At 49.4% G+C, this 60,948-nt stretch overlaps 3 protein-coding genes across 8 annotated transcripts; 1 reads left to right on the top strand and 2 right to left on the bottom strand.

Annotated features, from left to right (window-relative positions):
* Positions 1-4,028: 4,028 nt before the first annotated feature.
* On the bottom strand, positions 4,029-49,680 carry Vangl2 (VANGL planar cell polarity protein 2). 6 transcript variants are annotated; one of them, XM_052737637.1, is made up of 9 exons: positions 29,708-30,016; positions 24,889-24,999; positions 15,235-15,497; positions 14,981-15,101; positions 10,785-11,392; positions 9,881-10,017; positions 9,257-9,392; positions 5,316-5,547; positions 4,029-4,389 (listed from the first exon to the last, which is right to left on the bottom strand). In XM_052737637.1, exons 3-9 carry the CDS (start codon positions 15,303-15,305, stop codon positions 4,129-4,131), a joined length of 1,566 nt encoding a protein of 521 aa, XP_052593597.1. In that variant the 5' UTR covers positions 15,306-15,497; positions 24,889-24,999; positions 29,708-30,016; the 3' UTR covers positions 4,029-4,128. The 6 variants fall into 6 exon arrangements, with proteins under 6 accessions (XP_052593597.1, XP_052593598.1, XP_052593601.1 ...); XM_052737638.1 differs by lacking the exon at positions 29,708-30,016 and adding an exon at positions 29,289-29,400; XM_052737641.1 differs by lacking the exons at positions 24,889-24,999; positions 29,708-30,016 and adding an exon at positions 49,569-49,680.
* LOC128109527 (60S ribosomal protein L23a-like) lies at positions 12,038-13,404 on the top strand. The gene is made up of 2 exons (XM_052736681.1): positions 12,038-12,106; positions 12,898-13,404. The coding sequence occupies exons 1-2, from the start codon at positions 12,038-12,040 to the stop codon at positions 13,402-13,404; spliced, it is 576 nt and encodes a 191-aa protein (XP_052592641.1).
* A 3,901-nt stretch (positions 49,681-53,581) lies between the features above and the next one.
* On the bottom strand, positions 53,582-58,735 carry Nhlh1 (nescient helix-loop-helix 1). Its single transcript, XM_052736638.1, has 2 exons — positions 58,475-58,735; positions 53,582-55,699 (listed from the first exon to the last, which is right to left on the bottom strand). Exon 2 carries the CDS (start codon positions 55,518-55,520, stop codon positions 55,119-55,121), a length of 402 nt encoding a protein of 133 aa, XP_052592598.1. The 5' UTR covers positions 55,521-55,699; positions 58,475-58,735; the 3' UTR covers positions 53,582-55,118.
* Positions 58,736-60,948: the final 2,213 nt, after the last annotated feature.

Here is a 60,948-nt window from a genome sequence, read left to right on the forward strand (position 1 = left end):
TTCATTGACCAATCAGCAACACATTTGACATACAGACCATCCCACACAGCACATACATACATACATACATATGAATGAGTACAGTTCCCAGAGGCCAGAAGAGGGCACCAGACCCCCTGGAGCTGGAGTTAAGAGGTGGTTATGAGCTATTGCCAATGTAGGTGCTGGGAACCAAACTCAAGCAACAGGTGCTCTTAACACCGAGCCATCTCTCCAGCCCCAGGATTCCAACTTTTAAAACTAAATAAAACCAGGGGTGAAGTTTGGGGGCTTTTCTAAATGAAATGTGAGGCGCCATCACATCAGCACTTTCTGGTTTAAACGGCCCACTCCAGTCCTTCACTTGGAGGCCATGCACACACGGGCTTACTAGGGAAGACACGGGCTGAAAGTAATCCCTCCCTCCTCATCTCGACGACCACCCCCAGAAGATTAACCCTCGCAGCTCTCTCTCCCCTCAGAATCAGGGCTAACAGCAAGCAGTTTCCTTTCTCCCCTCATTCTCCTCCACGCTGCCTGGAGCCTGTGGCAAGACAAGGCTCACACTGCCCCCTACTGCCCAGATACATGTTCTCTCTTCCTTGACCACCTTTAGCTCCCACTTTGAAAAAAGAAAAGCAACAGAATACCCCCACAAAAGTCAAATGTCTTTATTTTATATATAAAAAAAATTTGTACAGTTTTAGTTACTATGTTTAAGAAAAAAAATCCCTAAAATTGCCATAATGTTTAATCCACTGCAAACTGTAAAAACAAGCTTTTTATATATTAAAAAAAATTTACATTTTACAATTTTCTACATGCATGCACAAGGTCTCAGCTCTGTAACCAAAAAAAAAAAAAAAAGAAAGAAAAGAAAGAAGATTTAAAAAAAAGAAAGAAAGAAAAGGAAATGGGGGAGAGGGAATAAAAAATCTAGATTCAACAATGGAAAATTCTACATTTACACAATCTCACTTGGAAGAGATTCAAGTAGTCCCTTCCCTCTGCACACATAAGAACAAATTACAACAACCACACATCAGAACGGAATCCATCAGTAGATGTTTCCCCATGGGGAGAACAGGGAGGGAAAAGAGACTGACAGACACCAGGAAGGGACAAGGCAAAGCGAGGCCCAACCAAGAGGAAAAGCACAAACCCCGGGAAACAGACATCTGGAGTGCGGACCTCCCAGGAATCCTGCCTCCTTGCCTTTAATCGGGGTTTACAGTGGGGATGCTGTGGTGGCTAGGAAGAAAAGCATAAGGGAAGAGATGGAAAGTAGCAGGAAGACGTGAAAGAGAGACTTGAGGGACATAAATAAAAACAGAACAAGAACATATACTTAGGAGAAACCAGAAAGGGACCAATGGGGACAGTGACAGAGTGGCGAGGTAGGTGAAGGACTGAGGCACGGTGTCCTGCTGTGGAGGGAAGAGAGGTAAGCACTCCAAGGTCATGAAAACAAAGGCCAAGTTGTGCAGTGGGGATGAGCTAGGATGCCACACAGACAGAGAAACAGGCGCACTGAAGTAGCCCAGCACAGCATCCCCTATGGTGACAGTGTTGGGCTGGGTAGGCACATTCCTACAGCAGAAGAATAGAAACCAAGTGAGTGGGGACAGGATTGGCGAGGAAACTGCTCAGAGGGACTGAGTCAGCTGCCCACCCATAGCAGGTCACAGCATGAAGACAACTTCTTATTCTGGAGAAGCAAAAGACACACAGACACACAGACACACAGAGATAGACACACAGACACACATACACACAGAGATAGACACACAGACACACATACACACAGAGATAGACACACAGACACTGACACACCTCTCCTCTCCTCTCTCTCTCTCTCTCTCTCTCTCACACACACACACACACACACACACACACACACACACACACACAGCTATACACTTGACAATTCATCCTGACATTTTAAAAAATAATAACAACCAAAGTAGACAAAGATACCACAGTTCTGACACAAAGGACCAAAACGCTACCATTCTTAGTCACAGCCCTTAGTGCTTAGACAGAGTCAGGGGAACTTTTTCTTTTTGATTTAGGGAAAAGGAATGAAAGTATCACAGTGATTAAAAAACATGGCAGGTTCTTAAAATAAACACTCCTGTGCCCCTAACCTAGGGCATCAACTAAGATCCCAAACATTTTCCTTCTGCCCTCCCCCACCCACTGCTCAAACCAACACCACACCCCATTCTTGCCCACAAAGGCAGCGACCCCAATCACCATCCAGGCTCTGCTTTCCAGGATAGTGAGGTATTTATGTGACCCAAAAAGGACTCCTCTGAAACCTGATTTTTTTTTTTTTTAAAGAAAAGATACCTTCCCATGACCCAAGTACAAACTAATTTCACTGGAGTCTATCCAGGAACCTCTACCACAGCCTGGAGGTTAACCCCGAGGCCCTGCCTAAGTCAGCTCCAAAAGCCCATCCCTGTGGGAATAAAGTAAGCACTAATGGATGAGCCCCTTTGTAAGGGGTGGGTGGGCTGTGGATCCCACAGCCTCATAGCGGGATCAATGGGTACCTCATCTCAGTTTGTGCTTTGCACAGAAAATGCCAGCAAAATTTCCAGGGAAGTGAAGGACCTATGCAGGGGCTTTGGGAGTTGTTTAGAGAAGTGGCCCAGGAGCACTGCTCCATCCCAGCCATCAGAACCATCCTCCACATGGATGCCGGAAGGATGGATGTGGGTATTTTCTATTTCTATTCCTTGTGATAAAAAATGATTTAAAGGCATCTAATTTAAAGGCTCAAATTTGCTCTGAAAAATATCCATTTGAGGGTTAGTGAATCCTGCTCAAAATGAGCTTTAAATTACTGAGAGTCAGATTCGGTGCAAAGGCTGTTAGTTAAAATGGGGTGAGGAGCTAAGACCCACAAAAGGCAGGAATCCTGGTCCCTTGCCCCAATATAGAGCCTAGAAAGAGAGGCAGGGAGAGAAGAGGATGGGACCCTGGAAGGCCATGGAAAAGAGACCCCTGAGGCAAAGAACTGGACTTAAGGCAGGGGATGAGAAGGAGCTGCTGGCCCCTCCCCTAAGAAGAGACGAGGCCACAGGTCTCTAGAGCTGCAAGTCAACAGGACTGGGGTAGCTGGTGCAGAAAAGAAAAATGTCTTAAAACCAACCATAGGGTTGGTCAGGGTCTGCATGTCATAAAGTCCCTACAGAAGTTGACATGCATCCTTCACAGGTAAGGGTGGGAATGAACAGCGGAGAGGGGTAAGGGTCAGTGGGTTCAGAGGGATGGGGGTCAATGACAAGGGTCTCTCCAACTTCAGGGGTCTATCCCGCCCTTCCCCTCAGGAGTTGTCCGAAACAGAAATACTGGACCTCCCCCACAGCCCTGGTCAAGTGGTCAAAAAGGTTCCACCTCAGTTTGCCTATGTTCACGTGATCACACAGGTCAGAAATAGCAGTGAAGACTCCTGGGTGGCAGATGGGGCTCCCCGCTTGTTCTGTGTGTGTGTGGTGTGTGTGTGTGGACCAGGAAAGTACAGCTGGAACAGTGGGAAGCAAGTGGCACTGCAGGGAGATTCCTAACTCTGGGACTACTGTCACGGGTGCATCCTTGCCCAGGGACTCAGGGCTACGGGTGGGGACAGGGAATAGGGCTAGCTGCTGTCCCGCAGGAGTTTGGCACCACGGGTCTCTGGGGTCAAAGCTGGGCCCCCCCCAGAGAACCCCTATTAGGGGCCACTGAAGAGCGGGGCTCTAAGAACTTAGGTCTGTTAAGTGGGAGCTCAGGGTTAGGGTACAATCAAGAAGGCCCTGCGCGCGCCCTTTGAGGAGGGACTTCCACCCAGGGGAAGAACGGGGTAGGAGGCACTGTTTCCTGCAGAGCCTGGAGTGATACAAACTTGGGGGGCGGGGGCAGGGTGGTTCCCAGATATTGTTAAAGCAAGGTGGTCTCTCCAGATTTACATGGGGAAACTGAGGAAGAGGGGTGGAGACCCGATACAGGATAAGTTAATTCAAGTAAAAAAAAAAAAAAAAAAAAAAAAAAAAAAGCAAGAGCAAGAGGAAGGAGGGTGGCAGAAACGTGACAGGGCCAGAGATCCAAGCCACTCCCCACTCCGCAGGAACCCCCATGTCCCCCTCCCCTGCTGTTGCAAAGTCACACGGAGGTCTCCGACTGCAGCCGCATGACAAACTTATGTGACTTGGGATCCACAAATTCCTCAGAGAGTTTGAAGAACGGCACCTTCTTGGTGCTCACCACCAGGCTGAAGTCCTGGCGTTTTAAGAGGAAAACGATGCCGTCCTTAAGCCCATTGGTCACCGGCTCCTCGCTCACCAAGGTCCACTGTTTGGCCAGCCAACGTTCCTTGTGGTACTGGATGGTGGGTCCAGCTGCCAAATATCGCTCCAGGAAGGCCTGAGGAGGGGAGAAGACACTGCCTGGGCATCTCACCCACCCACCCACCCATCCACCCACCCACCCTTCATCCTCTGACAACACACAGCTTTCAAGGATAGCCAAGAGGCTCTGGAGCTCATTCTACACACATGAACAAGTATCTTCAACTGCGAGAGCAGAAGAGGGCCTGAGGGGAGCTTGATGTATAGACGAGGAGGAGGGCATGCACAGAATATAGTGATATAGCTCCAGTCAGGACCAGAATTCTCTCCCATCCTTTACTCTGTTCCTTGCACCAGGCCGTGCCCGGGGCAGCTCAACCCTCTTCCTTCCTTCTGTCTTCCTTCCCTTCCATACAGGTTATATGATTAGAGCCACATAGGTCTGCACTCAGAGGGATGTGGGCCAAGGCAAGATTCAAGTGCAACTGTGTGTGTGTGTGTGTGTGTGTGTGTGTGTGTGTGTGTGTGTGTACATTAAAATCAGGAGCTCAGGCCTGATCTAGCACTGAGCTCCATTCCCAGCCTCTTTATCACCCGCTCAGCAAAGAAGGCTCGATCCGCGAAAGCCATTCTAGGAAGCTGGCAACTGGGTGGAGGTCGCCCACAGCTAACAGTAAGCCCAGGCAAAAGCTCACTTCGGGGGTGAAGGGGACAGGAAGGGCAAGGTGAGACTCGGAATGCAGACAACATTCCAGAGCCTTCTGAAGCTGAGAAACAGGCCTCTGACATCCCCTCAAACGGTTCAGAAGCCTGCCCTCGCCTCCTCGGCTCCACACAGACAGGATGGACGGGGTGGGGACGAGAAAAGAGGTTACAGAGAAGAGGTGAGGGTGGGCCCACGAGAGGGAAGGTGAGTGAGGAGAGACGCAGGGGACACGGCGGCCACCAACCCAAAGAACTAGAAGGTGGACGCGGAGGAAGGCCGCGGAGCAGCAGGCCTACCTTGGGTGTCATGTCGTGAGTGATGCAGAACTCCAGGTGCTGCAGGATGCTCTCCATGGTGTGGTAAGGCTGCTGCTTGGTGGTGCGGAGGTACTTCTGCATGGCACGGGCCATGGACGCAAAGATGGCTTGGGCTGCTTCCCGGGGATCCATCACCTCCCTGGGGTTCTTCTGCTCCTCTTCCTGCAGCCGCTTAATGTGAGTGAAGGCCTCCTCCACCGCCACCACGAGCCTAGGGGACAGGCAGTATCTGGACCAGATGCCCACCGCTCACTCTACCCTCTTACCCACCAGACTGCTGCTGCTGGCTGCAGCCCTCAGAGGGAGGTCAGGCCTCTCTGCTCTCCCTGAAGTAACAGAAGCCTACTTGGAGCCAAGTGCCTGGGGATTAAGAGATGGGAGCGGTGTTTTCCTCACGGGCAACAAGAAACAGTTGTAGAACTCAGTGGACTCAGACTAGGGACTTAAAGTGAACAGGCCTAGCATCAAATCCGGAAAGACACCTAGAACTACGCTACCAAAAAGGCCGAGTATCCCGACAGACCCAAGGAAAAGACTCCACACCACACCACACTACATAAAAAATAATAGATATGAGTAAAGGGAAATGGCAAATTACCGTCATATCATTATCATCATCATTATTATTATTTATTATTACTATTAAAGTTATTTATGTGTGTGTGTGGGCATACACATGCCTTCTGTGGAGGTTTGAGAAATCCCTTCTCTCTCTCCAACATACGGATTCTGGGAATTGAACTCAGGTCATCCGGCTTTACTCCTCGCCCTGGAAATGACATTTCTATTCAGCCACAGTAGCAGAGGCAATGCTGACACCTGACTGGGGGCTGCGGGGGTGGCGCGGGGGAGATACCTGCAGCAGCTAAAGTCAACCAAGAACTGGCATCACACAAAGAATTCACTACGAATCAGGAAGGAAGGGGTAAGGACCTTTAAAAAATAAGGAATAAAAGAGGAGGTGGAGCAGATAGTTCAGCAGGGAAAGGGACTTGCCACCAAGCGCGACAACCTGAGTTCTACACCCTGGACCTACATGGTGCAAGAAGGAAAACCACACCAGACGCTGTCCTTGAGCCTCCAGGTGAACTCTGAAGTGCGCATGGCTACACGGACACATAAATAAATAAACGTAATGGGGTTTTTTTGTTGTTGTTTTTGTTTTTGTTTTTTTTAGTGGGCAAAGGAGCCAGGAATGATGACACATTCCTATAATCCCAGCACTTGGTAAGCAGAGGCCGGAGAATCACAGGTTCCAGACCAGGATGGTCTACTTAGCGAGACTCGGTCTCAAAAAACTAAGTACATTCAAATACAATCAGACCAAAGCAGTAAAAGATTCATATGAAATCCGAAAGACACTAGGCAAGCAGAGATACAAACTAAACATTAAGAAGGGGCTGGAGAGAGGGCTCAGTGGTTAAGAGCACCAGCTGCTCCTGCAGAGGACCCAGGTTCCGTTCCTAGCACCCACCCACATGACAGTTCACAGCTGTATGTAACTCCAGGTCCAAGGGATCCCATGCCCTTTTCTACCTCCCTGGGCATCAGGCACACACACACAGTACAGATACCTGCAGGCAAAACAATAATACACATAAAATAATTTTTTTATTTTTAAAAATTAATAATAAAACCTTAGTAAGATGCTTCTTCATCAAAATGGAAGATAACTATAATCCCAACACTGGATAGGAAGTCAGGGGCATTCTGTGAACTACCGTGCAGCAGTAACACGTGACGAGAGGGACATACAGAGCACATGGGTGAACCGCACAACACATTAAAGAGGAAGAAGAAAGAAGTCAGTTTAGCGGGAGGAGGACGTGTACGAGTTCGAGGTCAGCCCGTCTGCATAACGAGTTCGAGGCCAGCCAAGGCTACACAGATGACTTTATCTCAAAAAAAAAAAAAAAAAGTCCATTTACACTAACAGCACAGAGCCACACAAACCCACACACCACTTGTTCAAAAACACAGGTTTTTAAGGAACTCAAACTAGATTCAAGTCGATGAAGAAAGACTGAAGGAACTGTGACCACGAGGTGGTAAGAGCTGAGGACAGTGAGAAGGTGTTCTGCACTCTAAGTCCAAAACCCAAAATAAAACCCACCGACCTAAGAGCAGGACTGGCCTCAAGAGACGGGATAAGAATGGATGTGAGGGGACTGGAGAGGTGGCTCAGAGGTTAAGAGCACTGACTGCTCTTCCAGAGGTCCTGAGTTCAATTCCCAGCAAGCACATGGTGGCTCACAACCATCTGTAACGAGATCTGGTGCCCCCTTCTGGCCTGCAGGGACACATGCTGTATACGCAATAAATAAATAAATCTTAAAAAAAAAAAAAAAAAAAAAAAAAAAAAAAAAGAATGGATGTGAGGCCTATAGCCAAGAACCCAGGCACCTCAGGACCTTCAACGAGCTGAGGATGGGACTCCGGGCTAGTACATGCCATCTGTCTGCATGTCCTGTTTCTGTGCATCCTTTTGCCTCCATTAGTAGAGTTTCTTCTGAAAAGATCTTTATGTTTCAGGTGAACCTAAGTTTCCTACCAGCTACCAGCAAGGTAACAGAAGAGGAAATAAACCCATGCGCCAGGAGTGACAGAGGCAGGCCATGATATCCAAGAGCCTAGTCAGGGGGAAATGGCAAAGGGGCCATCACTGGTTTCTTTCCAACAACAGGAAATGTCACAGAATTAGAACCGGTGGTCTTCGTCCTCCAGGGGACAAGACGGGGCTGTCTCTCTGCCCCCGACACCTAGATAAGGAAAGTGGGGAGAGGGCAGGGTGGATGTTCTAGCCCCGTATTTCTGCTCCTCTTTTCTCCAGTGAAATCCGGGAAGCTCCAGGTGGAACCTGGTAACAGCAGGCATTGAGAAAAGAGTCTTCGGGTACAATTTAAGTTCTTACGACAAAGGGAAAATTAAAGACAGGGTTTAAGAATTAACCCGAAGAGGCCAGGCGTGGTGGGACACACACCTTTAATCCCAGCTCTTGAGAGGACCAAGATCTCTATGAGTTTGAGGCCAACCTGAGCTACCTAGTAAGTTCCAGGACAGCCAGGGTTACATAGTAAGACCCTGTCTCAAAACAAACAACAACAACAACAACAAAAAGATCGAAGTACAATGGCCTGTACTTTTAATCCCAGCACCAGGGAAGCAGAGACCGGCGGATTCCTGGGACTTGGGGGCCAGCCAGCTTAGTCTAACCTACTTGGTGAGCTCCAGAGCAATGAAGAGACCATCTCAAAACACCAAGCGGATGACACCTGAGGAACAATAGCCCAGGTTGTCCTCTGGCCTCCACATACATGCGCGCACATGTGTGCACACACACACAAAAAAATGAATAAATAAATATATATATATATAATATATATATAATATATATATTATATATATATATATTATATATATCCTTTGGGGCCTGAAAACCAGTCTTCCCTGTAGGTAGCAAAAGTCAGAAAGAGCAGGCTCCTGTTAGAAAAAGCTGGAAACTGTGGGGAAGCATGACATGAAATGATTCCATCAAAAGCCAGGGAGCTTGGAAGAGAAGCCCGGGCTCGGATGAGAGTTGTACAGATTTTAGCCTTCGAGGTCCTTTTAGCCTTCAAGGTCCAAGCAGATGGCCCAGCCAACCTGAACCTGACCCGTGGAACAGAGCAATAACAAACGTGCTGTTTTAACGCTGCTGAGTCTGTGGTAATCAGCCACGGAAGCGCTAGAAAACGAATACGCAGAAAACGAATACGCAAAACTTGTATCATCCCTCTTCCATTTCGGGCAGGTATAAGCGCCTCTTGGGCTTCCTCTCCCCAGTTCACCGCATAGGCACCGCCGCCGTCCCCCCCATTCTATTGGCTCTTGCCCTCCCTCAGGTACTCACCAAGCCCTGAACTCACACCGCGGGTACCCACCTGGCCCTGCGCTTCCGCACTCTGCGCTCATGCTCGGCCTCCTCATAGTAATACTCGTTGTGGCTGTTGTCCCGCCTCCGCGCCGCTGCCGCGATCACAGCCCTTGACTGGCCAGTGGAGTTATTGGTGCTGTTCTCTACACAGGATCAGGACAGAGGAGATGGTCAAAAAAGAAAAAAGAAAAAGAAAAAAAAGAGTGCAGCCCTCTGCACGTCGTTGGAGCTCTGGGAAAATGGCCTGGCACATCCAGAGGATGTGTCCCCACCACCTCCCAGTCCCAGCCCTCCTGGCCACCTCTGGGAGAAACGGCAGGGAAGCAACCAGGAAGGCATCGGAAGGGCAGGAGTCCTGCACAGAAGCCTCCTGCTGCAGGAAGCTTTGCAGCTCAGGGCCAAAGGGTAGAGACCAGGGCTGTGAGAAGACAGCAGGCACTAAACCGGGGGCCACACCGTGGCGTAAAAAAGGATCAGCAGCTAAGACCAGCTAGCTACCTGAAGTCAAGGGAAATGACAGAACAGAGAGAGAGGGCTGGGACACAGGCCAGAGAAAGGAAAAGGCACGGGAAGTATCGTGGAGTCCTGCTTAGGGAGAGGCCAGGAGGGGCGGAGGAGCAGGGCCGCTCACCCTCTCCGAGAGAATACACCTTGAAGCCAGACACTTTCTTGGCCAGGACGGACTTGGGCAGGTTGAGGAGGGCGGGGTTGTAGACAGGGAAGTCATGGTAATACTTCTCCAGGATCCACACTGCCACTCGCTGGATGCTGTTGGGGAGACGGCAGGAGGTGGGGGGAGGAGGGACAGACAAGGGGCGCAGGGGAAGGGACACATCAGGGCAGGTCGGCAGGGCTGGAGAGGACACATGACAGGGACAAGCTGCTTCCAGGAAGCCTGGCTCAAGCCTGAGGTCTACTTACCAGGTCCCTAACCTTGCCCCAGGCTGGGCCTGCTAGTCATTTCCTACCATGCTGAAGCCCAGAGGTAAAAGGGCCCCAGCCAAAGATCTCCTCAACCCCCTCCAACATTCTCCCAAGGTTACTGACAGGACCTGGGAGGTGCCACTGATGCTCTGCACAGCCAAGGGGAGGGAGGGAGACATCCTGCCCACAAGCCTGGTGGGAGGTGACTTTCTATCTCTCCCTCTGCCGGTCCATCCTCTGGCCAGCTCATCTCAGTAGCAGTCACTGACTACTCACGGGAAGCTGGGCCTCCAAGAAAAGGTTAGAAACCTTCTGTTTGGACCTCTCTCCCCTTTGGTCCATCCTCCTCTAAGATACCTGATTTTGAATTGCCTTTCACTCCTGAGCTCACAACTCCCACCGGCATCTTGCCCACAATCCTACGTATGGCTTTGCTGTTAGGCTGAAAATACCACTGAACTCTCTTGCTGTGTGCAAACTCCCTTCCACCCAGCCCCTTCTAACCCATCACTTACTGTCCCCACCACCACCACACCCTCCCTCCCGCCCAATCCCTGTCAAGGTCTCCTCTTTGTCCTCAGCAAGTCCCACCTGCTGCCGCGCACTCCTACCTGAGATGGCCGACATTGTAGAAGCGGCTGGCCCCATCTGTCGATCGCACGACCTTGAGCGTGAACTGGGGCTGGAGCTGGCGTAGCTCCAGCAGCACGACAGCCAGGTAGTGCACGAAGAGCAGGGCATCCACTAGCGAAACAGCAAACTGCACCACGCCCTGGTAGCTGCGCTCCCGGGCATCCAAGATGCGCACCCCATAGAAGAGCCAGTAGGAGATAACCAGCAGGAAGACGAGCACCATGAGCAAGGCGCGCAGCACGAAGACTCGGGGCAGCGAGGCCTTGGGCCGGCGGAAGAACAGAGCCCAGCTGCCCAGCAGCAGGATGAGCAGCTTGAAGGCCACGGAGATGAAGAGGCCCTCACAGGCCGTCCCACACGGCTCCAGCTCCTCCCGCCACAGCAGTGGAGGCAGAAGCAGGAAAGCCAGCGGGGTGAGGAAAGAGAGCAGCGCCAGAGAGGCCCCTGCCGCCACGCCCAAGTGGCGCGAACAATCCAGCGGGACGCTGTCCTCCATGTCCTTGGCGATGCGGGTGAGGTCATCGTGGGAGATGCTGTGCTCAGAGGTGCCTGTGACTACCGTGGTTGTTTCTCCCCAGTTGTCGTCCTACAGTCGGGAAGGGGGGTGAAGAGAGAAGGGTGAGCAGAGGAGGCAGAGGCGCGCGTGGGAAGGGTGAGCAGAGGAGGCAGAGGCGCAGGCGGGAGAGGGCACTGCGGGAAGAAGACGGGAGGTCACCACCACACACACACACACACACACACACACACACACACACACACACACACACACACACACGCAGTCATCAGAGAGCTCACTGAGCCCCACCGTGTGCCCATCTCGTCTCTGCAGAAACTGCAATCTGAAACTCAAGTCCCTGGGGAGCTGCACGGAGATCAGAGAGGAAAACGCCGCGTGCGCGGTGACGACCCCCAGGAAAACGGAGCGCAGGACCACTGCCAAAAGAATAGCTTGGGCAGTGACAGTGACCCAAGGACAGGCTTGCCAAGGCAAAACAGACGCTCTTTTCCAGAGAGTGACAGGCCCCCGAGCTGACCCCCAGCAGCAGGTGACATGCAAAAAGCCCATCTGAATTAGTGGTTCCCAACCCCAGCCACACACATTAGAATCACCCAGGGAGCTTGGAAAACATACCAATTATGCAAAGTGAGATCTGCTTGTCAACCTTTTTTTTTTTTTAAAGGCTCCCAAGATGATTATAATGTTCAGCCAAGATTGGGAACTCTGAACTAAATGATCCCTGGGGGCTGCTCGTCAGAATGCACTCTGTGGACCGGCAGCGTGGAAATCACTCGGGAGCCTGTGAGAAACGCAGAACCACAGGCCCACCCCACATTACTAAGCCTGCACAGTCCGCACTTAAACAAGACGCCCATGAACTGTTTCAACTTAGGGCTCTCCTAAGTTTCTTCCAGCTTGCGCAGAAATCCATGATTTCAACACAAGCCAAAGACAGATGGACAGGGCAGAGATTCAAAGAGCCGAGGATCCACGTGCAGGGGCAGAGAGCAGAGTGCCCAGGAAGGGGAAGCCAGACGCCCCTTGTGAAGGCCACGTGGTAGGGCCAGGCTAAGCAACAGACATCTATCCCAGTCAAGTGAGGTAACGTGTGACTATGATCCCAGTACACAGGAGGTCGAAGCAGGAGGATTCGTGTGAGTTCAAGATTAGCCTGGGCCACAGAAGAAGACAATCTCAAGGAGGGGGTGGGGGGGGAAGCCAGAGGCTTTTACATGCCTGTAATCCTAGCACTTGGGGAGGGAGGTGGGGGAAGAAAGATTAGAGGCCAGCCTGAACTAAATGAGACCTGGTCTTTTTAAACAGTCATCCATCCTCCAGCCATGAGGAGCTGCTACAGCTTCCTCACTAAGGGAGAAGAGGAGACAGGAAGACCAGCGAATGACCTACACAGGATATGGGAAACAGGTTGTAGACTCAGGATCACCGTGGGTCTCTATGAGGCTAGCTCTGCTGGGTGGCCATCTGAATTACCAGGGTATAGGGTCTGTGGAGGATAAGCAGTGGACAGGCTGGGCTCCTCAGGCGCCCTTCAGAGTGTGATCCGCCCAAACCTGTCTCTCTGCAGTGGCTAGAGACCATCTTATAAAGAAGTCCCGCTTTCCGCCAAGACGGCGCCAAAAGCGAAGAAGGAAGCTCCTGGCCCTCCCAAGGCCGAAGCCAAAGTGAAGGCCTTGAACGCGGAGAAGGCGGTGCTGAAAGGCGTCCACAGCCACAAAAAGAAGAAGATCCGCACGTCACCCACGTTCCGGTGGCCCAAGACCCTGCGGCTCCGGAGGCAGCCTAAATATCCTCGAAAGAGCTTGCCCAGGAGAAACAAGCTCGACCACTATGCCATCATCAAATTCCCCCTGACCACTGAGTCAGCCATGAAGAAGATAGAAGACAACAACACACTTGTGTTCATTGTGGATGTCAAGGGCAACAAGCACCGGATCAAACAGGCTGGGAAGACACTCTATGACACTGATGTGGCCAAAGTCAACACCCTCATAAGGCCTGATGGAGAGAAGAAGGCGTATGTTTGGTTGGCTCCTGACTGTGATGCTCTGGATGTTGCCAACAAAATTGGGATCATCTAAACTGAGTCCAGCTGGCTAATTCTAAATATACTTTTCACCATAAAAAAAAAAAAAAAGGAAGTCCCAAGATCACCAGGACTTTCAGTTACCCACAATTCACTTCCAGGACATTCCAGCCTGGACATATGGAAATCATACCCTGAAACCCAGGGGATGCAGGCTACAGGACAGAGCCACACAGTGCAGTGTAAGGGGTAGCCTGGGGTAGCCTGGAAGGGCCAGTGACTAGAGAACTGAGAAATCTCCTCTCCCACAGATGGAGGAAGAATCTGATCTGAATATAGAAAATAGAAGAGCCGGCCACTGTCGGCTGTGGGACTGGAACCACACCCTCACCCGGTGACCCCAGATACACTGTCTACCCTCTCAAGGATCAAGGCCTAGGGAACCCCACCCCAACAGGCAGTGACCTAAACATGTCTCAAGATCACTTCAAAAATCTATGAAGCCTGGTATCACGGAAAGAAAAGACTTATCAATGCCAGACAGGTCCCCCACATCCCCCTGAGGAAGAAGAAGCTAAGAGTCTCCATTGCCTAAGATACTCCCAGGAAGGAAGTACAGGAATAAGATAAGCTCAGTGTCACTGCAAATCCTGTCCCTCCTAAATTCCAGGACTGTGTTCTGCCTACTGTCCTCTCGACCCAGGGAATACAATGAACCAGAAGTCAGGGCAGACACAATGGCGCCCCCGTCCTGGAGAATTCTTTTCCAAGGTACCTCCCTTAACTGCTCAGCCTCTCCTCTTCTCTCTTGCCCTGGCTCCATTGACTCTTCCCAAAACCTCTTCTTTTTCCCTAGGACCTAGGCGATGCTGTTCCACAAGCTAACAGCAGAGGGCGTAAACCTGAGACTGGAGGGAAAACGGTGGTCGTCTCACCAAGACCCCCTCCCTCCTACCCCAGCCTGTACCAGCCTGACTGGCGGACAGGAGCTGTGGAGGGGCAGGGACCTTGCTCCTTACTCGGCTAAACCCCTCCCGCCTCTTGAGAAAGGGTGGAGCTAGTACCTCCAAAAGGGTTTCCACTAAAACTCCCTGAATTCCACTGCAACAAGGCCCCACCTTGGAACACTAAACAAAGGAAAAGAATAGTAGTGCACACCCGTAATCCCTACATTTGGGAGTCAGAGACAGGAGGATTCCATTTTAAAACCAGTCTGGGGGCCAAGCAGAGTGGCACACACTTTTAATCCCAGCACTCAGGGGACAGGGACAGACGGATTTCTGTGAGTTCTCTAGCCAGGGCTACACTGTAAGACCCTGTCTTACAACAACAACCACCACCACAAAACAAAACAAAACAAAACAAAACAAACAAACAAAACCCCCAAGACCAGTCTGGGCTACATAATGAGTTCAAGGCTAGCCTGGGTTACAAAAAAAAAGACCCTGTCTTGAAAAACAAACAAAAAGATACCCTTCTGGATCCTGTATCTGTCCTAGGAGACCAGATAGCCATCTCAGCCCTTCCCTTGACTAGCGGGGCCTCCACCTCCCCCACCTCCCCCCCCCCCCCCCCCCCCCCCCAGGGATCAGAAAATGTCAGATTTAAACCACTTGATCCCCAGTACTCACCCGCTCATCTCCCCTCGTGGACTCATTGTCCAGCAGGGGCTCTCCTGGGGCCTGGATCGTCACCGATTTATCTCCACGGCTCCCATCCCGGCTCTTAGAGCGGTGTCGGTCCCGCCGGTCCCTGCAGCACGAAGCCAGAGAAACAGGAACGAAAGGTCAAGAGGGGAGTCAAGGTCCTTTCAGCCCCTATCCCCCCACCATGCACACACCGCCCCTCTCCACCACGCCCCTCTCCACCACGCAGCCCGACCCACCTATGCTTTCGGGAGCTGCGGGAATGGCCCGACTTGTAAGAATAGCCCGAGTACTGGGACTCGGTGTCCATGGCGTCCGAACGCCGTGCCTTGTAGCGCTCCAGGGCCGCGGGCTGGGGCCTCTTCGGGGGCCCCACAGCCACCTCCTTCAGCACAGGCTTCTTCAGGCCAAGAGGCACCTTTAGGAAGTCAACTGTCACCCTGAGGGACTCTATTTTGCTGGACGAGTTGGGCTTATCTCAGAGAAATTCAAGCGACGATCCCTGAGGAGATAAAGCAGTCGCTTAAGGGGGTAGCTCGGGCTCCCCATGGGTGAGGACACAGAAGAAAAACCATCCCCAAATGTCAGCAGAAGCTCGGGTGACACTACCTGAGAATTCCTCATTTTGGGTTCCTGTTCTGTCCAATGGGCTCAGCTCCTCCTGCTCTGCCAGCTAGGAAGACCCTCCACCCACAGTTGTGTCTAGTATTGAGGGCTGGGGCAAATGTCTGCACAGGCTCCCAGGGCAAGAAGGTCGCCCAGAATAACCCAGCTTGGAGGCCCCATTGGGAAGAATCAAGGCAGTACTTTCCTATTCTCAGCCAGGAAAATGGAGACTTAGTAACACATGCATGTACGTACAAGCTCACAAACATAATCTCTCTCTCTCTCCTCTCTCTCTCTCTCTCTCTCTCTCTCTCTCTCTCTCTCTCTCTCTCTCTCCTCTCTCTCTCTCTCATTGATGGGTAGATGGGGGATGGAGATTGACAACACAGTGAAGTAAAAAGACAAACAGAAGCATCCTCCAAAACGCCTAAAATCTCTGGACGAGCAAGATGAAAGTCCACCTCCACTTTGGGCTGATGGGCAGCCTCCTCCATCTACCCTGCATGACTAACTCTGAAGCAGAGGACGGCATCTCCTCCCCGACTTTCCAAGTGCCACCCACCATCCTTCAGAGCCCAGCCCCAACTCTCACAAAAGCCCCAGCTACTCTAGCAACCAAGGTCATCTTCTCCACGGATGCTGGCAACACTAACTTAAGTCATCACCGTGCCCGGAGCACCTCCTGTCTTCACTCACTCATGGAGCAAAACCTCTCGAACTCACCTCCTTTGAGTGAACACACACTTCGCCGTGCCCTGGGTGCTGTGGTGTAACTGACTCTGGGTTTACGGTCTAGGGGAAGATGTACACTGAACAGCTAAGCCAATAAACACAAGCGGCCATGTCAGTGTGGGGGAAGGAAAAGAACAAGACATTAGACAACAGGCAAATGTATTGGGGATGGAGCCCTGTGTTCTAAGCAAGCACTCTACCATTGAGCTAGCGACATCTCCAGCCCCACGGAGGAACTTTAAACTGAGTGTCTGGAAACGGGGGGGGGGGGGGGGGGGGGGGGGGGGGTGTATGACACGCAAACAGATGCCCAAGAACGGGAGAAAAGGCCCCAGGAGAGGAAGGAATAACACCACGCGAGGGAAGGCCAAGTCAAGAAAGGGCTCGTGTATTTAAGAAACAACAACTGAGGACCAGAGAAGCTGACAGAAGCAGCGGGAGGCAATGGAAAGGTCGGGTTTTACTCGAGGGTTATCAGGAAGCCTCTTTAGCTGTGCAGATTTGGGTTGGAAAGAAGAAAAAGTAGAAACGGAGAGAGCAGTGAGGAGGTCCTCGGCAGGAAGACTTGGCCCACCAGAACCAAGGAAGAGGTAAGAAATGGACTGACTCACAGAACCAATCAGACGTGATGAAAGGCTGGCTGAGGGGGTGAGGAGCAACAAAAACACGCAGTCAAGCACACAAAGTAAGTAAGTAAAATGCAATCAAAATAATTAAAAAAAAAAATACTAGCCTGAGCAAGGGAGAAGGTACTGAGTCTCTGGTGAGGCAGAGAATTTGGGACGATCCTGTCTGTGAAGGAGCATGTGTGGGGAAGAGCAAGCTTGGAGAGGAGGGCTGTGAGTACTGTTCTCCGCGCATTGAAGCTCATGGCTGTGAGGAATGGACAGCTGGGCATCCAGTGAACTGAAGGTACGGGCAACAGGCAGAGACACGGCACCGAGCTCAAGAGCAGACTATGTCATTGCATTCAAGAACTCCAAACCGCACATGGGTGGGGGAATCGAGCAAAGAGGCTGAGAAGGAGAGACCAGAGGCCAGCTGAGTGTAATCTCAAGACCACCAGTAAGACAAGTGGGATTCCATGGAGGAATAAACACAACCAGGTCCAAGGCTGCTGAGAAGTCCGTTGTTTTACGCACTGAAACAGACTTGCTTTGTGGAATTATCTTTTTTCCAACCACTTTAAATCACCAACCACTGGAGAATGAGCTGGATAAGTCATACATATTTGCAGACATCTCCCCTCCTGCGGGTACAGAGCAAGTAACCGATACCCACCTAGTAAACAAATACTTTTGCTTGTCTGAGTGTCAGGGAAACTGCCATTGTGGGGAGATAAGAATCAATGTGAAATCTATTCACTTCTCCTCCTAACAGAGTCAATCCATGAGCCAGCGATATCAATACCCCCACATAAAAGCAATATGTCATAGACATACTTTGGGGACAGGTATACCTCGACCCAAACCTGAACCTCTCTAAAACAAGGCCACAAACAGGGCCCATCCCATGTTCACCCCTCTGTGTACAAATTACACGTCGGGTTCCTCTACCCTCCTCTGGGAACCCACTCTACTGGTTTACTCCTTCATACGGTTTAGACAGTCATGGCTGCACTACTTTTTGATGTGGTTCCCACCTATTCTTTCTAGTTCTCCTCTTAAAAACTGAACTTCGCCAGGAGGCTCTGAGACCGACAGATTGGGCAGGGGAGAAGGGGGGGGTGAAGTAAAGGACAAAGAAGAGCCATGGATTAGATCCAGACAGACACTAGAGCCCTCTCGTCCGCCATCCTCATCCCCAAATACCTGCACTCTATTTACCAGAGCCAACAGCAGAAAGAGCCTGGGATTTACACAAAGATCTGGGTTTAAAATCCACCATTCCCACTGCTGAGCTGTGTGACTGTGGGCAAGCTACGGACCCTTTTGTGCTTATGCCCCCATGGGCCCTTTGGTAAGACAAGAGGTGATGATGATACCTCCTTCGTGGGGTTAGCAGCAAGGAACACAGGGATGAGAGAAGTGCTTCCACAGACTGAACAGCTACTAATAGTTAAGCAATTAATAAGCCCTCAGACTCCACTCCCCAACCACTTCCTCTGAAACTAGGGAAGGCGGTGGTATAAATAAATCGCACGACTAAATAAAGAACTCGCACACATACACACACACACACACACACACATACACACACACACACACACACACACACACACACACCCCAAGCAGACCCACTACTTCAAACACACCCAGATGTGAGGTGAAGCCGCTCTGTTTCCCTTGCAGATAAATTTCAAGCCAGACAGGGTGCCCAGCCATCTCCCAACTCTTTGTTCTGAGTTACTTAGCCTGGAGCCCCCTCCCTTCCTCCCTAGCAAGACAAACCCCACAGCCCTGGCATACAGGGGGCTTACCCAAAATGCAACAAATCACGCTCCTCCCTCAACTACCAAACACAGGGGGCACAAAGGACCACAACTTCTGAAGCCCTTGCCTGCTGTCCCTTTGGGGAAGGGATAAAAGGTAGGCAAAAAGATGGGCAGAGGTCCCCCCCCTTACTTAATCAGTCTCAAGAATCAGGTTTGGAGGGTCTCCCGGGTGGGCAGCATTCCCAGGAAACAAGGTGGGGGAGGGGATCGGTGGATGAGATCAACAAGTAGAAATGTCAGAGCGATGAGAAGACAGGAGCGGAGTCTAGACTTGGCACAGGGCAGAGAGCTGCACCCAGCTGAGGGGCAGAGGGTGGGAGGCTGTAAAAAGCGAATATGCCCCACTGTTTTTCAACTCCCCCCCCCCACTCCTCAAGACACAAACACAGGCACCTAGTCCCCTACTCAAACCAGCCATGGATTATCTGGGGTTAAAAGGAGGCCAAAGAAGAGAGAGGGGGAGCAGAGAGAGCCCCACACAAAAAGGAGACCCTTCTCCCCTCCAAAGGCCTTTCAGAAATAAAATTAATGGAATGTGTCTCAGTATCACCCCAAGGGAATTGGGGGGAGGGCTGAGGGGAATGTGGGGGCTTTTGTCCCGGCTGCCCAGCTTCTCCCACATTGATCACCATAGCAACCAAAGCCCCCTGTTGCCTAGGTGATGGCAGCCAGGTCCTGGAACCCATACCCAGCATCCAAAGCGAGAAAGGTTATAGAGGTGGGGGAACAGGACAGAGGGGGAGAGAATGGGGTTTCTCCTCTGGCAGCCCCAGCTTTTGTCTGAGCTTGGGATCGGGTTTCTTCAAGAAACAATCGGAGGCCTCCAGAAGAAAATAAACTGAAAGCCAGGCAAGAGGCAGGGAGAGCAAGGCCCTAGGGGACATGGTACGTGGGTGGATATGGGTGCTGGGAAAATACACACCAGCACCAACTGACCCTCATCCACCCCTCACAGGAACAGCTGAGTGGACAGTCAAGTGTTCTTCATGGGTGCAAGCATGCATGTGCACACACACACACACACACACACACACACACACACACACACAACCCACATGTGGCAGGTGCTCAGGACAGCGACCAGGCGTAGGAGCCCGTGGTCACCACCTCCTTTTGCCATTGCCCCAGCCTGTGGTCACCACCTCCTTCTGCCATTGTTCTAGCCCTGCAGAGTAATTCAGGTCTTTAGACCCAGGATGGGGACATGAGGCAGAACACACTGAGGAAACATCTGGGAAGAAGCAGGAGTCAGGTGACTCAGCCAGCAGAGAAAGGTAGGGAAGGGACCGATCCAAGTACACACCTCTAAAGGGCCTGACTCTTCTGCATCTATACTGGTATCAGGGCTGGAAGCAGCAGGCCTGTGGGGCAGAGGTATCTGGGTTTCATGAGGATGGGAAAGTGGACAAGAAGCTAAAAGTACTGCTTTGACAGGAGTCTGTCTCTGGTAGGCCCCATTTCCTCTTCTCAGCCAGAGACCAGGAAGGGTGGTCCTGCCTAGGGACAGGTATTCCTTTGGAAGAGGCATCCATCTGTGGGACCTTGCCCGTTACAGCCCTCTGATTCCTACACAACAGTCAGGGTCTTACTGTATCTGGCCTGGCCCGCCTTCTGCACCACAACCTGTAGGTAGGCGAGTGACCCCTACGTTGCACTCACAAGTGCTGAGTGCCTACTTTGGGGAAGGGGATTACTTAGCTATCTGGCCAGGAGCAGAGCACCCAGTCATAAGGCAGGGCAAAGGTTCAAAGGTTCTTCCGTTCTTCCCCACATCATCAGAGATGAGGCCACACAGGTGGCCCTGCCAGGCAATAGTGGAGACTCGAGGCTTTTGATCTGGGTGAAAATACAGACACCTAATTTGAATCTCTGAAGAAAGTGGTGGAGCTCTCTGATTCTGCCCTCCTCTCTCCTACACTGGGAGAAAGTGAACTGACGCACCCAATTCTCTCAGCAGCTGCAAGCATTAGAACCCTAAAACCAACCAAATTTTACAGTAAGGCCCAGTGAAGGGAAGGAAATGGCTGGCCAGTGGTCACTACATCCATGACAGCTCATTCTGGCTGTGTGTGTGTGTGTGTGTGTGTGCACGTTTTGTATATCTACTTGCCACAATGTATGCCTAATGCCTGCGGAAGTCAGAAGAGGGCACCAGATCCCCTGGAACTTGAGTTATAGGCAGTTGTGAGCCACCATGTGGGTGCTGGGAATTGAATCTTGGTCCTCTGCAAGAGCAGCCAGTGTTCTTTAACCACTGGGCCATCTCTCTAGCCCCCCCATTCTGGCCTCTCACAGCTGGGAAAAATTGGCTAGCACTTGGGTGTAAGAAGAATCTCTTGGGCTGGAGAGATGGCTCAGAGGTTAAGAGCACTGACTGCTCTTCCAGAGGTCCTGAGTTCAATTCCCAGCAACCACATGGTGGCTCACAACCACCTTGAGTGAGATCTGGTGCCCTCTTCTGGCCTGCAGTCACATATGCTGTATACATAATAATAAATAAATGAATTTTAAAAAAAAAAAATTTAAAAAAAAAAAAAAAAAAAAAAAAGAAGAATCTCTTGAAGAGCAACCAGATTCTTCTGTGAGCCTCCCTCTTGGTCCTTCAACAGACTACAGTACAAGAAATGGAAGGGGGAGATTTGCTGACTCCTGAGCCTTCCCAGCAGTGACAAAGGGTCAGAGGTCAGGCAGGCCTAAGTCCAGTGGCAAAGAATCCCTATGTAACCAGCCATCACTCCAAAGAATGTCAGCACTCCTTCCTTCCTCCCCATCCAGCCTTGGACACGGACAAGCCACCCATCCCAAGGGGCTCACACGAGATCCTTCCCATCACAGAAAGAACCAAGGTCCAGAATGGGCACGGACCTCCCTGCGTCTAAAAATGGGCTCCAGACCAGACCCACTCTTATGCCCTCAGAAAAGACCCAGTGGCTCTAGCTACCAAGAGGCCAAAGAAGGCAGCTGGATCTCAGGGGGCCCAGTGGGAAGGCTGCAAGACCGGGTGCCCAGGAGCTGGCACCAGGCGCACCACCCCCCGTACTGCTAACCAAGCACTCTCCTAGGAGGGCCAGACATGAGCTCACCATCCTCACAGCCCCAGGGTGGGGGCAGGAGCCTTCTCCTAGCAGGGGAGGGGCGGAGTGGCAGGGGAAGAGCCCACAGATGGGCTCCTGCCAGGGTACCAGATACTAACTAGAAGGGAGCTAGAAGGCAGAGCCACGCCCCTTTCTACCTTCTGTAATTTCCCTCCGTGTAAAGCAGGGAAGTGTGGAGGACACCCTCCACATCCAGACGTGAAGCACCGACACACACATACACACACAACATATATTCTAGTTCCCCTTCTGAAACCTGGAATGGTTCCTGCCTGCCCCACCCAGCTCCACCCACCCTGGCTAGGCAGGTTCTGTAGAGACCTGTTCTGCTCTCTCTCTGGCACCCCCACCCCCATCCCGCTCTCAAAGTCCCTGCCCCCAATCCAGCACATACACACGCATGCGCACATACACACACATGCACAGCCCATAGCATCCCATCCTCTGGTTTCCCCTAGATCCATCCCTGGTCAATCTGGAGCAGGATGTTGAGGGATGAATATTCCCTTTGGCATCTTTCCCAGGTTGAGGCTATAGGGAGAGAGAGGACACAGAACTTGCACAGAGGCAACCGGGACTGAAATGTCAGGTTGCTCTATTTAATTTTCGCCACCCACAGGGCTTCGACCCGCTGCCTCCCAGGCTGTGGCAAAAGAGGCCCCTCCCCACATACCAGGTGAGGTGTAGAGGGACTACGGAGGAAAATGGGAGGACAACAGGAAGTAGGTGAGCTGTGCAGACCCACAGGCCCACTTCCCGCCCACCGTCATACAAAATGCCTGCCTGTCTTCACTGCCTGATGTCCTGAGTGGGCCTCAACTGTCCCTGACCCCAAGAGACATCAAAGCCTGCTCACCCAGCCCCTCAGCCCCTGCCTCAAGGCTGGAAGAGTTATTTTGGAAGGGGAAGCCAGCCAACCTCAGGCTGGCAATGTGGACCAGGAGAGCTGAGATGTGGGGATAGGAAGGAAGGCATATGGGACACTGTGGGTGAAGGCCGGATTGTATGGGGAAGCAGCAGTGTGAGCCTCAAGGTGTGAGACACAGTGTGCGTGTGTGCATGTGTGTGTGTGTGCGTGTGTGTGTGTGTGTGTGTGTGTGTGTGTGTGTGTGTGTGTGTGTGGCGGGCCTAGGTTTCTCCATAAAAGCCCCTCCACCGACCTCAGCCCAGGGCCACTCCTATCGAGGAACAGTGAGCAGACCGAAAGGCCTGAGTTCCGGCCAGCCTCCGCCCTCCTGACAACACCCACCTCCCTCACCCGACCGACCGAGATTCTCACTCTTTCTGCAGATTATCAACTCCCCCATCCTTCTATCTACCACTTCCATTCCTGGGGTAAAGCAGGCGACAAAAATATGTGTTTCTGTTCACACTTGGCTGTTTTTTGAGTTACCACATCACACCTCAGGCTGGGCACCTGTTTCTGTCTGACCTCCTCCCTTATCCTAAAAAGCCAGAGCCCCCATTCACAAACCCCCTCTTGTCTTCTGTCCAGGCCTGGGGAGCCAGGCACCGGTGACAGTAGGACTTGAAGTGCTACAGTCACGACTGTGGGAAAATCCTCGGGCAGTGACGGCCAAGGCCCCTCTCCACACACGACTCCATGAGCTTAGTCTCTTTGCTGCAGCTCCCACTCCACACAGACAGGAAGCGCTCCAGCTCCAACAGGAGCCCCGCCGTGGCTTAGACAATGAGGGGCCCTCCTGGGCAAAGACTGGGTTTCTCCCTTAGACCCCATCTGCTTCTCGTCCTTAGAGGATGTCTCCACTCATCAGGCTACATGGACTCGAGCTGGCTTTCCAAGGGGGAAGAGGAATTAGTCACATTCAAGAACTAAAGCCAAGAACGAGCAATCGGATAGAATCGGGACGACAGCATGGACGGACAGACGACAAGAGCACTCTGGGAACAAGAAGACCAAAGAGCAAAGAAATCACAGAGATCAAGCACAGCCTTCAGGAGCTACGCCATCTTGAAGACCTCCTTGCCTTCTCTAAGCTTATTTTCCTGTCTGTAAAATGGGCACGATAGTTTTCTATATAATGTATCTAGTGAGTCACAGAAGCTGTTAACATACAAGATGCTCAATAAGGCTGGGTGTAATGTCCACACGCATTTGCGATCCCAGCACTCGGGAGGCAGAGGCAGGCAGATCTCTGTGAGTTTGAGGCCAGCCTGGGCTACCACACAGTTCCAGGCCCATCAGGGCCACACAGTGAGACCCTTAAAAAAATAGATAGATAGATAGATAGATAGATAGATAGATAGATAGATAGATAGACAGACAGACAGAAACTGATGCTTAGTGAAATGTTGGTTTCCCAACTCTTTTAGGTACTGCAGGTCAATCCTTCTACTTCTTTCTTCTAGCCTCATTATTAAAAGGTAGCTTCCACTCAGAATAAGGAGGAATCATCTTTGGGTGCAGAGGTGGTTCCTCCCCAACATGGGCCTCAGCCAGAAATTAATCACACAGTGATCCATTCCCTCGGGAGCTCTTGGGTCCCCTAGCTTCTCCCTTCCCCTCCTCCCTCGACCTCAGTGAGGTCAGGCCTAGGATCCAATGGCTTCCCACTCTTCTCCAGGCTCTCATCCTAACTACTCATCGATGGGCAGAGGAAGGAGGCCCCAAGCCTCCTGCCCCACCCCAGCCCCCAGCTACTGCCCACTCTCCCCTCTCAGGGCCCCACCCTGATTACCAGGATAGTCCCAGTGCTGCTGATTCCAAACTTGCGTCTCCCAAACCCCTTCCCAGCTGTCTTGTCTGTAATTACTAACCTTGCCAGGGGCATCAGACTGGCACCGCAACAGCTCATTTCCAAAGGGCCCCACCACAGAAGCCTCTGCCTCCCACTCTGTACCAAGCTGGGGGAGCGGGGAGAGATGAAAAGCTCCTGCATGGCCCACGGCAGCTCTGTCCAGATCACAGCCGAGAAGGTGACAGACAGCTGTCAAAGACCAAACAGGTAGACAGAGTCCATCTGCACCTCTGCTATCAAAATCACACGGAGCACAGGACTACCCACCTGCAGAGGGTGAGAGGTTTCAGGTCAACTCAGAGAGAGAGGAAGTTGATTGGAGGCAAAGCAGGAAGACGAACTCGCACAGGGATGAGGGCAGAGGCACACAGGTGCAAGCTTCGAGGAGAGAGGAGGAAAGGGTGGGTTAAAAAAAAAAAATCTGAGAAGAGACAGCACTATCCCAGTCTCTCCCTGATGCAGTCACTTCTACCAACTAACACCACAGGACAAGGGAGGAAAGCAATCATTAATGTTGTTTTATAGCTAGGGAAACTGAGACCAAATCCTCACGCCGGACTTCAAGAGCCAGCAGTACCAAACACCCCACAGTCCTTCTTGCTCATGCTCAGCCTCTATCAGCAAACCCTTCCTCAGTTCTCTCCCTGTCTTCTATCCTTTAAAAATGGCTAAGAAGGACCAGGCGTAATGGCACAGGCCTTTAATCCCTGCACCCAGGAGCTGGAGAGGCAGGCAGATCCAGGCCAGCCAAAGACTTTAAAAAGCAAGACCATGCCTCAAAATAGATAGATAGATGGATGGATGGATGGATGGATGGATGGATGGATGGATGGATGGATGGATAGATAGATGGATGGATGGATAGATAGATGGATAGATGATAGAAAGAAAGAAAGAGAGAGAGAGGGGGAGGGAGGGGGAGGGAGGGAGGGAGGGAGGGAGGGAGGGAGGAAGAAAGAAAGGGGATCATCTAAGGAATATGCATGTAGTAGAATATTACTAAGCCATCAAAAGGGATGATGTACATACATGCTGCCACATGAATAAGCCTTGCAAATGTGCTGAACGGAGAAAGCTGGACATAAAACGATGACATTTAGAGGAAATAGCCCGAATGGGTAACTCCACAGAGACAGAATGCAGCTTGGGCGTGGGCCAAGGGATGAACAAGAGGGCATTGGGAACTACAGCTTAAAGTGTCTTTCAGGGCTAGTGAAAATGTTCCACAACTGGACAGAAATGGTTGCATAGTAGTGTGTGTGTGTGTGTGTGTGTGTGTGTGTGTGTGTGCAGTAAATTCCATTCTCTTTAATGTTCATCTCATGCTAACTTCCAAAACTCCAGTGGCCAACACATCTCCTTTGGGAACCTTGCCCAATACTCCTCCTCAGAACCAAACTCCACGCTGCAAAGGCCTCCAGAATACACCTCCATCCGGCACTCAGGGGCTTACGGGGACCGACGTGTTCAAGCACGTTTCCCCTGTGAACAGTGTCTTCTTCACCCTTCCATCCCCCGTGGTTCTCATAACACCTGGCAGAAAGTGGACTGTGCTGATGTGATCTGCCAGAGGAGAGCACAAAGTAGGCTCACTCCCCTGCCCTACTGCCCAGACCTCCATCCCTTACTACATCCGTGGATTAAAATCCACACCACGCCAGGCAGGATTTGCTAAGTCATTTCCCCCTGTGCCAGGCACTGAGGAACACACTCTTTCCAGGTTATTTCACTGGGTTCTCATAAACCTAAGACGTGGTATTATCATCAACCCCATGTAACAGGTGAGGCTTACCAAAGTTCTCCGTTTTGTCTGAGGTCACAGAATTAGGACTGAGGTCACAGAATTAGGATGTGGCAAAGCCAGAAGTTAAACGCAAACTGTCAACAAGGGAGAGGTTACAGTGCCGGGAGGGGGCCTTGGGATTCCTTGTGGATGGGTTCAAAGTGGGCTTGATAGATGGTGTCTTAAAACACCCAGGAGGCTAAGGAATGAAGGTCAGTTACATGCATCAGGTCACACTGCTCTTAGCACTGAGTGAATCCGTCTGACTCTTCCTTTTGCCCTCACGGTGTGGGAGCCAGCAAAAGAGAAAGCTGGAGTCCCTAAGGCTCAGAGGGAATGAAGGGCCATGGAAAAGGGGGCTCTTCAAGTCCTACAAGAAGGTGAGGGAGCAGAGAAGAGACAGAAAGGAAGGCAGCCCTGTGGGAATCAGAGAAAGCAGAAAGCAGGACCAAGACAATAGAGAAGGAGGGGCCCGTGTGGTCACTGGTCCCCAGTCTGGAAGTACTTTCTGAAATGGCACTTCCTATTGTCTAACCACAAGTCCTCCTGCTTGGAGGACAACTCCTACTGGTAGGGAGCATCAGCTGAGCCAAAGGTAGCCTGAAAGCCAGGACACTACAGGTTTGGGAGAAACCATCTGATGGGCGGCCGGTTTAAAGGAATGGAGCACTGCTGGGGAAAGACATCTAGTCTCTTCCTAGCCTGCTCCTCATCCTAGGGTCACATTCTCTAAACCTCTCCACTCTTTCCCCGGGCTTTATGGAGGGTAGGGAGCCCTGAGAGCTAAAGATGGAACATTCCAACTGCACATGCCCATTAGAGACCGACATTCCAGTTGCAATTACCCAAGGACTCTAATGGGCACGTGCAACTACAGTCCCTATCTTAAAACCCGTGTCTCCACCTAACTAACCTCTGGCAGCAAGAGGAAAATGGTCGAGAACAGGCATCTAGGAACAAGACTGGGGTCCCAGAGGAGATGACCACCCATTTCTAAAGCTTCAACCCAAAAGAGAATGAACAAGAGCAAAGGGAGAAAGGAGGTAGCTGCTACTTCTCAGGGAGGAAGAGATGTCTTCATCATGGTCTCTGACTTCCCACCCACTCTCATGATGATGAACACAGACCCTTCCCACCAGATGGACATCTGGCCCCTGGCAAGCTCAGCGCCAATATGCGCACACGCAAACACACACACACAGAAACACACACACTTGAACATAAGCACATGTGCACATGGACTCACACATAGACACATTCACAGAGAAACACAACACACCCTTGAACACAAGCACACATACACATATGAACTCACATTCACACACACACACACACACACAAACATGTACACACACACACACACACACACAGTGCTTCTCATCAAGAAACTGCAGGGTAAACTACTCGGACACACTTGCAGAAACTCCCAGAGAAACACCCCATGTCACTTTCTCAGTCCTGCGGCTCTCTACCAGGTCTCGTGCCTCTTCTGGGCATGCTTCTTCTCGCCTCCAGACCACACTCCTCTGGATCCTAGCGGCAGAGCAGAGTTGGAGGGCTCTGAAGTAGCCACCTTCAAGATGGCTTTCCAAGAGAGCTGTGGCCTCAGAGAAAGTAATTGGGGCACAGCAGCCAAGCAAGTGGCCTCAAAGAGCACTAAGGCCCACCCCAGAACAGTGGGGAAGGTCACGCCTCTTATTTGTGTCCTTGAACCCCAAAATTCAGGACTACAGAGCCCCTCCACCTCCCCTGAACTTATTCCCCATTCCCCCACAATCCACACAGTCGTCCAGAAAAGTCCATCTTCCCAAATACGCACCACCTAGGACAACTCATTACCCCCCAAATGCACAATCCCCATTAGGGTCTCAGATACTCAAGACACTACCCTTGAATCCAGGCAGGGCCATTCAAATCCTGCAGACAACCTTCCCTGTGGGCTTTCTGCCAGGAAAATCTGCCTGCAGAGACAAGAGGTGCCCCCAATATACACTCAAAAATACCCACCCTAGCAAAGGCAGGCACACACTGATGTCTACCCATCGGTACAGGTTACTCATAAGAGCACAGATTCACACACACACACACACACACACACACACACACACACACACACATACACCCCTTCCCACCACACAGGTGCACATACACCTATCCACATATACCATCCATTCTCCTCTCATAACCCACCTTCTCTAATACCTACCCACCTCTTTCCTATAGGCCCCTCTCTCAGCAGATACACACACAGATACACACCCCTTCCCTAGAGTATACACACAAATACATACCCAAACCCAACTGGCGCTCGCTCGCGCTCTCTCGCTCGCTCTCTCTCTCTCTCTCTCTCTCTCTCTCTCTCTCTCTCTCTCTCTCTCACACACACACACACACACACACACACACACACACACACACACACACACCAGAGAGAGAGAGAGAGAGAGAGAGAGACATCTACACATCCAAAACCAGGGCCCACCTGCAGGAACACGCAGCACCATCAAGGCGTGCACACACACACAAAAACAAAGAATCATGTATACTGATCCCCCAAACAACCCTTTAAAACTCACTAATGCAGTGTTCAAGACCTTCGGTGAGTAAATAGGACGAGGGAAAGAGATGATGTAGTCTCCCCCACCCACCCCGACACACATTCCCCGGTATACCGCAAGTCCCATCCTTGGGCTACACACACACACACACACACACACACACACACACACACACACACACACACACACACACACACACACACACACACACACACACACACACACTGCTGTCCAGGGCCATCTCTCAGGGATCCACTCTACACCCGGAACGTAGACCTGCCCCTTCCCTCCCCACACTTCAAAGGTGTGTATGCATCCCTACGTACCTTCAGCTTCCAATACCTCCAGCCTCCGATCCTTCCACGGCCTCTCCCACCACCTCCAACACACGTTTCCCAATCCCCGGCTTCAATGGGCTCCCTTGGGATCGTTCAAGCGCCCAACCCGGGCCCCCGGCCCAGGAAAGTCCCCGGCTCTTAAGGCCTGGGCTCCGCCCCTTCCCCACGCGCCCCTTCCCCTCCCCAAAGTTGGGGGTACTCGGTTGTTCAGTGGAGAAGAGACCGGAAGGGGGTTGCCTCAAGCCCCCCTTTCCCCCCAGAAGCCACCCCGCTTTCTCCAGGGCCGGGCGCTCCCTGATCCTTTACATGATTTCCTTCTTTTTTCTGCTGCTTTCTTTCCCTTTTTTTTTGTTTTTTTTTTTCTTTTTCTGCAAACTTTGCCCGCGCCCCCGCGGCCCGCCACTCACCCGCCGCTGCGAACAGCCGGGTGGACTGGGCGCACGCCCCGCTCCGCTCCGCGCCTTTGTATCCGCAGCGCACCGGGTCGCTCCGAACTCCGCGCTCCAGGACCGGCAGCGCGGCCGATGGGGGTTGTCGAGGGGGGCTCCGGAGGTCGCTCACCCCGGCTCGGTCCCAGACCACTCGCCTCTTTCCCCCTCGAGGCCCCGGGGGCAAGGGGCCGGGGGGGGGACTGCAGGGCGCTCAGGCTCCCATGGCGGGACCGAGGACCAAGCAATCGGGGATCAGGAATCAGATCCCGAGCCGGCGGCGGAGGGGGAGGGGACAGAGGGGGAGGGGACCGGAGGGGGGCAGGGGGCGGGGAGCGCGCTCCCAGGTGCCGCCTCCCGGCTGTTCCCGCAGCCGCCGCCCCTCCCGCCGCTGCGTCCATTGTCTGCGGCCCGGCTCTTCCCCAAGTCGCGGCACCCCCAGCTCTGCGCCTGGCCATGCCCTGCGCCCTCGGGATCCTGGGAATCCGCTCCGGGTTTGCGGACCTGGCCGGGAAGGTGGGCTTGATGCTGCCTCGGTTCTTGGCTTTGGTCCAGCCCGCAGCCCCTCTTGGAGCTGTCTTCTTCCACCCCCCCGTTGAAGACCTTTCCCCTAGGCCCTGATGCTGGCCATATTCTCCTCTTTGGGACCATAAACCCGGCCACACAAAATCCAATGGAATCTGAGACGTGGGAAGATTGATCCCCCTCGGACCAGAGCTGCGAAAAGGGTCATCCCTGATTTTAATTAGTGACAAGAGACAGGCCCCTCTCCCATGTATACGGAATTTCCCTGACACCATCGCCACCATACCCCCCTTCTTCCAAAAATAATTTAATTACTCGATGTTCTAGCTGTGAGCGACGACCGCCTCGTCAGACTGGGACGCTCGCTCATTAACACGTTTTCCTCCCCTCTGGTTTGAGTGTTGGGATTAATTACAAAGGGAATCCTGCCCTACGGGAACGGGGGAGGGGGAGGCGGCGACGACGAGGGCCCGGGACTTGGGGAGGCGGAGGAGAAGGGGGCCTTCTCCCAGGAAGCCTAGAGTGAAAAATGCCTGGGTCGGTGCGGAGCTCCTAGCTCTCCACCCTAGGACTTTTGGGTAGTTGAGCGTTGCGGGTAGGCTCCAGGTTAGCACGAAATATCTGGCACATTTAAGGCATTCCCACTTCAGAGCACACTAAGAAACAAACCAGTTAAGAGTTCCTAAAGCGGGAAAGAACCCAACAGGGGAGAGCCCACCGTAAAGTGGCTGTGGGAAGGCCAGGTTGCCCTCCGAGTTGAGCGAAAGCAAAAGTATTATTATATTGCCGCTAGTATTATTTACCCTGTAACCTGCCACTTACCTAGAGCAGTACCGCTTCAAAAGCATCTTCACACACGTCTCAACACCCCCACCATCTCCACCTTTCAATTCTGATACCTGCCCTCCCAACCCTGTGATTAAGAAAGCCCAGAGAAGGCGACTCCCAGCCTCCGTTCCTTTCTCTGATGGAGTCTTTTCCTCCAACTGCCTCGTCTCTGCTCTGCATTCTAACCCGTCCCCAAATGAGAACAGATTGTCTTTGTCTGAGTTATGACTGTTCAAAGGTGAAGAGTCTAAACAAACGCTTCTCATCTACCTTGCCCAGACCCTTGCTTTTTCCTCAGCCACTGTTCCCCCTTTATGGGTTAGCAAAGAATTTAGCACCAAGACTTCATGAAACAGGCATCGTTTCAAGTGCCACAGTCTGCTAAAGCCCATTGGCCGTCATTCACCTACTTCTATCATGTGCCGGGCACTGGGCTGCTCTGAGGAGGTCCCATAACACCAGGAATTTAAGGAACCGTGGCAGGAGAGCAGGACATAGAAAAAGGAGATCGGAAAGACATCAGAATCCCCCGCCCTGTCCAAAGCACACCTCCAATGTTGAACACAAGTTTATAATTGGACAGTGTTTGGGGTTGCCGCTTCACAGCAGGCTCTCTGTTATGTTTAGTGTATATTATATCCATGCTCTGCCAGCTTATTTCCCGGACCTTAGAAGGAACCCCAAAGAATTGGAAACGAGTTTCTGACGTCAGAATTACAGATGATGTTGTAGACTGGCCCCAGCTAAAGCTTGAAATGTAAGTCAAAATGTCATGTCAATACACGAGACTTTAGGATTACTGCCTGGGAGGCGAGAGCCTGGAATACACTCAGTTCTTCCTGTCTCTCCGCTGAGGGGGAGACGCAATTGAGAAATTACATCTGCAGTGACAATACTGTCTTACAGAGCTCTCCGATAGTGAATGTAATTGTTCTAGTGTGTCCTATCCGACAGCCCTCCAAACAACCCTCCTCTCTCACCTGTAGAATGCATTTCACACATCCTCAACTCAGAGTGGAAGCCAAGATCCAACGACAAGGATCATTCATTCAGGGTCTGAAGGACTTAGCCTAATTCTTTAGGACGAAGATCTATGAGGCAAGAGACAATTTTCCTGAGGAGGACGACCTGCAGAAGCAGAGCGGGGCTGGAAAATGGGAGACCAGAAACCTGAAGGACCACATGGTGGGACAATTAGACTTTGAGGGTGTGTGTGTGTGTGTGTTTCATTATATAGTCTGGGTCTCTTTATGTAGTCAGGCTGGCTTGGAATTAAAAACCCTCCTGTCTCAGCCTCCCAAATACCACCAGGTCTGGCTTACCATTCTTGGATGTTGAATGCACAGATAACTTATTTATTTAAACCTCAATTCTATTCATGTAAAAGGTACTAATGAGGTAACAGAAGGAGCCCCCTCCATAGATCCACAAGGCCCCAGCCAATTCCCAGTCAAGCCTCCTTGTTCCATGCCTAGGGCACCCCTGGTTCTTTCAGGATTCTTTTTCAGGGAAGGCAATTCCTAGTCCAAAGTCAAGGCCTTCAGTAAAAGTTCTTTTAATTCCTTGCCAGCCCATGGTTGTGGGCAGCAGGGATGGAGCAAGCAGTCATCCTATGTCTCAGAAACCCTGGAAGGTTTTGACTTTCAGGGAAGATTCAAGAAGTGAGAATAGCTTTTCTTCAGGAGGACAGTCCAGGCTGTAGAAAAATGCGTGCCTGCTTCCTGTGTCAGTAAAGCTGTCCCTGGCCAGCACTCGGGAGGCAGAGGCAGGTGGATCTTTCTGAGTTCTAGGCCAGCCTGGTCTACAGAGCAAGTTCCAGGACAGCCAAGTCTACACAGAGAAACCCTGTCTTGAAAAACAAAAACAAACAACAAAAAGAGCTGTCCCTGGATATTAGTCCTTGCTCTCATGATAAAGACTAGGTCTTCTGCTTTAATGGAAGGTAGGACTTTTTTTTTAACAGTATTGCTCTTTTAAAAAAAGATTTATTATTTTTATTTTTTGTGCATGTGTGTTCTGTCTACATGTATGCCTGATGTGTGCTTGATGCTCAAGGAGGCCAGAAGAAGGTGTCAGATCCCTGTAACTAGAGCTATAGGCAGTTATGGGCCGCCATTAAGTGCTGGGAACACCAATTGTTTCAATGTGACTGACTAGAAATGTTCACGTACTTATCAGGTTTGGTGACTACAATAAGGTACCCACAGGCCAGACCACAGCCTCCATCTTCTTACTGTTCTATAGATAAATCTAGGGGTAAGATAGAGCTCCTCCTAGCCCTTGACCATCTTCCTGGAAGGGCTGTCTCAATTCTGACAAAAGTCTTTGTAAACCTGAGTGATAACACACTCAGTGTTCCAGAAGCAGAAGCAAAAGGATTGAGACGTTTCAAGGCAAGAAAAAGAAGAAGAAGAAGAAGAAGAAGAAGAAGAAGAAGAAGAAGAAGAAGAAGAAGAAGAAGAAGAAGAAGAAGAAGGGGGAGGGGGAGGGGGAGGGGGAGGGGGAGGGAGAGGGAGAGGGAGAAAGGAGAAGGAGGAGTCCCCTGGAATGTGCCAGGACACACTGTTAGCTCCAGTAGATCTCTGTGAGTTAGCCTCTCATCTCTACCAGGAATTAGCCCAGTCTGCTTAGGGAGTTCCTGGTAAACCAGGGCTACAAGGTGAAATTCAGTCTCAAACAAAACAAAACAAAAACAGAAGAAGGAGAGGAGGGAAGGGGAGGAGAACAGAGCTGCATCATTTCTAGACCCTGGAGTGTAAAATCCACTAGGTTACTGTCCATTCCCTTCCTTTCAAACATCTTTCTTTTCCCCGTTTTTATCTGTCTCGAACTTTTCTGGCTCTCTACTCGTTCAGCTCTTCTTAATTGTGAGTTTCCTTGAATCCAATTCCATTATCACTAATCTAAAAAGTTACCTACAAATTAAACCAGTGATTCTCAAACCTTCATCATAGATTATAATCTCATGTGAAACTTTGAAAATATAGCAATGCCCAGGACTAATCCCATACTGATTAAACCAGAAACTTCCAAGGTGTTGTCCTTGGAAAAAAACACTATGGGTATTTTTTTAAAGTTACCTTAGTAATAGTTCTAATGTAGAATCGCTGCCCTAACTTTGTTTTGGTTACTTTTCTGTTCCTGTGGTAAAACACCATGACCAAAGCAACTTATAAAAGGGTTTAATTGACTTATGGTTCTAGAGGGATGAGAGTCCACCATGGTAGAGAAATGGAACAGGAAACAGCAGACTTGGTGGCTGGGGCCGGAGCTGGGAGCTCACATCTTGAACTGACAGTAGTAAGCAGAGAGAGCAAATTTGAAATGACACCAGGCTTTAAACTCTTAAAGCCTGCCTCCAGTGACATACTTTCTCCAACAAGACCATACCCAGAGTCTTTCCAAACAGTGCCGCCAGCTGGGGACAAAGTACACATCTCATTCATCACCACAAACTTTTTGATTTCCTTCATCTTCTCTGGAAGAATAAATGACTGTCCTTACTCAGAGACTGCTCCCCGCTCCCCAGGAGGATTCTGTCAGTTGTCCCCAGTCTCTCTCAGGCCTGACTTTGACCTCTTCACCCATCTGCATCTCACATAACAAAATCAAATACCAGCCAGGCGGTGGTGGCGCACGCCTTTACTCCCAACACTTGGGAGGCAGAGGCAGGTAGGATCTCTGTGAGTTCGAGGCCAGTGTGGGCCACAGAAAGATTTCCAGGACAGCCAGAGCTACACAGAGAAACCCTGTCTCGGAACAAACAAACAAATCAAATCAAATACCTCCCTCCACTCAGTACCCATCTTTGCTTCAGCTTTCTCTTCCTTCTCATTCTTTCTACCTTCTTCCCCCCACCACAGACCCCCCCCCACCAGAACAATGCAGCCAAAGATGATCTTGAACTTCTGATCTTCCTGTTCCACCTCCCAAGTGCTAAGTGCTGGGACTACTGGTATGTGCCACGATGTGCAATTTATATAGTGGTGGTGACTGAGCCCAGGATGTCATGCATGCTTGGTAAGCACTCTGCCAACTGAACTACACCCACAGTCTCACCTTACCTTCTTAAAGGTGGATTCCTCATCAGTATCCTTCCTTCTACTTTCACTACGAAGCGCCCTAGGATGTCCTTCCTCCTCTTAAATGCCTAGAACCCATCCCTGTGCTCCTTCAGTATTCATACTGCTCTCCTAGAACAATGTCATTCTCTCCTGTCAGTTCAGTCAGTGCTCACTTACTGACACTTCAGACTCCAGGTCTCTCATCTAAGCATCAGATTCAAGTTTCCAACTTCCTACTAGGCATTTAGACATGTGTATTCTTTGGGTACCCTTCCTAGTTAAGATTACTACTGCTGTGATGAAACACCATGACCAAAAGCAAGTTGAGGAGGAAAGGATGTATTTGGCTTATGCTTCCACATCACTGCTCATCATCAAAAGAAGTCAGGACAGGAACTCAAAGATGGCAGGAACCTAGAAGCAGGAGCTAATGCAGAGGCTATGAAAGAATGCTGCTCACTGGCTTGCTTCCCATGGCTTGCTCAGCTTGCTTTCTTATAGAACCCAAGACTACCAGCACAGGGGTGGCCCCACCCACAATGGACTGGGCCTTCCCATATTAATCACCAATTAAGAAAATGTCCTACAGCAGCAGTTCTCAATCTTCGGGTCTTAACCCCTTTGGGGGTTGAGTGACTCTTTCACAGGGAGCACCTAAAACCATCCTACATATCAGATATTTACATTACCATTCATAACAGTAGTAAAATTACAGTTATGAAGTGGCAACAAAAATAATTTTATAGTTTATCATGGAATAATCCTTCTGTACACTGTGTGAATATATGTTGCTATGATTGGTTTAATAAACAAGCTGACTGGCCAATAGCTGAACAGGATAAAGTTAGGCAGGAAAGCCAAACTGAGAATGATGGAATGAGAAAGGGCAGAGTCAGAAGAGTCACCAGACAGACAGAGAATGAGTCAGCATACAAAATGGGATAGTGGTACAAGCCATGAACCTCAGAGCAGCACACAGATTAATAGAAATGGGTTAAGCTGTAAGAGCTAGTTAGTAACAAGCCTGAGCTATTGGCCGATCATTTATAATTTATGTTAAGTCTCTTACAGTTTTTTGGGACTGGCGTTCAGGATTGGGAAAGAAACATCTGCCTACAATGGTTGGGGGTCACAACATGAGGAACTGTATTAAAGATCAAAGCATTAGGAAGGTTGAGAATCAACTGTCCTAGAAGCTTGCCTACAGCTCAATCTTATGGAGGTATTTTCTCATTGAGGCTCCCTCCTCTCCAATGACTTTACCTTGTATCAAATTGACATAAAACTAGCCAGCACAGTACCTAAAATGTAAAAATTTTCAAAGAAATACATTATCTTCCTTCAGTGCCCATGCCCAATTTGATTTATTCAGAACTTTACCAGTTCCAAACCCATTTCATCCCCTCCAGCCCATCCTCCTATCTATTGCCAATGGGATTTTTCTTTCCTTAGAGAAAAAAAAAAGATTTATTTTGGGGGCTGGAGAGATGGCTCAGAGGTGAAACACACTGGCTGTTCTTCTAGAGGTCCTGAGTTCAATTCCCAGCAACCATATGGTGGCTCACAACCATCTATAATGAGATCTAGTGCCCTCTTCTGGCCTGCAGACATACATGCAGGCAGAACACTGTATACATAATAGAGACATTTTTATTTTTTATGTGTATTATATATGTGTATGTATGAGGGTATATCATGTGTGTGCAAGTGTCTGCAGAGGCTAGAAGAAGATGTTAGATCTCCTGGAGCTGGAATCACAGGCAGTTGTGAGCTGACCAATGCAGATGCTGGGAACCAAACTCCAGTCCTCTGGAAGAGCAGCAAGCACTCTTAAACCAAGAGCCAGCATCTAGACCCTCTATGCTAACTCTTCTATGAAACTGAAGTAGGAGAAATAGTTCCCAGCTCATTTTATAAAGACAGATCAATACAGGCAAACTTGTGTGGCCCAGACCTGTTTATCTTAGCTACTCTGGAGGCTGAGGCAGGAGGATTGCAAGTTTGAGGCTTTCCTAGGCTAAAGAATGATTTCAAGGCCAATCTGAGCAACTGAGTGAAACCTTGTCTCAAAAAAGTAAAACAGGGGTGGGGCACACACACTAAACGTCACACAAAATGACAAAAGAGGGCTGAGGGTATAGATCAGTGGTAGAGGACGTGCAAAGCCCTTAATTCAAATTCCAGAGATGGGAGTAGGAATCGGTTATTTCTAGTTGTCTTAGTGTCCTGGGGCTGCCCTAACAATTACCACAGACTGTGATAGCAAAGACCCTGTTTCCAAGCAAGGTCAAATTCACAACTACCAAAGGTTAGAACTTCAACAGAGTTTCTCTCTCTCTCTCTCTCTCTCTCTCTCTCTCTCTCTCTCTCTCTCTCTCTCTCTCTCTCTCTCTCGGTGTGTGTGTGTGTGTGTGTGTGTGTGTGTGTGTGTGTGTGTGTGTGTGTGTGTGTGTATGAATGTGTTTTGCCTGCATGTATGTCTGTACACCTCATTTATGCCTAGTGTCCAAAGAGGCTAGAAGAAGACATCAAATACCCCGAAACTGGAGTTACAAACAGTTGCAAACTGCCATGTGGGTGCTGGAAGCAAACGCAGATCCTCTGGAAGAGCATCCAGTGCTCTTAACCTGAGTCATCTCTACAATCCCTAAGAGATCTCTTAAAGGAATACAATACAATCCTTAACATTAGCAATAAATACACACACAATGAAAAATACAGTTTAGCTGCTTGCAATGTTGTGGGCCTATGTTCCCAATTACTTAGGAGACTGTGGCAAAAGGGTGGCTGGAATCTAGGAGTGTAAGGCCAGCGTAGAAGTCATAGCAAGACCCCCATCTCAAAAGCAGGGAGGTGAGTGGGCTTGAAGATGTACCCCAATGGTAGAGATTATGAGGCCTTAAGATTAGGTCACAATACTATAAAATGCTATTATAAGAGTAAAAAACATATACAGTGTTATTGGGCAGTGGTGTCGTGGTGCATGCCTTTAATCCCAGCACTCAGGAGGCAGACATAGGAAGATCTCTGAGTTCAAGGCTAGCCCGGTCTATAGAGTGTGTCCAGGACAGCCAAGGTTATGCAGAGAAACCCTGTCTCAAAATAAAAACCAAACAAAACCTGTGTGTGTGTGTGTGTGTGTGTGTGTGTGTGTGTGTGTGTGTGTGTGTGTGAGAGAGAGAGAGAGAGAGAGAGAGAGAGAGAGAGAGAGAGAGAGAGAGAGAGAGAGAGAGAGATGTGATGTGAATAAAATAAAATTTTTTTAGGGATACATCTGACAAAAGGTATTCAAGTTCGCTGAAAACTACAAAACACTAATCAGAACAATCAAGGAAGAGCTAAATAGATGGAATGGTGTACACTTTCGTGGATTGAAAAACTCCTCAGTAGCCGGGCGGTGGTGGCGCACGCCTTTAATCCCAGCACTCGGGAGGCAGAGCCAGGCGGATCTCTGTGAGTTCGAGGCCAGCCTGGGCTACCAAGTGAGTTCCAGGAAAAGGCGCAAAGCTACACAGAGAAACCCTGTCTCGAAAAAAAAACCAAAAAGAAAAAGAAAAACTCCTCAGTAATATTAAGATTTTAATTTTCAGCTGAGAGTGATGGCACACACTTAAAATCCCAGCATGTGGGAGACCAAGGCAGGAAGATCCCAGCAAGTCTAAGGCCAGCCAGGGATACAGAGTGAGAACTTGTCTCAAAATATTGAAGAAGAAGAAGAAGAAGAAGAAGAAGAAGAAGAAGAAGAAGAAGAAGAAGAAGAAGAAGAAGAAGAAGAAGAAGAAGAACAAGAAGAAGAAGAAGAAGAAGAAGAAGAAGAAGAAGAAGAAGAGAGAGAGAGAGAGAGAGAGAGAGAGAGAAAGAAAGAAAGAAAGAAAGAAAGAAAGAAAGAAAGAAAGAAAGAAAGAAAGAAAGAAGGAAAGAAGGAAAGAAAGAAAATATTTCATTCTCCCCAGATTGGACCTATAGAATAAATTCAATCCAAACAAAACCATACACTCCTTTTAAAAAATATATAAACTGACAGGATGAGCCACTAGCTCATGCCTGTGATTCAAACAGGAAGAAAAGGCAGGAGGAGAATGGCCATGAGTTCAAGGACTACATAGTAAGCTCCAAGCCAGCCTGGGCTACACAGTGAGACTCTGTCTCAGAAGGGCATAGTGGGGAGGGCAGTAGATGGCTCAGCAGTTAAGGGCACTGGCGATTCTTCCAGAGGACTCCGGGTTCAATTTTCAGTACCATACAGCAGCTCACAATCCTCTGTAGATCCAGTTCCGGGGATCTGATGCCCTCTTATGGCCTCTGTGGGCACTGGGCACACAAGTGGTGCAGAGACATGCATGCAAGCTGAGCACCTTTACACATAAGAAAATGGACTGGAGAGAAGGCTCAGCAGATAAGGGCACTGGCTGCTCTTCCAGAAGGCATGAGCTCCATTCTCAGTACCCTCATGGAGGCTCACAACTGCCTGTAACTCCAGTTCTAAGGAGTCTGAGAACACCTGTACACACATGTGCAGACCCATGCAGACACACACACAATTTAAAACTAAAAATAAATTGTATACATAAGTGACAAATATTTTAAAAAATAAATAAATAAAAATAAAGTAGGTAGGGCAAGGGGGAGGGAGACATTTACAAAGTGATTCTAAACATCGCGTAGTGCAGGCGAATTTCTCTGTCCTGCCTGCCAGCTCCCAAATAAACAACATGGAGACTTATTATTAACTATGAAAGCTTGTCCAGTTTCTTAGGCTGGCTTTTAGCTAGCTCTTATAACTTAAATTAACCCATTCCTATTAATCTATGTACTGCCTCAAGGCTCGATCACCTCATCTATGTACTGCCCATCCTGCTCGCTCTGGGTCTCATGGCGCCTCCCTCACATCTCTACCTTCTTCTTCCCAGGGTCCTCTCTGCCCCCCAAAAAAACCTGCCTAGCTATTGGCCATTCAACTTTTTATTTAACCAATTCAAATGACAGATCTTCACAGTGTACAAAAAGATTGTTTCACAACAACAGAAATTCAAAGGGCCAAAACAACTTTGAAAAAAGGATAAAGTGGACTCATAACATAACATATAAACATTAGTTTATAACATGAACTAATCAGAACAGTGGGAGTACAGGTATAAAGACAGACAAGCTGAACGGGGACACAATAGGAAGTCCAGAAACAAATCCACCCACAAATGGCTGATTTTTTTTTTTCACTAAGATAGAAGGGGGTCCATATGAAAAATGAATAACTCACCCTCAGGTGATCACAAAACTAGAGCTGTAGTATAGCTTGGTAATAGACCAGCATGCATGAGACCCTGGGCTTGGTTCCCAGTACCATGTATGCAAACACACATGCATGCACACACACAGAAACTCTTAGAAGAGAATATGGGATAAGAGGCACGGTAGACCTTGCCTCTAACCCTAGCACAGGAGATCACCTACAGTCCAGCATCAGCCAGGTCAACATAGTGAGACCCTGTCTCAAAACAACAACAAAAAAGTAGGATAAAAATCTTTGTAATTTTGGGATAAACAAACTTTTCTGAGGTATGATGCCAAAAACAAGGAACACAAAAGAAAATGATAAATTATAATTTACCTGAATTAGGAATTTCCATTTTAGAGCAAGGTGATGGTGGTACACGCCTTTAATCCCAGCACTTGGGAGGCAGAGGCAGGCAGATCTGAGTTCAACGCTAGCTTGATCTACAGAGCTAGTTCCAGAACAACCAGGGCCACCCAGAGAAACCCAAAAGAGAATTTCTATTCTCAAGACACTTGTTTTGTTTATTTGTTTTGAGACAGAATCTCACTGTGTATCCTTAACTGGCCTGGAACTCCCTTTGTGGACCAGACTGCCCTCAAACTCATAGAGATCTGTCTTTGCCTCCTGAGTGCTGAGATCAAGATACTTTTAATTAAGATCAACTGCAGACTAAGGAGAAAATAGGTGAAGAGAACATGTTTAATAAAGAACTTGTAACCATGGTATTAAAAATAACTCTTTTTTTTTTTTTTTTTGGTTTTTCGAGACAGGGTTTCTCTGTGTAGCTTTGCGCCTTTCCTGGAACTCACTGGGTATCCCAGGCTGGCCTCGAACTCACAGAGATCCGCCTGGCTCTGCCTCCCGAGTGCTGGGATTAAAGGCGTGCGCCACCACTGCCCAGCTAAAAATAACTCTTAAAGGTGGTGAATTGACTTCACAGTTAAGGACACTTAATGTTTCTGTTGCTGTGATGAAACACCACAACCAAATTAACTTGGGGAGGCAAAGAGTTAATTTGGCTTACACTTCCACAGCACTATTCACCATCAAAAGAAGTCAGGACGTGAATTCAAACAGGACAGGAACCTGGAGGCAGGAGCTGATGCAGAGACCATGGAGGGGTGCTGCTTACTGGCTTGCTCCCCATAGCTAGCTCAGCCTGCTTTGTTATAGAACCCAGGACCACCAGTCCAGTCAGGGATGGCCCCACCCACAATGGACTGGGCCTTCTCATATCAATCACTAATTAAGAAAATGCCCTAGCCAGGCGGTGGTGTAGTTTTGGTGCCTTTCCTGGAACTCACTCTGTAGCCCAGGCTGGCCTCAAACTCACAGAGATTCGCCAGCCTCTGCCTCCCGAGTGCTGGGATCAAAGGTGTGCACCACCACCACCCAGCTAAAATAAATAAATCTTTATAAAAAAATGTTTTAAAATATTGATGTTTTATTTAATGTATGGGATAATTGGGTGACCTGTGGGGAAAATAAAGTTGGAATGTTACCTGGATTTTACATCTAATGAAATACAGATAGTGGGGCTGAGAATGAAGCTTGGTTGTAGAACATGGACTTAGCCAGCATCAGGCTCTGAGTTCGGCCCTGAGGACCAAAGGACAAGAACAAAAACTAAACAATAATAAGTATTACAATGGAACATGTAGGGTTTTTCTGTTACGATTTTAAAGCAGAGAAGACTAAGACCCAAAATGCAAACATTTTCTTCATAAACTGGGACTGGTGACTCTCACCTGTAATCCCATCTACTCAGGAGGCTGAGGCAGGAGGATCTCACTGAGTTCAAGTCCATTCTGGACAACTTGGTAAGATCTTGTCTCAAAATAAAAAGTAAAAATAAGATATCTAGTTCAGTGGCACAGCACTTGTCTACCCCTGGGTTTAATCCCTGACATCACAAAAATTAACTGACAATTTGACATGGCAAAAGTTACTATCTATAATCCTGTGGCTCCTGCAGGTTTATAATCCTAAAAAAATCTTAGAGTTAGAAAACTTCCAACAATCAAACAGAAAAGTATCTTTAACTTTATATCACTTTACCTAAGTAGTAAAATTTTAAAGTTGGATAATATAAAATGTTAATGAAGTCTTCCTACCAAGGAAATGGAACTCAACATGAGCTACTGGTGTGAATATAAATCTGTGTGTTTTATAGGACAATTTAGAAATATATGTTAAAATTGAATATGTGTATAGTCTATGATCTAGTTCCATTTTTAGGAATATATTATTAATTAACCCTGCAAATGATACACAAAATAGCATAATCAAGGATGGTTATTGCAGAAAATAGGGAAAATCTTATATGATAGATTGCAGAGTATGCACATTATATATATATATATATATATATATATATATATATATATATATATATATAATGAACTATCTATGGATCAGCAGGCATAGACAGCAGGCATGAAAAGCTCCTTTTGAATGGTTGGTCGGGGCTATCCAAAAGACATCCAAAACATTATTGGTTATTTGCTACTGCCCTTGGTTGCTTCCCAGAGGTGAAAGATAAGTCCCAATTGCTAGAAACACATGCACTTTGGACACAGGACTCAGAGGACCCGAGCTGTGTCTGACCTGAAAATCTCCTTCCTGAGGATTAGCTTTCATGGTACCAGAAGGTGTCATCCACTCCTCCAAGAGAGGGAAGCAACCAGCAGCCCCACCCAGCTATGACACCTATGAACCACAACGACTAACATGTCACAATAACGTAAGGCTGCAGTAGTGGTACATATATCTTAGAGGTAACCAACAGCCCTCTAATTAGATTTAGGGACTGCTCAGCAGGAGGGAAATCATGCCTGGTACTGTAAACACAGCCAACAACCCAGGGCTAGAGAAGTCATGGATCTTGGAAGAGAACTTAAAACCACCACTTTATTAAACCAACATAATCCCTAACTGGATCCTAAATATTTATCCTTATACCCACAGATAAATGTAGTTCTCACACCTCATCAAATAAACTTCTATTTGCAACAAAAGGAGACTATTACCAAATAAATAAATAAATAAATAAATAAATAAATAAATAAATAAATAAATAATCACAACTGACCAAAATGCAAATGACAAGAGACTGTGTGGTACCCAGTCCCAGATGATACACCTTCAACACAATTCTTGTATCTAGGACTCAGGAATCATTGCAAAAGAAAGGGGCATCAAGATTACAAGACCAGCCGGGCGGTGGTGGCGCACGCCTTTAATCCCAACATTTGGGAGGCAGAGCCAGGCGGATCTCTGTGAGTTCGAGGCCAGCCTGGGCTACCAAATGAGTTCCAGGAAAGGCACAAAGCTCCACAGAGAAACCCTGTCTCGAAAAACAAACAAACAAAAAAAAAAAATTACAAGAGCCAGAGGAACAGGAAGTTTGCTGTGAGATTACGTCACCTAGATGTGTCAGAGAGGCCACACGCAGGAAATCTCATCAACATGGCCGCCCAAACAAGATCTGATCAATGACACCAACAGATGTGCTACCATGAAAGGCGGAGATCTCACAGGGCCCTACCCCTAGTCAAAGAACTACAGGCAACTAAAGAAGGATAATACGTGGAGAAATAAACTTCCCAGGGAAGAGCACACCAACTTGTTATAAAATACCAAGTAGTCAGTCCTGAAATAATATACATACAAGTAACGTTAATATATATATATGTTGTTATTCATAAATGTATATGGTATATGTTAATAGAAATTAAAGAAATTAAATATAATAATTAAAGAGTTCTTAATTCTTTTATTATTATTATTATTATTATTATTATTATTATTATTATTATGTATACAGTGTTCTGCCTGCATGTATACTTGCATGCCAGAAGAGGGCACTGGATCTTATTATAGATGGTTAAGAGCCACCAGGTGGTTGCTGGGAATTGAACTCTGGACCTCGGGAAGAGCAGACAGTGCTCTTAATCTCTGAGCCATTTCTCCAGCCCCTTAATTATTTAATTATTTTTTTTTAATTAAAAAGAGGCTGTGAATTTAAGAGAGTAAAGGGTGGATGTTGGAGGGTTGGAGGGGGAAAGTTCAGGGAGGGAGTGATGTAACTATATTATAATTTCAAAAAATAAAAATAAATTGTAGCTTAAAAAAAATAGAACAGTGCCGGGCGGTGGTGGCGCACACCTTTAATCCCAGCACTCGGGAGGTAGAGGCAGGCGGAGCTCTGTGAGTTCTAGGCTAGCCTCGTCTACATAGTCAGTTCCTGGACAGCCAGGACTGTTACACAGAGAAACCCTGCCTTGAAAAAAACAAAACAAAACAAAGAAAGAAAGAATAGAATAGAACATTAAAATACAGTGTTCAATAAGAATGAAAAAGAAAGGAGAAGAAAATGTTGTGAGATATACATTATAATATTGTTTGAAATGTAGAATGTACAGACTAATGCATTTGCCACTGGTATGCACTTGGGGGCAGAGGAAAGGAGCAGCACTGTAAGTTTGAAGCTGTCCAGTGCTGCACAGTGAGATCCTGATTCAGAAAAAATAAAATAAAATATTGTCCTTTAGAGAAACAGTTGCCAGGACCTATCAAAATTTTAAATGTGGGGTCAGGGAGGTGGTTCTGTGGGTCAAATTTCCAGCGACATGAGCCTGATGCTTTGAATTCAGTCCCCAGAATCCATGTAAAATGCTGGAAGTGGCCGGGCGGTGGTGGCGCACGCCTTTAATCCCAGCACTCGGGAGGCAGAGCCAGGCGGATCTCTGTGAGTTTGAGGCCAGCCTGGTCTCCAAAGCGAGTTCCAGGAAAGGCGCAAAGCTACACAGAGAAACCCTGTCTCGAAAAAAACCAAAAAAAAAAAAAATGCTGGAAGTGTTGGCCCAAATCTGTCATCCCAGCACTGCCTCTGCAAGATAGGAGGCAGACTCAAAAAAATAGACCAGAAGCTCCTAGGCCAGGTAACCTGGAGTGTGCAACACAGCAGCAGAAATTAGACAGAGTCTGCCTCAACAAGGTAACAACCAGTTGTTCCCTAACTCTATAAATGTGTCATGTCATGTGAAGGCTTGCACACACACACACACACACACACACACACACACACACGCACGCACGCACGCACGCACGCACGCACGCACGCATGCACGCACGCACACACGCACACAAATAATGAAATTTAAAATTTAAATATATATTCTGTGGTGGTTTGAACAGGAATGACCCCCATGGACTCATGTGTTTGAATGCTTGGTCACCAGAGAGTGGCACTATTAGGAGGTGTGGCCTTGTTGGAGGAAGTGTGTCATGGGGGTGGCAGGCTTTGAGGTACCAGATGCTCAAGCCAGGCCCAATATGGCAGTCTCTTCCTGCTGCCTGCCAACCTGGATGTAGAACTCTCAGCTCCTTCTCTAGCACCATGTCTTCCTGCTTATTGCCATGTTTCCTGCCATGATGATAATGGACTAAATGTTTTTCCTTTATAAGAGTGAGTTGCCATGGTCATAGTGTCTCTTCATAGCAGTAGAAACTCTAAGACACATTCTTATTAAACTGATTTCTGGGAATCTACCTTCAAAAAAATGTGTACACACAGCCAGGCGTGGTGGTGCTCGCCTTTAGTCCCAGCACTCAGGAGGCAGATGCAGGTGGATCTCTGAGTTTGAGGCCAGTCTGGTCTACAGAGCAAGTTCCAGGACAGCCAGGGCTACACAGAGAAACTCTGTATCAAAAAAAAAAAAGAACCAAAAATAAAAGTGCACACAATTATTCAAATGTATGCATGAATAATGTGCCCATCAATAGGAGGATAGTTTTGTTTTTGTTGTTTTGTTTTTTTATAAAGATTTCTACTTTTCTTTGAAGTTTTATTTATTTACTTTTTACGCTACATATCCCAGGCTGGCCTTAAACTCAAACCCAAGATCCTCTTGAGTATCAGAATTATGGAAGTGCACCAGTAAGCTTGCCTTTATTTATTTTTTAAGATATTATTTTATTTTTAGTTATGTGTGTATATGCATACAAATATAGTGCCTTCAGGGGCTAGAAGATGATGTCAAATCCCCTGGAGCTGAAGTTACAGGCAGTTGTGAATCTGGGTGCTGAGAACAGAATTTGGATCCTCTGCAAGAGCAGTATGCACCCTTAACTGCTGAACCATCTTTCCAGCCTCTCAAAGTGGCACTTTGAAGATATAAAATGATGACAGCACCTGAGCACCCCATTAGAGCTGCCCACTGTTTGTTTCCCACCAATGTGTAGCAAAGGACTGGGCACTATCTACCTTACCTGACCATTATCCATCCCTCTCCTGTCCCACCAGCCCCTGGCATATTTTGTCCAAGTAATACCAAACTGCACAATAAACCTTCTCAGGGCTCCACACCCTCACGTCAATGATGCCTTCTACCTAGAATATTGTTGTCCCAGGGAGAGTTCCCTGGGAAATGGATGTGGGTTTTTTCTTCCCCCTTACCTTCAAAAGCACTGGGATTATCCACACCCCTCTAAAACACAGTTTTGTTTTGGTTTTGTTCTGTGTTTTCTGCTTGTTATTTTCATTTCTGGAGATTGAACCCAGGGTCTCACTAAGTGGGCAGGCATTCTATTACTGAACCACGTCTATGGTGGGAACTGGGCTCTTTCCTTCTGACATGGTCCCACAGGCAAGAGCTCCCAGGAATGAACTTGTTAGGTGTGAGGTAATCACATGATTGCTACAGAGGCCTCTGGAGATCCCACAAGGACTCTCAGGCTTGGGATAGCCCACACCAACCAGTCATTGCATGCAGATGCCCCCGGGAAAGAGCTTTCTTCCTCCCAAGGCAAGTCTTGGAGAGAGACTCCCATGAGTCAGCACTCCCACACCTGGGAAAAGAGTGCCTCTGTCCAGTGAAGAAGGGAATGTGTGAAGGGGGTGCTTGGCAACATGCTGTAACCACACTGCAGGCCTGGGGAGTCCATTGGCCTCCAGAACCCAGCTTAGATTTTACCTGTTCCCACCCTCCTCAGTCTTCCCTGAACCACTTCTATCCCTCAGTATAACTCAAGTGTTTCTGTGTCTATGCCCACACATCCCATCCTGAGTAGATGTGAATGGGCCTGGCTGAGCCTGGATTAGAACCTGCAGCAGTGCTGGATACACATGACTTTTCAGTAGAGACTTGTTGCACTGGGTGGAATAGAATCCTCTAAGATTATAAAAGGGAAAACAGCCGGGCGGTGGTGGCGCACGCCTTTAGTTCCAGCACTAGGGAGGCAGAGTCAGGCGGATCTCTGTGGGTTCAAGGCCAGCCTGGTCTACAGAGCAAGATCCAGGACAGGCACCAAAACTACACAGAGAAACCTTGTCTCGAAAAACAGAGAGAGAGAGAGAGAGAGAGAGAGAGAGAGAGAGAGAGAGAGAGAGAGAGAGACAGAGACAGAGACAGAGACAGAGAGAACAGGACTTGAATATCGTGGAGAACAGAAGGGTAAAAAAAGAGGTAGAGAGCAGACAGGCTGTGATCTCAGACCCTTATCTCTCCCCTCACTTCTCCTGGAAGATCCAAGTCTTCCACGTGAGAGAAAAGCAAGTGTCTAAGCTGAAAATGAAGTGTGGGACAAGAACCAAAAACTGCAACATGCTAACAGCCATGTGGCTGATGGGGCTGAAAGGAAGAAGTATAAGTCAGAGGGAGAGAAGAGGCCTCCAGGGGAGAGGAGAAAGCAGCGCCTTGTTCTTACTCCCTACCTAACAGCTGCCACCCAGATTCCTACAGAAAGAAAGGCACGAAGGGACTGGACAGTGCCTCCGAGGTTACGAGTGCACACGGTTCTTGCAGAGTGCCAGAGTTTGGTCCCCAGCACCCACATCAGGTGGTTCACAATCACCTGTAACTCCGGCTCTGGGGCATCCAGCACTTCTGGCCTCCACTGTGTGTATGTGTGTGTGCATGAGTGTGTGTGCATGAGTGTGTGTGCACATGTGCCCACAAGAAACAAGCATAAGGTGCAGGTGCATACATACACACACGAAACGAAACAGCCACAGACAAAAATGATTTGAAATTCTAGTCAATTAATAGATGTAATAAAACACCAAGTCTAGTCTGCATACCTAGTCATCACCCCACATTCCCTCATCTTCCAGAAACAGAATCCTAGGTCGCACGCCACACCAGCAATTTCTCTGTTCTTTGTCAGCAGACTGACGGGTTTCTACCCCTTTTCAGTTTCTAAGCTGCTCTCCATCAGGAAGGGGAAGACTGAACACCATCTCTACTAGTGGCCAGCAGGGGGCAGTGTTCAACAAGCAATGATGGAGGTTTGCAGAAAAGAAGGACTGGAGAAGGAAGCCAATGAAAAAGGTCCTTACAGGCGTCTCTGACACCCTATTCTATTTCTTCAACCCACACTCCACCCCTGCTTCCTCGGCTATAATTTCTCCACTTAGTTTAGTATATGTCTCGCAGATTTCTTGTTCCCAACTCTCCAAAGATGATTGACTCCGGACCAATTTTCAGGAACCCTTACGAGAGGCTTGATTCCAAGGGCCCCTTCTCTAAGGATGTATATCCATCCTCCCTGGAGCACAGCTGGTCTGGTGGAAGACTCTTCCGCTGCTGTAACCTGCTACCTCATACAGTGAAGAAACCATACAGAAGTACATGCTGACCCTGTTAGCTACTGTCCCCGTGGTATTATTTAATGAACATGTGCTGTATGGATCTCTCTCTCTCTCTCTCTCTCTCTCTCTCTCTCTCTCTCTCTCTCTCTCTCTCTCTCTCTCTCTCCTGTTATTGAAACAGTTTCTCTGTGTAGCTCTGGCTGTCCTAGAACTCTCCCTGTAGACCAGGCTGCCCACACCTGTAATCCCAGAACTCAGAAGGCTGAGGCAGGAGGATGGCAGCAAGTTCTTTTCTCTGCCTCAAAAATACTAACAGGAAGAGGAGGGGGAGAAGGGAGGGAGGTGAAACGGGAGGGAGGAAAGGGACTGAGTCACCTCCAGTCCTCTGGCTGCCAGGTACGGGCTGGGCTTTCTCTCCCCCTGCACAGTGTCGCTGCCGCCTGGCCCTGTTTCCCAGCCCACCCCATCCATACCTCCCAGTCTTACAGACAAATGGATTTGTGTGTTCTTCTCCCGTGTTAATGACCCCTGGTGGCGACTTTCTTGTTAACTCACCTTCCAGACCTGGTCAAATTTGAAAGCGCCGCCGGACAGGTCATTAGAAAGAAGCAGAAAGAGAAAGGATGGGGCTCTCCAGGAAGAGAGGAAGAGGAGACAAACAAGGCCAGCACTCCATGGGGCCTGGAGAAGGAAGGGGTGGGTGAGCCGAGAGAGGAGCACCCGAGCTCTATGCCCAGGCTGTAAAGGGACACAAACAGGGCCTCCATTGTGTGGGCACAAAGGAGCCATATGTCTGCCAGTCTACTGCACTGTGTGTGTGTGTGTGTGTGTGTGTGTGTGTGTGTGTGCGCGCGTGCGCGTGTGCGTGTGTGTGTGTGCGCGTGTGTGTGTGCGTGTGTGTGTGCGTGCGTGCGTGTGCGTGCGTGTGTGTGTGTGTGTGTGTGTGTGTGTGTGTGTGTGACACGCGCAGAGAGGACTGGCTTAGAGACCCCATTCTGAAGACCTTGGGGCCTTGCCTTCTGCTGTCACTGAGTTAAGGCTTTCTGAGACAGAGCGCTGGGGAGCGATTATAGCAGACAGGCCTAGAAGATCAGGGCCTGTGGTCACCAGGGGATGAGCAACTGCAAGACGCCATGCTGTGCATAGGCGCTAGAAGAGGAAGGGATGATGTGTCAGATTGTCCCTCATCTGGGTCTCCAAATAGCCTCCCCTCTTACCCGACATCCCCTTCGCTCACACCCTGCTGGCTCTGGATCTGGGTTTTGCTTTGTTTTGTTTTTGTCTGGTCATTTCATTTCGTTTCTTCTTTTGTTTTTTTGTTTCGTTTTGTTTTGAGGTCGCGTCTTGCTCTGTAACCCTGGTTGGCCCAGAACTCTCTATATAGCCCAAACTGATCTCGAACTTGGGAGCATCCTCCTGTCTCTGCCTCCCTAGTGCTGGGATTCCAGGCGTGAGTCACCGTGCCCTGCTTTGGAGCTGGGTTCTGGAGCAATGTGAACCGAGCTCTGTTGTTCTGCCTCTGGCCTCTCTCACTGCCTGTTCGCTGTGCAGCTTCCACTTTTCTCTCCTGCCCTCAGCCCAGGGACTGTCCTGTCTCCCTCACAGCTCCACGCTGTCCCCTGCCTCCCGTTCCCTCCCCCCTCACTCTCTGCCTCCTTCCCTGTCCTGCCATGCAGAGCAGAGCGGCAGGCAGCCGAGGCCAATTGATTTTCTGAAGAAATTCGGAGTTAGCAGCAGAACAGCTGCAGCTGCCCTCGCCCTCTCTCATCACCCTCAGGCCCCAGGGACCTGGGAGGGGAGGGGCCCCTAACCCTTCTGCTCTCCAGCCTGGGAGGGAGGGAGGTGGTCCCTGAGCACAGAGGCATAGTGCTGACACTTGGAATCACACTCAGGATCCTGGGACTTGGTTTATAATCCCAGTCTGTCGCCATAGTGAGTCACATCACTTTTCTGGATAGGCACCTGTCTTTGAAACAAAGGTGTTACCAGGCACGGTGGCACACACCTGGAATCCAAGCTTTCTGGAGGCAGAAACAGGTGGTTGGCAAGTTAAAGTCCAGCCTGGGCTATTTAATGTGGCTTTGTATAAAAATAAGTAAGTAAATAAGTAATCAAAGGTGTTGGCCATGTACAGTGGTGCACTCTTGTAGTTCTAGCCCTGGGGAGATTGGGGCAGGAGGATGGCAAGTCAGAGTCCAGCCTGAGCTACATGATGATACCTGGTCTCAATTTAAAAAAGAAAAATTAAAAATTAGGGCCAGGCGGTGGTGGCACATACCTATAATCCCAGCACTCAGGAAGCAGAAGCAGGCTGATCTCTATGAGTTCAAGGCCAGCCTGGTCTGCAGAGCGAGTTCCAGGACAGCCAGGGCTACACAGAAAAACCCTGTCTTGAAAAACAAACAAACAAAAATTTAAAAGGAAGGCAGGGAGGAAGACACCTAAGGATGGGGGGTGTCAGGGGGAGCTGGACCCAGGGACCTTCCAGGGTCCTTCCAACACCGGTGTTTAGTAGCTCTTAGATTTTCCTGGCCTCAGTTCAGCCCACCCTCTTGCCAGGCTATGGGTGTAGGATATTTCATTTAACTCACATGCAAAAGAGAAGGCATCAGATCTTAGGCGTCCCTTTCCAACTCGAATCCAAACCCTTCTTGCTAATGGCATTCTGTCATCACCCTTCAGGTACCAGAGGATGTCTCAGCATGTCCCGCCCTCTGCTTTTACGTTTAGCCGTCTTACACAGCCCTAAATTAGGAAAGGCTCTTCCACAGTCTCTAGCCAGAATTCCATCTGGAGTGGGAATGTGTTCTAGTTGTCTCTTTATAGACTAGATTCTCCAGTCCCTCTGCTTGGATTTCTCTTTCTGGGGCAGGTGATTCTGAGGCTGGACAGCTCCAGGTACTACAAAAAACTGCCAAGTTTTTCTCGGATTTAAAATCTATTATCCCATAGCCTCTACTCAGTGGTCATGGTTCAACATCTGGGGCCACATAGAACGTCCATTTTTTGTTTCTTCATTTAGTATTTGAAGATGAGGATGGTTTTACCTCTAAATCTACTTTTTGCTTGCTTTGTTTTTTTGAGGCAGGCTCTCACATATGCCAGGGTGGCCTCAACTGTACCTGAGGGTAACTTTGATCCAACTGCCTCCCCCTTCAAGTGCCAGGGGTAGAGGTGTGCAGCCAACCCCTTTTATGCAATGCCAGGGAAGCCCAGGTTTTCATGCATGCGAGGCATGCACTTTACCAATTGAACTGCCCCTAACTATACTATAAATATTATATAGTCCTAAATACACTTTTATCAAGAGAGATATCCTTCCTCCCCCCACACACCCCCAGACCCGCCTCCGGGGCCCCGGTGGTAGAGCATTTATTTGCCGACAATGTGTGAGACCTCCGGTCCCATCCCCAGCATCAAACCAAGAATAAAACAAAAGCCCCAAATGTATCTTCTGTTTTCCTTGTAGAGTGATCTCCAGACCTTTCGCCTTCCCAAGCATGCGATGGGTCTCTCTGTTTTATCCGTGTTCCTGTTTAAAAATAGGAAGTCCAAAAGAGCACCACCTGTCAGGCTGGGTCATTTTAGGGAGGCCAGATATCGCGGTAAATGCCTGTAATTCCAGCACTCGGGAGTTAGCGGGTGGAAAGGTCTCAATGAAGATTGTCCTCGGCTGTGTGCCAAATTTAAAGCCAGCCTGAGCTACATGCGACCCTGTCTTCCTTCAACCCACTTGCTCCCCCAAAAGAAGCCATATCTAAGTCTGAGTCTTCACTGTGTCCCTACATGCGACCCTGTCTTCCATCGACCCGCTTGCTCCCCCAAAAGAAGCCATATCTAAGTCTGAGTCTTCACTGTATCCCTAATAGCTGTGTGGCTTTGGCCGAGGTGCTCTCTGACTCTGGCCTGACATGTCTTTATACATTGATTTCAGGATCGTTTCTAGAATCTCTCTGATGCCAGCTCAGCAACTTTTCCCCCTTTGGTGTTTTCGGGCAGGAGCTCAGGCTGGACTTGAACCCGTGACTGCCTGCCTCAGCCTCACAAACCCAGCCACTGAGCACTCTCTATTTTTTTTTAATCCCTTTCCTCACTCTCTCGGTATCCTGTCCTCCATCATGCTCCATCCTGCATCTAATGCTGGGGAACACAGAACAGACAAAGTACTGAGGTTTCAAGTAATGTTGACCTAAGCCTGGAGATGATAACAGAAAAGGCAATGCCTTGATTTTGTACCATGGCTTTCTCCAGCAGCTTGGACCTACAGACACGGGTTTCACTTGGGTTCTGTTGGGACACTCAGCTGCCTTCTCTCAAGACCATAGTGAGAAGATCTGAAAAACAGAAAGTGTCACTCAGTGAACACTAAGATGGAATTTCTGGAAGGAGACCTGGGGCCTATGCATGACCTCTTTTCTCTGTAACCCCTCTGCTCTGTCTTCATTTATTTACCACATGAAGCTTTCATGATACCGACACTCTGAAGAGGCTTCAACGCCTGGGACCCTCGCTATCCACCTTCCGTAATCTTCAGGCCAGCTTCCCGACGCAAAGGAGCCACAGCCATATCTGGTACTAGATCGAGGTCACTTTAATTTTTCTCTTTGTAAGAAATTAGGGATGCAACCCGAGAGAGACTTACACACAGGACACCAGACACAGATCCTGGGGCCTGCTCTTGGTGGTATTGGAAAAAGCAGGGCCGATAAGAGGAATGGAGATGGATAGATAGGACTGGAGTGGGATTGTCAAGGGGTTGAGAGAGGACACCCAGAAGGGGAGGGGCAGGGAGAGGGGCACTATTCCAGAGGAAACAGATGGGAACAGATGGAGCTGAGGAAGGGGTGCTGGTGTGGTGGGTGAAGGGATTCCCCACACACACCTGCATTGGAGAAGGAGCAAGGAAAGGGAAGAAGTTACCAGGGAGAAAGGAGGGTCCCAGCTAGAGCTAGCTGTGGGGAGCCCCCCCATCATACCCCAAAGTGCATAACTCAGTAATAAATAGTAATATTTATAAATAAATAAATAATGAATAAATAAATAAATACATAAATAAATATCCTTGTAGAGCTAGGAGTTTGGTCTGAGGGTGGATGGAGCATAGAAAAGCAGTGAGTTCATTTCTTCTACAGGGATTCTAAGGCCCATCGACTCACAGGCTACAATGGGCAGGTGGGGCTCAGCAGCATGGGCGGGGCACCTTCCTTCTTCCCACGGCAGCTCAAGAAAGGAAGGGGGAAAGTGTAATAAGGCCCTAGAGCATGCACAGGGGCCAGTAGCAGGCATCCCCTTGCGTCTGAGGGAGGAGCTGATGGGGTTTGCATGTTTTCAAGGTCTGCTGGGATTGGAAGCAGCTGCTGCCGAGTGCCCCACCCAGGGCCTGGGCCGTCTGCACGGTGCCCTAGGCTGTTTGAAGATGTCATTCTCGTCCCAGGACTGAGGTTTTCCTTTTTCTAGCCGCCACCGGGAAAGGAAGAAAACTCAACTGGCAGAAGTGAGAAGGGACAGGGGAGTGGCCAGACTGCTCCAAGAAGGCAAGGCACTCACTACCAGTAAGAGCTGAGGTCTGAGGTCTGTATATTCTAAGCCTCAGGAACAAGATAGACAAGGAAAGGCCGACGTTTTCTATAACCCCTGGCTACCCAGGAGTCACCTCACTCATCTCTCTGTGTCCCAAGAGCCCATCCCTCCCCCAGGCATGGCTAGAGAAGTCTGGGACTTAGGAACCCACTCCCCTCTCCGCTGCTAGTCACTTTCCCTTCTGAAGTGGAATCCCACCATTGCCAGAAAGAAAATCTGGGTCTAGCGTCTCTGAAAACTTGGACATAGGGCAGAAGAGAGAGCAGCTGATTAGAGGCTAAGGCTAGTAAATCCAGCAAGGACTCCATTCTGACCCCTCTGGCAAGCGGCTCTGACCAGCTCTCTGAAAGAACCCATGAGAACATGCCTGGGTCAGTGAAAAGAAACTGGCCTTCAGGACCAGAGGCGTGGGCCTGGTCCTCCGGGATGGGAAGGAGACGGCCATTCTAAGTAATGCGTGGTGACAAGGGGCTCAGGAGAGGCCCCGGGAGGAGGGGAGAATCCAGGGCCGGGAGCGGGCTGAGTTCAGACGTCCAGCACGTGATTCAGGTAGGAGATATAGCAGATGGCCAGACGCAGGATCTCAATCTTGGAGAGCTTCTTGTCTGGGGGCAGAGTGGGCAGCAGCTTGCGCAGCTCGGCAAAGGCCAGGTTGAAGGCTTCCACGCGGATGCGCTCCCGCGTGGCATGAGCCGTGCGGTACTTGGCCGTGGCGCGGCGCCGGCGCCTGCGCTCCTCACGGCTCAGGTGCTGCAGGTCTTTGCGGCCCGACTCTCCGAGCTCCGAGCTCCGGACCTGGCCCACTCCGGGATCCCCCGACCCAGCACCATCCGGGCCCAGCCCGCCCCCACAGTCGCTAAAGCCCGACTCGGTCTCCGAGTGGGTGGGAGGCAGGTCCAGCTCCATGGTGTCGGAGTTGAGCATCATGATGAAAAGCCCCTGGCCTAGTGAAAGCCGGATCACCTCCCTCCCCCTCCCTCCCTCTCGGAGCTTGAAAACTGGCTGTAGGAGAGAGGCTGGAAGGGCCTGGAGTGCTGGGGTCTGCCACTGAGCTCAGGGAAGCAGAGTCACTTCAAGGTTCCATGGTCAGGATTCCAGCCTGGAGCCTGAAACAGAGGAGGAGAATTAAGAATTGACCGCTGAAGGGGTGGAAGAGGTGACAGCCGAAACTTGGAGTCAGGGCTGTCCAAAGCTAGAGAGCCCAGCGGGTGGAAAGGAGTGGGAGGAAAAATAGAGGAAAGAGAAAGTCCTAGAAAAGACACCGCAGGCAAGCTAACACTGAACAGAACAACTGAAGACCTAAAACCGCTCAATTCCTAGAAGAAAACTAAGCGAAATCTGTCGAGACATTGGACTTGGCAGTCATTTCTTGAATATGAGAACAGAAGCATAAACAAAAAGAAAACAAAATTCTCCATCAAACTTAACTGTAGTGCACTAAGAACAATTACCACAGGGAAATCTCAACCTACGGAGTAAGGAATCGGTCACAAACCATATATCTGATAATAAGCTAACACCCAGAGCATATAAAGAAGTTCTTAGCCAGGTGTGGCAGCATATGCCTGTGCAACCCCAGCACTCGGAAGACTGGGACAGACAGGAGGATTGTGAATTTGAGACTGGATACATAGTAATATTCAATCTCAAAAGAGGAAAGTCCGGAACAACCAAAATAGTGCATATCCTAATTTTAAAACGGGAAAAGGACTTGAACAGACATGTCTCCAAAGAAGATGCACAAATGGCCAACATGATTATGAAAATACATGGCACATCACTGATCACTAAAAAATGCAAAATAAAACCTCAGTGAAACATCACCCCACATCCACTAGAGACAGTGAAACATCACCCCACATCCACTAGAGACAGATAATGTAAAAAACTAAAACTAAAACTAAATCAGTGTTGGCAAGGATGTGAAGAAATAGGAACCCTTGTTTGTAAGATTGTAAAGTGGTACGACTGCTATGGAAAACAGCCTGGATGGTCCTCAAAAAAAAAAAAAAATTGCAACTGGAAATACAGTTATGTTCTAGCATTCATGAGATATTGACACACCCATGCTTGCTCATAACATTTGAGCTTGCAGAAGCAGCTCAAATGGTCGCCAGTGGAGGAGTGGATAAAAGAATGCAAGTACAATGTATACATAATAGACGATGAGCTTTGAATAGGAAGGGATTCCTATCACACTGCAACATTGATTAAACCTTGAGAACACTATACTAACGAAGTAAGAACACACAATAAGACAAGTACTAAGACTCCACTCTTTAAGTTTCTAAAGTAGTCTAATTCATAAAAACAGAAAGTGGAGTGGTTGGAGGAAGAGGCAAAGGAGAGCTGTTTTATAAGGAGCATAGAACTTCACATGCACAAGATGAAAAAGTTCTGGAGATCAGTCTCACATAACGAGAATATACTTAACACTCTCACACTCTACCCTTATTTGTTGTGGTAGCAAATTTTGGTGTGTGTGTGTATGTGTGTGTGTGTGTGTGTGTGTGTGTGTGTGTGTGTGTGTGCACACGTTTGTGGGGAGGGCACATAATAAAGGGGAAAGGCAGACCAACAGCCCCAAGGGAGGTTGGCGATGACTCTAGCCCTTCCCCAGGAGTGAGGGAAGGACTGCAAAGCCTTGACTTTGGAACCTTCTGCCGCCCTTGTTTCTTGCAGGGAAGGGGAAGCAAACGCAGAGACAGGTCATTGTCGAGTGGACTGGGATATATGGAGCTTGGCACAACTTCCTCAACGTCACCTCCGTAGACATTAGGTCCTACCACCCTGCCCATGAGAACCAAAGAAAGATATTTCTTCTCAGCACATACTGCTGCTTAGGACCAGCAGATCCCCCAACTCCATCCTTAGCACATTTAGCCCTTGCCATTTCATGGCCTCTTAGAAATTCTGCAAGGAAGACTGGAAACTCACTCACAGCCTGTGACATGGCCTGCAAAGGAGGACACAGGAAGTTTCTTGGAGCTATCCTTATGGAGGCCAGCTAAGTTTGCTTGTTGTCCCAGAGTCACTGGGTCTTCCACAGTGAGCTCAGCCTTAATAGAAACAGAAGCACCGAGACTCCTTCCCAGGCCCTGGCCCTGGCTTTCCAGATGACAGACAATCTCACAGGACCCACCCTTTCTCCTAGGCTTGCCCCCACCCCACCACACAGGAGACAGGTTTGAGACTAGAGCCGTTCCTAAACTCTTAGTGGGGGGGGGGGGGGACACTAGACCACCAAACACAACACAACAGAAGCTGATTAAAGCTGAGATTATGAACATCCTATATCTTCTAGGGTCCAAAGAAGGAAGAGAGGAGAGAAATAGTGCGGGGTGGTGGGAGAACATTTCCCAGTACATGTGGTGTCCCTAATTCCCCACTCCCAAGGTGGGCCGGAACCAAGAGTTCAGCCTCGGGGTTCCCAGTACATCTATCACAACTGGATTCTCTCCCTGTCCAATCCCCATGTTCCTGCATCCTCCATCACTCTCTGATGCCCTCCCTTTCTCTCTCCTGCTCCCCATCTGTCACAACCCATCTCCACCTGCCCCTCCCTTCTCCCCACCTCCACTCCGGGCAGCAGCTTCTATTTCCCCACCAAGTCTTTCCTCCACGTCTGGTCTCAAAGTCTCAGGCTCCAAGGAGGAGGGAAGCCACAATCCCAAGCATGCAAGATAGGAATCCCCACCCGACTTCCTCCAACCGCAGCTGACCGAGGCTGCACAAAGAATCCAAGGGAAGTCGGAGGGGGGAGAGAGAGAGAGAGGCAGAGATTGAGAGAGACCCAGCTAGGGGAAGGTTCTGGGAGGGGACTCAAGCCAGAGATGGGGAGTGGTATGCCCACCCTTCCCCAGCCCATAGTTTCCCCTTACCTGGAAGGATTCTGCCAAAGGATCCAAGCTGGTGAGTGAGGGGGACAGTGTAGAGAGCTCCAGCCTCTTCTGGCTCCTCAAGGGTCATCTGTCAGCAAAGTTAGTGACCAGTTTCTAGAGCTCTTAGGGACAGGTTATTGTGGCTGAACAGGCTCCAGGACAGATGAGAGGGGTACACATGGTGGAGACGTAGGGCCTAGGCAGAAGGGGTGCTCTTAGTCAAGCACTGGAGTCACTCACACTCATACTCACACTCATACACACTCACAGGCACATACACACACCTGAACTGGCCCTTATGTGTATATATATATGGAGATACACACACACCCCCAGCTCTCCATTGGCTGGCCCAAGCAGCCCCCTCATCAATATTAAACAGCCAGGCCAGGCAGCCATTGGCAGAGGGATCTGGGAACCCCTTGGGAGCTGGGGGCGGGGGCTGGCCCTGAGGGGGGCGGGGAGTGGGGGAGCAGGGACATCTGTTCTCCATGCATATTTCATAAGCAAGAAATAGAGAGCTGGGGAAGGGCTGGGGCTGGGGCGAGAGCCAGGGCAAGACCACAGATGAACCCCCTCAGTCTCCACACTAGAAGTAGCAAGCAGGGCAGAGACTCCAAAGAGGCTGGATTTAAAATAGTTCCACTCCGAGTCCCAGGGTGGCTCTGACTGCCTCTTCTCCATATCTCCCTTTTCCTGGGAAGAAGGCTCTCCCTAGCACTAACATCGAAACTATGAAAAGACTAAGAGGTCAGCCCGCACTAAAATGTGGGAGAGGACCCGAAAGTCCTCCCCATAAGTTCTCATACAGACAGTATTCACAGCTTGTCGGGCTGCTTCTCACTACTGTTCAGGTCCTAGCTAGCCCTTGTCATGCTGGGACTCAAGCACCCTGGCAGCCTCGCTTCCAGGCCCCATTTTCCCACCTACCCCATCACCAGGTCAGGAGTGGGGTCAGATTCCGGACAGAGACCTCCCGCCCGCCCATGGGGAGTTCCTCTAGACTGGCCAGCCCAAGCTGATTCACAGGGAATCAGGGGCTTGGGAAGAAAGCGATAGGAGCTGATAGGAGGAGGAGGAGGAGATCCAAGCCAGATTGGAAGGGCTCTAGGAGAGGAGGGCAGGGCAGTCCAGGCTGCCTGAGTATGCAGCCCATCAAATGAGCAGCAAGAAAAGTAGATACAAAATCATGTGCAAATGAGCACTGATTAAGTTCACATCAACAGCTCAGCCGCCTCCAGGGTCTGTGCCTGTGCATATGCGTGTGTTTGTGTCTGTGTGGGTGTGTTGCAGGGTGGCCTGAGAGGGGAGCAAGTTTCTGGGGCCAAGGGAAGCACAGAGAAGCAGTGGGCTGCGTTTCAGCATGGAAATTCTCCCATGTATTCAGCTGTAGGACGTTTCCCTTGAGCCTCAGTATCAGAAACAAGCCATGGCTGGGGATGCTGGACACAGTGAGCGGTCGCAGAAGGGGCTCGGTTAGCTGTAGGACCTTGGACAAGTGATGACCTTTGAGCCTCCATGTCTTTTTTTTTTTTTTTCTTCTTCAAAATAGGGTAAATTGTAACTGTTTAGGTTGCCGTGGGGATCAAGTGAGATCATGCTTGTAATGGCGTAGACCCTAGTAGGAGCCCAAGCTGTGGGAGGGAATTGCCACTTCACTGTATCTTCTCAACCTTTTCTGGGCTTTCTCCAGGGTGAGGCCTTCCCTGTAGGGAGTCCTATAATTCCTCCCCAAGCTCACCCTCCTCTCCCCACCCCCAGGCCTGGGAGGTGCCAACTCCCACCTGGGCAGGCCCAGACAGGTGCCCAGGCGCCAGCAGATGGGCTGAGCTGGAGGGGAAAGGAGGCCTGAGGAGGGGGTGGGGGGGCAGGGGATCAGGTGGCGGCTTGGTTCTTGCATCATCATTGCCATGGTGCTGATTAAAAACCAATCTCCACCTAATGAGCCCCCAGCATCAACAATCCTACTTCCCCCACCCTCCTGCCCTCCAACCCATCCAAGAAATTGGGAGACTGAGACTCGGGAGGAAGTGCCATGGGAGAGATGAGAGAAGACAGGGAGAAGCAGAGGGAAGTGATGAAGGAGAGAAGAGGAGATGCTGAGACATGGAGGAGACACAGAGGAGAGGGAGCATATAGTCACAAGGTGACAGAGACATAGAGGAGACAGAGAGGCAGAGAAGGAGGGAGGGCGGGGCCAGGTTGCCACATCTTTGCAGCAGGTGGAGATGCAGGATAAGAAGAGATAGAAACTTGGGGGGAAACCTGAAAAGAGACTGTTACAGAGATTCAGGGATGGAGGGACATACTCAGGGATGGGGTAAATGCTGAGAAAGTCTGAGAGAAGCCATAAGATGGGAGGGAGAGGTAGACATGGAGGAAGCAGAGAGCAGTTGTCAGGAAGAGAGAAATTATGGGTGATACATACGGTAGGGAGACACTATAATCAAGTATTAAAGTGTCACCAAGTGGGG

Source organism: Peromyscus californicus, unplaced genomic scaffold (genome assembly GCF_007827085.1).
Source record: "Peromyscus californicus insignis strain IS unplaced genomic scaffold, ASM782708v3 Scaffold_14__1_contigs__length_90479793_seg_2, whole genome shotgun sequence".
Classification (NCBI taxonomy): domain Eukaryota; kingdom Metazoa; phylum Chordata; class Mammalia; order Rodentia; family Cricetidae; genus Peromyscus; species Peromyscus californicus.

What these genes read in the sequence shown, in the direction of transcription:
- LOC128109527 (XM_052736681.1), top strand. Translation starts at nt 12,038, where the DNA reads ATGATCCCTGGGGGCTGCTCGTCAGAATGCACTCTGTGGACCGGCAGC. An exon ending in TGGAAATCACTCGGGAGCCT is followed by an intron (nt 12,107 to 12,897) that starts GTGAGAAACGCA and finishes TGCAGTGGCTAG; the next exon opens with AGACCATCTTATAAAGAAGT.
- Vangl2 (XM_052737641.1), bottom strand. Translation starts at nt 15,305, where the DNA reads ATGGACACCGAGTCCCAGTACTCGGGCTATTCTTACAAGTCGGGCCAT. An exon ending in CCACGAGGGGAGATGAGCGG is followed by an intron (nt 11,393 to 14,980) that starts GTGAGTACTGGG and finishes TCCCGACTGTAG; the next exon opens with GACGACAACTGGGGAGAAAC. An exon ending in CTCACGACATGACACCCAAG is followed by an intron (nt 4,390 to 5,315) that starts GTAGGCCTGCTG and finishes TCCCCTCCTCAG; the next exon opens with GCCTTCCTGGAGCGATATTT.
- Nhlh1 (XM_052736638.1), bottom strand. Translation starts at nt 55,520, where the DNA reads ATGATGCTCAACTCCGACACCATGGAGCTGGACCTGCCTCCCACCCAC.